A 60,948-nucleotide genomic window follows, 5' to 3' on the forward strand; every position below is an offset into this window, starting at 1 on the left:
GTCGACAGGCTAACCAAGTCAGCACATTTTCTTCCAGTCAGTACTCGTTATTCCACAAAAAGATATGCTGAGTTATATGTTGAGCATATCTTATGCCTGCATGGTATACCCAAGGCTATCATCTCTGATCGTGGTAGCCAATTCACTGCTCGCTTTTGGGAACAATTGCATACTTGCTTAGGAACTCGGGTGATTCGCAGCTCTGCTTACCACCCTCAAACAGATGGCCAAACTGAGAGAATAAATCAAATATTGGAGGATATGCTTCGTGCTTGCGTTTTGACCTACCCACAGAAATGGGATCAATGTTTGCCATTAGCTGAATTTTCTTATAACAATAGTTATCAAGAAAGCATCAAAATGGCGCCATTCGAAGCACTATATGGTCGTTGATGCCGTACACCTCTCAATTGGTCAGAAACCGGAGAAAGAACTATCTTTGGGCCCGATATGGTACAAGAGGCCGAAGAACAAGTTCGTCTTATCCAAACCAACTTAAAGATTGCACAATCTCGACAGAAGAGCTACGCAGATAAAAGAAGAGATCCACTTGTCTTTAAGGTCGGTGATCACTTCTATCTGAAAGTATCACCATGGAAAGGCGTGCAAAGATTTGGAATTAAAGGGAAGTTAGCACCCCGATACATCGGTCCATATCCAATTGTGGAACGATGCGGTCCTGTGGCTTATCGGTTGGATCTTCCAGCAAATCTTTCTGCAGTTCATAACATGTTCCATGTGTCGCAACTCAGACTGTGCCTTAGAGTTCCGACGGAAGCGGTTGAAAGCGACTCGATTCAAATAGAGTCTGATCTCACTTATTCTGAACATCCTATCAAGATTATTGATCGCAAGGATCGAGTTACACGTCGCACAACCAACCGATTCTACAAAGTTCAATGGAGTAATCACTCCGAAGATGAAGCTACTTGGGAGAAGGAGGAATTTCTGAAATCCAAGTATCCGGAGTTTTTAAATGCTCATCCAGGTACTACATCTTCGAACCCTTTCCGCCTGTTTGAATTCTCTCATGCTTGAATCTCGGGACGAGATTCTTTTAAGGGGGGAAGGCTGTAACACCCCTGTGTTAATCGTCTCGCTAATCATGAGTTAACTCGCTAAGTGTGGACTCAAATTCGTCGTTAACGCTAATCGTGTTTGCTTAGTAAACATCTACTTAGCTATGTTCGATCTCGTTTTTGTCCTTGATCGGAGCTTCGAATCAACTTTCGCCCAAAACGAAAGTTGTAGATCTTCTTTTTCTCTACAACTTTTGTTTTGGCCAAATTTCATGTTCCCATATGAAATTTGGAGTTTCAACTGTTCAAATTCGAGCCAAAATCATTCAAACGAGTAAACAGTGCTTCTCCTGCTCGTCACTGTGAACCCGACGCCCATACCGCCGCTGTGGTCGCCGGCGAGCGCGTCCACGCGTCGGCAATCGCGCCCGGCGCCGCTCTTCTCCTCTCACGGACGCCTCGAAGCTTCCCGGGCCGTCCTAATCCTCCTTCCTCCTTCCTCTGAGCTAGGTCGAGCTCGAGCGAGCAGAACCGAGCGAAATCGTCGTCGCTCGTCGCTCCGGCCAACCCTCGCCGCCCCACCTCAATCCGTCGCACTCCGAGCTGCGCGACCTCGCCCCGAAGCTCCTCCATCCATCCACGAGCGCGGCCGTGCCCTACCCCGGCCGAAGTCAAGCCCCAGACGTCGTCCGCCATTGCTGCCTTCATCAAGCTCCGCAACGAGCTTCGCCCCTCTCGTCGACGACCACCTTCCGGCCATCCTCCGCCCAAAATCGATCCCCGGTAAGCTTCCCCGCGGCCTGCTCGAGCTTCTCGACTTTTTCCCCAACCGAATCCACGCTGTGCCGCCGCCGTTTGGCCGCCGCGGAACGCGCCGCCGCCTCTGCGCGCACGCCGCCGGCTCTCCCTGGGCGCCGCCCCTCACCATTGACGCGCGCCCTAGGGCCGCCGTGCCTTCCCGGAGCTCAAGCCGCCCGCCCCCGCCACCGGCCGGCCCGGGCCAGGCCGGAACGCGGCCGCCGCCGCGCATCCTGCCCGGCGCCGCCGCGGGCCGCCGCGCCCTGCCCTGCGCCGCCCTACGCGCACGCCTGCGCCTGCCTCGCCGCCCTGCCCCCGGCCGCCGCTGCGCCGCCGGTCAGCCTCGCCGGCGGGGAGCGCCGCCGCGGGCTGCCCAGCCAGCGCCGGCCGCCCGTGCGGGCAGAACAGAGGATTGGGGGGGACGGGAGCTGGGCCGGGCTCCCTGACGGGTGGGCCCCGGCGGTCAGCCCCCCTCCCTTTTATGTTTTATCTTTTGTGTTTATTTCTTATTTTCGGCTGAAAGTTCCTAAATGTATATAAATTCGTAGAAAAGTGGTAAAAATGCAAAATAAATTTTGTTAGGTTTCTAAAATCACAAGCTTCTGAGGAAAAATACTTGTGCATGTGAAATACCACTTTTGCTCTGCTGAAAATTCTGTTTGCGTTTAAGGTAGTTTATTTTGTACCACTTTTTCTGTTGCTCTAAAAATTATGGGAAATTCGCAGTGGATTACTCATTTCATGTTTAGTCCACTGTAAAAGTTTCATGGCTTGTTGCTATGCGCTTTTGGGTAGATCTATTTTATACTTCGTTTACTTGCTAGGGTTAGTTATTTGTTTCGTGCATGCAAAGCAAACTCTTGTTAATCCATGCTAACCTAAGTCGTTTTAGTAGTTGTTTTTGTTGGAAACACTTCAGGCTAAATGTTTGAACTTTGATTTCGCATCGTAAGCTCTCATGCTTTGCGCTGAGTTCTAATTTGTTGCATTACATATTTTTATTCGTGTAGACGCCACGAACGACGCTGTCCACGAGCTAGTTGCTGAGCCGGTCCAGGAGCCACGAGCAGGAGCGCAGCAGGAGGACGCCGTTGAGCACGCCCCCGGAGACCTAGTTAACCCCGCTGACCTGCAAGGCAAGCCCCGGAGCATAACCATAATTTAAAATTATTCAATGTTTATTTAAGTATTGTGCATTTATGTTCTAGGAGTTGAATGGAACCATAGTATGCATGTTTTCCCTAGGTACCGTGGGCCTATACTAGTATGCAGGTGTCGATAGAAATGCTTTGCTAAATAGTATTTCGGTAGAAGTCGAGTGATTGCTGTCACTCGCGAGTTTAGGATCTTGATCCCTTAGCTTTGGCTTGGGAATATGTTGATGAGTAAAAAGAATTGGAGACCGGGCGGGAATGAGTTGGTTTAGGTGAGAAAATGAACTCCCGGCTGTGTCGATTGAGGACCGTACCGTTGTTGGCCCTGATGACCGAGTTTGAACAGTACTAACCACATACCGGAAGTAGGAGGTAGTCGAAACCGGTAAGCTGTGTACCACATTACAGCGGTGATTTGAATTCCGCCATGCTACGCTGGGCGTGGGAGTTGGCGGGTGTTGGATAGGATGCCGCCTCCGGGTTCTCCGGGAGTTCACCGCGAGGGGCCCATCACCTGGGTTTTAGCAGGCGTAGTTCAGATGCCGTGGTAATGTGGAAACAGTTGACGCGCATGGCCCGGCGGGGCTTACATGTGTCGTGTGAGTTAGGTCCACCTTGCAAGGTTAAATCGGATCGATTCGCCGTCTCTCTCGGTTAAGAGAACCTTGGTCACTGCGTCACATCGTAGTAAGAAGTGAAATAAGTATTGAAAGGTAGCGATGGAATGTTGTATCTGTTGTTCTAAAAGATAATCTATTCTACCATGTGTGTTTTAGATGAATAGGCGAACTTAGTAATACTTGGTATACTAAATGGAGCTAAAATATTGAAAGTAAGGATTCACTTCTAGCAGCTTTTCAGCAAAAGAACTTCAGAGCCAAAAAGCTTTGCATGTCTAGGTAATGGGCTAAGTATACCCAGAGTCGGGTAAGCCTTGCTGAGTATTAGTATACTCAGGGTTGTTGTTGTAACCCTTCTGAGCAGGTTGTGTCCCTGCGGACTTCGAGGAGATCTGTGCGTCCTGGATTGGACAGCCGCTTCCTCCAGGTTGGACCGTCGAGTGGGCCCCGTCTTCCCCGTGAAGATTGGGCAGGTTAGCGTCACATCGGTGGGCAGGATGTGGAGCTCACCTTTTATCGTCGTCGTAGCTATCGTATTGTATTTCGAACTCAGTTTTAAACTTCCGCTGTGTTTTAAACTCTGTCGCTTGTTTTAAGGCTTTTATGTAAAACCTGTGTTGTAAATTAATTTGAAGATTTGTGTATGCTGGTAACACCTGTGCTCGTCTTCGTACGGGTCTGAGTGCAATTGTGATCCTGGAGTACAGTAGTTTAATCGGGATTTTACCCGACAGCCTGTCAGGTTACACCGTTTTAAGTGCACAGTAACTGGATTAAGTAAGAAGATGATGGTTAGTGCATTTAAGCCGGTTTAATTTGGACGGTGCTGCTACACTTGCTATCGCTTGGTATTCATGATCCTTCACTAGGCCACTCCATTGTTTCGCACAGGGCCCCGAATTCGCTGATACAGCCCTGATTAGATGAAAGGAACACATAATACCTGGTATTAAGAATTGTCTGCGTGGACGGGTCCGTATTCTGTAGCTTCCGTATAAAGCAGCAGTACAGTTTGCATGAGTAGTTCTAGTACTGTACTTTTCAAAACAGAATGTCCCGCGTTCTAAGTTTACACTAGCGGCTGCCTCGGTTTCCATTTGCATCTATTAGGGCAGTCTCAATCCAGACTCTACTATAGAGTCTAAGCCTTCTATTTATTGCGTTTTGCTGATGTGGCAGTATATTTATGGAAAAAAGAGGGAGAGAAATTAAGACTCCAAGTCTTATTTATACTCCAAGTCTTCAGGCAAATCAAAAATGAATGTGAGAGAGACAAGTAGACCATATAAATCAAAGTAACACACTTTGTATTGGGAAGTATAGTTTCTTGTGATGGAGTCTTTGAGGCTTAGACTCTATGAATGGAGTCTGCATTGGGACTTGGCGCAGATGAACTTGGCACAGCAGGGACAGAAATCCCTCTGCATCACGGCAGATGAACTTGGCGCAGCAGGGACATAAGTCTACGTCTGCGTGCCCTGAAATAATTGTGGCAACAAACCCTGAGTATACTAATACTCAGCAAGGCTTACCCGACCAGTGGGTATAACTTAGCCCATATATCTAGACATGCAAGGCATTTGGCTGGTGGTTATTTTGCAAAAAACAACGACTAAGTTAATTCCTCACTTTCCTTATTTTAGCCCAAGTTCTATATAAATTAGCATAGTCTAATATTTGCATAACCAAATCTAGAGCAACCATAGTGGAACAATAAATAATAATGCATATATTCATCAATGTGGATATAACCAAATTTTCCATCACAGCACTACGCTGCGACGCAGTGACCAAGGTGCTCATATCCGAGAGCGACTGACGGCGAATCTATTCGATTTAACCTTGCAAGGTGGACCTAACCAACACGGCATGCATTAGCCCCGTCGGACTATACGAGCCAACCATTCCCCTCCCTGCCTCGAACTACAGAACCACCCCACCTGCATATAGTCAGCCGAGCCCTACGAGAGACCACCAAAAGTAAACTCATGCATACCAATTCTCCGCGGCCACTCGACTCGCCCTAAGGGGTGGGTAGAAGTTCTGTACTTCCGAAGCAAGGCAATACTCGGCTTACCGGTTTCGACTACCTCCTACTCTCGGCGTGCGGTTAGTACAGTTCAAACATGATCAACAGGGCCAACAACGGCTCGATCCTTAACCGACACGGCGGAACTACACTTCTCCCGCCCGATCTCAGATTCTATTCTTTCTTTCATTCCAAGACTTTTATCCAAAATTAGTACTCATATCTGGAAACCTACAACCATCCTACATCTCGCGAGTAACCAAGAATTACTCGACTTCTACCGAACCCTATCTAGCATAACATTGCTAACGTCCTATACATACTAGTACAACTCAAGGACACCTAGGGTTCATGCAACTAGGGTTTCAAACAACTCCTACACGTAATGCATAAGTAATAAATACATATATAGGTGTCATAATTTATATTAATAGGATGTGCACCGGGGCTTGCCTTCGGGCTACTGCACAGAGCTGGGGTCAGACGGGCCTTGGGCCGGGTGCTCACACCTCTCCTCCTGGGCTTGCGCCGGCTGCTCCTGCGGTGCCGCAATCATCTCAAATACGGCGCCCTCAGCTGCGGATGCTACACGTATGCATATGAAATAAATGAGTGTAGCTCAATGATGAAACTATATTACTTCAACTGGAATGCCCTGCGGACTGTCCGCAACCAATGGCGGACCGTCCGCATTTCAACTACGCAGTCCCACCAGAACCCCAACGTCTCTGGACAAAACTCAACCCTATACGGCGGACTGTCCGCACTCAAACAGCGGACCGTCCGCAGGTTAACTCGCTAAAATCCTTGGCGGACCGTCCGTTGTGCACCCTGCCAACCCACCAGAGACGAAAACGTCTCTGGACAACTTTTTCGACCCTACGGCAGACTGTCCGCACTCAAACAGCGGACCGTCCGCATTTCTATTTTACGGAACCACCAGAGACAACATCGTCTCTGGACAAATCCTATTTTGGCCTACGGACTGTCTGCCCCCCTGGGCAGACCGTCGGCGACTCCTATCTCTGACACCGCGCACAGGCGGCAGCTAGCGCGGCGAGGGCGGCGGCGGTCGCTCACCGACGCCAGCGGCACTCAATGGAAGGAGAACAGAGGCTAGTGAGCACAAGCGACTCACCACAAACCCGTTCCCGCGGTCGGTTGGAGCCGAGGAGGACTGGAGAGGCGGATCGACAGTGGAGCAAGCTTCAAGGGGGCTCCAATGGTGACCCGTGGTGGTTGAGACGATTCCGGCCGGGGAGGAGTAGGGCTAGGGGTCGAAGAAGGTGTAGGAGGGGCTAGGGAAGGTACTCATGCAAGCAATCGAGGTAGGATGGCCGAATGAGGGAGATCGAGGGGAGGGGGCGACGTCGAGGCGAGCGGTCGAGTTCTACTCGTTTCGGGATGGAATGAGTAGAGGGAGGAGGAAGATATGACAGGCAGGTCCCACAAGGAGGCAAATATCTGGGCGTCACCTCGGGCGGACCGTCCACCGCCCCCTTGCGGACCGTCCGTTGTTCCTGGGTGTTACAATCCAACCCCCTAAAAGAAATCTCGTCCCGAGATTTTGATGGCGGTACAAAGATTGAAAAGAGAGTGGGATGTTATTTACCTCGATAGGTTTGTAGCAAGTCTGGACACTTGAATTGAACGAAATCTTCCGTCTCCCAAGTAGCTTCCCGTTCGGAGTGATTACTCCATTGCACTTTATAGAAATCACTGGTTTGATTCCGAGTGACCCTGGTTTTGTGATCCACAATTTTGATTGGATATTCGGGATAGACAAGATCGGGTTCCACTTGTAGTTTCTCAATGTCAATCACCTTCTCTGGAACACGGAGGCATTTCCGGAGCTGAGAGACATGGAAAATATTGTGAACCGCGGATATTTGTGCAGGAAGTTCCAGGCGATATGCTACCGGCCCACACCGCTCAATGATAGGAAAAGGCCCAACATAGCGAGGGGCGAGCTTTCCCTTCACTCCGAATCGCTGGACTCCTTTCATTGGAGATACCCGCAAATATACATGGTCTCCCACTTGGAAGGTGACGGGTTGACGTTTCTGTTGTCGGTCGAAACCCACCGGCGAGCAGCGACAGGCAACACTTAGAGCCGGGAGGTTGCCGGGGCACTGGCAGGCACTGCTCCCTCGTCGACGGCCCGCAATTCCAGCACACGCCGCGGCTTGTGAAGACGCAGGGTGTGCCACCTAACCTATACCCGATCAGGAAGGTGCGGACGTGCTTGCAATGATTTGCCTGCATACACAAACACGTGGAAACATAAGTCCGAGCCATAGTCGGCTCCCCGAGATGACTCTTGCATCGGCTTTAAAGAGCAGATCGAGTCCCGGTGTCAGATGAGATCTGTTGCATCCGGATATTGATGATTAAAGCGAATAACTGTAAGGCTGCTTTAATTAAATCTAATTGATTTAATCCACGACGGTAAAGGCTTCACTGCTAAATCGGAACATCCTACACGTGACTGGACCTAATAAACGTAACAGATAACTAAACTATAACTAAAACATAGGCCTAAGAACTAGCAAGAGCCGATTCCCGGATCAATTCCCTGTTAAGACTAGAGCAGAGCATCTAACACACCACCGGATCATCCAACCCGTTTGCAAGGCGTAACCTAGCAGATATTACGCCAACTATTAAGAATAAGAGCAAACCATAATAGATTAGATCTACCAGACATAAAAGAAGCAGGGTGTTGCCATTACGCAGCTAACTCTATGCAACAAGAGCTAGAATAAGATGATAACATGATCACATAAAGACAACATGATATTCGTAGACGATAAGCAACAAAACACAACAGATCTACTAAAAGCCATCCTACGAACATCAAGATAACTAGCATTACTCGCCAACAAAAAACGCTTCAGTACGAGTAATACCAAGGTAAAAGCAAGAACAACGCTGCCCTGATCGCGAGAAGCGATCAGGGCAGCATGACGCTTACTTGGATGAAACCCTAGGATTAGGGATGGCGATGCGCCGAGAATTGTTGTTTGTGAGACGTGATGACGTCCTCCTCTTTCATGAATAACATAGGGTACATATTTATAGTCCGGAGACTTGGGAAACAATCTAAACTAATCTTGTCCCGATCGGACTCTATCTCTAATCTTGAACTAAATCTAAGATACATGGCCCATGTGGCCCAGATGCTCACGCAGGAGCCGATTTATAAGCCTTCTTAATCTCCTGCTTCAAGCTCATCTTGTTTTAGGCCCATAAATTAATCCTGTTAATTTACGGCGATAACACATCCTCCCTGGTTTTGGCAATGATAGTTCCAAAACCACTCCGTCGCTTCATCTTCCCGTTAATGCTCATTAAACACACTGCAACCACCAAGGAAGACGCAACGTCTCTGCAACTGGCTCCTCGTAGAACGTGAAACTGCCGATCCGTCTTCCATCTTTTCACTATTTAATCTCACCCCGAATCGGCTTTTCTTCACAGCAAACTCCTTCCTCCCAGAGCCAAATAGCGCAAAAAAACCCCACTCCTCTGCCAGCCATGGCGATCTCTTCTTCCTCTGGCTCCAACTCCTTCGGAGATTCCTCTTCTTCTTCCTCTTCTCCCTCTTCTTCTTCTCTTTCCGCCTCCTCCATCGACTCCATCCCGGAGAGTCGGGAGCTGACGCCGGAGTGAGACCCAACTGCAGCGCATGAAGCGCTGGCTCCTCTGCATTGGGATGCAGAGGAGTTCGATTTCGGGGTCATCTCCGAGGAAGACGAGCCCGAAACTGAAGGAGAGGAAGACCTCCAGTTCCTGTTCCCAGAGGAACTAGAGAGCAGCGAAGACGACGTCTTCTCCTAGGAGGGAGCTGAATCACCCTCGGAAGATGAGATCGACTCCACCTCCGATGACGACGAGCCGATGGGCGGAAAGCCCTTCCGGTTCCTCGGGTCCTCCGAGGAGGACAGCGAGAAAGAGTACAGCGGCGGCGGCGACGGCTGGAGCGACTTCGGGTCCGAGGGCGGCAGCAGCGCCTTCGGCAGCGACGACGATGATAACGACGACGACAGCGGGAACGCGCCGGCCCGAAGCCTCAAGCGCCGTAGGTACTAGGTACCTACGAGCAGTAGAAGTAGTACTGTAGCATCGTAGGGATAGGATCACAAAGCCGAAGGATTAATTCCTTTGTAACAATCGGCTTTTCCTTGTAAGAAACCTTTCCTTTCTAACGAAATCGAATTTCCTTCAATTCCGTGTGTCTGATGTTTACTTTCAAAAAAGTCGATGGCAATGCATCAGGCTTCTATAAATATCCAAGAGCCGACGAAATTCAAACTAGAAGCAACCCGCACAAGAGTAGAGTATCACTTCCACCTTGAACCGAACTCGAAACAAGCTTTCCTGATAACTGTTGTTATACGAGAATTCCGATAGAGGTAAGCATTCATCCCATTTCTTGCTATAAGAGAGCACACATGCTCTAAGCATATCCTCCAGAATTTGATTGATTCGCTCAGTTTGACCATCGGTCTGAGGATGATAGGCTGAGCTGCGAATAAGCTGAGTACCCAGAGATGCATGCAACTGTTCCTAGAAACGGGCAACAAACTGTGTGCCTCTGTCGGAAATAATTGTCTTGGGTACGCCATGAATACTCACAATCCGAGCCATATATACCTCAGCATATTGATGAGATGAATAACGTGTCTTTACTGGAAGAAAATGAGCGGATTTAGTGAGGCGGTCAACGATAACACAAATAGAATCATATCCCTTTGACGTGGGAGGCAAACCAACAATAAATTCCATACTAATATCCTCCCACTTCCATGAAGGGATATCCAACGGTTGTAGCATGCCAGCAGGTCTGAGATGACTCGCTTTGACCCGTCGACAGATATCACACTCAGACACATATTTGGTGACCTCACGTTTCAACCTGGTCCACCAGAATCGCTGTCTGAGATCTTGATACATTTTGTTACTGCCCGGGTGAATGGAATACCTTGAAAGGTGAGCCTCATCAAGAATTTGTTTCCGGAGCTCAAAGTTCTTAGGCACTACTAACCGATCTTTAAACCAAAGAACCCCCTCACTATCTCGATGGAAGCATTGCACCTGAGGATCATCCTCACTGAGCCGTTGCCTGATCTATCCATGCCCACATCATTTTTCTGAGCCTCCACAATTTGATCTCTGAGTGTAGATGTGAGGGTAAGATTAGTATGTGTGCCTTCATATACAATAGCCAGATTTAATTTTTCCATTTCTTGGCACAAGGTTTCATGCACCACTGAGGCTGAGGTGCAACTGCAACTTGCCTTGCGACTCAGTGCATCCGCAACGACATTCGCCTTTCCCGGGTGATAATGAATCTCCAAATCGTAATCCTTAATCAATTCTAACCACCGTCTCTGGCGCAAATTCAACTCGCTCTGGGTGAAAATATACTTAAGACTCTTGTGGTCTGAGTATATATGCACTGGATTGCCCAGAAGGTAATGGCACCAGATCTTTAATGCATGCACCACTGCTGCTAATTCCAGATCATGAGTGGCATAATTCTCTTCATGACGTCTAAGGGCCCTGGAGGCATAGGCAATCACTCGCTGATCCTGCATAAGAACGCAGCCTAGGCCCGTACCTGATGCATCACAGTACACATCAAAAGGCCGGGTAATATCTGGCTGAGTGAGGATAGGGGCGGACGTCAGAAGTCTTCTCAAAGTCTGGAAGGCCTGCTCGCATTTATCGTCCCAACTAAATCTCACCCCTTTCTTGAGCAACTCAGTCATGGGCCTAGCAATTTTTGAGAACTCCGGTACAAACCGGCGATAATAGCCTGCTAGCCCAAGGAAACTCCGGATCTCTGAAACAGACTCTGGAGTCTTCCAACTCAGGACATCCTGAATCTTGCTAGGATCAACAGAAATACCCTTGTCTGAGATGATGTGGCCCAAAAACTGGACTTCCTTGAGCCAGAAATCACATTTGCTGAATTTGGCGTACAGCTTGTGTTCCCGCAGGCGCTGAAGCACAATGCGTAGATGCTCTGCATGCTTTTCTTCATTCTTGGAAAATATCAGGATGTCGTCAATGAAAATCACAACGAACTTATCTAGCTCGGGCATGAACACCGAGTTCATGAGATACATGAAATGAGCAGGGGCATTCGTTAGCCCGAAAGATATGACCAGATATTCAAAAAGTTTGTATATGGTGGAAAAAGCCGTCTTGGGAATATCCTCAGCTCTAATCTTTATCTGATAATAGCTAGAGCGTAGATCGATCTTGGAAAATACTTTGGCCCCGAATAGCTGATCAAACAGAATATCAATCCGGGGAAGGGGATATTTATTTTTGATTGTGACGACATTCAGAAGTCTATAGTCCACACACAACCTGAGGCTTTCATCTTTCTTTTTTACAAAGTGTGCAGGACAGCCCCAAGGTGACGTGCTAGGACGGATATAACCTTTATCAAGCAGTTCTTGTAATTGTTTCTTTAACTCTGGTAATTCATTAGGTGGCATCCGATATGGCCTCCTGGAGATAGGCGCCGTGCCCGGTTGCAGTTCAATAGCAAACTCCACAGCTCGGTCAGGTGGCATGCCCGGCAATTCCTCCAGAAAAACATCTAGGTATTCACATACCACTGGTATGTCCTCTAGCTTCTTGGCCTCGGTGTGGTGCACCGCATGGACCAACGGGGTGGAGTTCATAAGACTTATGGTCATCGAACCATGAATAGGAGAGTTGATGTGCACAGATTGAGAAACAGTGTCAAGAACGACTCTGTGAACTCCCATCCAATTCATGCCAAGAATAATATCCAGCTTCTGGGATGGCAACATTATAAGTTGGGTGGCAAAAATCTTTCCCTGTAACTGCAAAGGTACTTGTCTAACAAGTTGATTAGTAATCAAGTGTCCCCCGAATGAGTGAATATTATATGTCTTGGATATGCTCTCCACTTCTAATCCCAGTCGGCTTACACATTCCTTGCTAATAAATGTGTGAGATGCCCCAGAATCAAATAGTACAGTAATGGGATGTCCGTTAATAGAGAACATACCCGATATCACTGGTGCTCCCTCAGGAATATCCTCAAGGGTAGTGTAGTGCACCTGCCCCGGCTTGAAGTGAGCCACTTGCTGCTTCTGGTTCTGCTGGCTCGACTGCTGGCCTTGCTTAGGTGGCACTGGGCAGTTACGGGCGAAGTGTCCCGATTTCCCACAATTATAACAAGGGAACAAATTGGGGCACATCCCCGGCTGCTGCACCCAGACCTTCTGCTCATTCTGCTGAGGAGCAGGAGGCCTAACTGTCCCCTGTGGCTGAGTGTACTGAGGGGGCCTGTATCCCCACTGCTGCTGTGGCTGGTGCTGAAAGGGGGCACACTGTGGGCCCGACTGCACCAGGCGGAACCTCTGAGGAGCACTGCTAGAAGACCCCACAGCCGGTGACTTTCTCTTCTTTTCTGCTTTATGAGCTAGATGGACATCCTCCTGAATGATAGCCCCATTGACTAGCTCACTGAAAGTATTGAACTTCAACATCGCCAGGCGATCCTGGAACTTGCTGCTAAGCCCCTGCCTGAAACACGCCTGCTTCTTTTCATCAGTATCCACATGATAACCGGCATACTGTGAGAGCGTGTTGAAGTTCTGGGCATACTGGATCACATTGTTGTTACCCTGCTTTAGGGCCAAGAACTCGGTGAGTTTCCTGCGAATGACCCATGCAGGAATGTGGTGTGCTCTAAAAGCCTCCTTGAACTCATTCCAAGAGAACCGAGTGCCAGCAGGAAACATAGCCACGTGGTTGTCCCACCATGTGCGTGCGGGACCCCTAAGATGCTGTGCTGCAAACGACGCCTTGTCGTTGTCATTGTAGGGGTACAACGTGAACTTGGACTCCATGGTCTTAAGCCAGCTGTCGGCCTCCAACGGCTCGTCGGCCTTGTGAAACAGCGGCCGCTGAGTCCCCAGGAACTCCTGGTACCCAGGAACAGGCGGCTGGTGGTGAGGCTCAGGCCGTGGTGCTCTGCCCTGCTGCACGAGCTCACGGAGAAGTGTGGTTTGCTCGTCGCGCCCGGTGAGCATGACCGCAATGGCCTGGGCCAACTCAGGAGGGTTCGGTGGTTCTCCCATTCTGCACTCAACCACGACGTGGTTAGTTCCACCATTCAGATAAATTAAAACAAAACCGATAATAACTAATCCTTTCTAGTCATGGCACAATACAGATTGTAGAGCTTCAAAACAATTCGTAATGATGCTTGCAGGCGGGGCCAGGCGATCGATCGACGCAACCGATCGGCCTGACCGATCTACCCTGGTCCAGCCGAAAATAGTATGGCGGACCGTCCGCACGACATGGGCGGACCGTCCGCCGTACCAAAAATCCAGCTAACCGGACCGTCCGCTGAGATCTGTGGACCATCCGCTGTACATATTGGCCCTTCGACTCAGTTTCAAATGGTTCTGGGAAATTTTCTCTAATGTCCGGCGGACCGTCCGCGGGTCCTGACCGGACTGTCCGCTGAACACGCTTTAAACTACCCGACATTGTCTCCGGTCCGGCCAACGACACCTTCGCAACCTTTCACACCTCTCCTACCAAATCTTTCGGTCTGTACGTCATTTACAAAGGTCCTTAGGATCGTAGACTCACACCCCCATCAACTCCTACGGAAGAACCCAAAACACTAAAAAAATGAGATGCATGCTCGCCCTACGCTTAAAAATTCATTTTTTAAAAAAAACTTAAAATTAGTCATGCCTGTACCACCCTCGGTGTGTTTCGGCTCTGATACCAGCTGTGACAGAACCGCCAAATTAAAACTCTAATTAAGCGTAATGGCCGTCATTTGAACACATCGGGCTCATTAGCTTAACGGCTTAATTTGGCGATCCTTTCTCAACCCACGTCCCGATCAAAATATCACCGATAGTCCCACGCGAGGGTGGGCGCAGATGGTACAAGCACGACACATATTGGAAAATACAACAAGTATACATAAGACTTTACCTTAAGTTTTACAAACCAAGTTTGAATAAATAAATAATTTACAAACTTTGCATTACTGGAATTCCGGGTCAACTAGAGGAAAGGGGTCTACATCTACCAAAAGTGTGCCTTAGGGAGATCCCTATCTAGACATCTGGCTCCACCACCTCCCATCCCTCTACATCACGGCGGATGAACTTGGCGCAATAGGGACAGCAGTCTACGTCTGCGTGCCCTGAAATAATTGTGGCAACAAACCCTGAGTATACTAATACTCAGCAAGGCTTACCCGACCAGTGGGTATAACTTAGCCCACATATCTAGACATGCAAGGCTTTTGGCTGGTGGTTATTTTGCAGAAAACAGCGACTAAATTAATTCCACACTTTTCTTATTTTAGCCCAAGTTCTATATAAATTAGCATAGTCTAATATTTGCATAACCAAATTTAGAGCAACCATAGTGGAACAATAAATAATAATGCATATATTCATCAATGTGGATATAACCAAATTTTCCATCACAACACTACGGTGCGACGCATTGACCAAGGTGCTCATATCCGAAGCGACTGACGGCTAATCGATTTGATTTAACCTTGCAAGGTGGACCTAACCAACACGGCACGCATTAGCCCTGTCGGACTCGCCCTACGAGAACCTTACGAGAGACCACCAAAAGTAAACTCATGCATCCCAATTCTCCGCGGCCACTCGACTCGCCCTAAGGGGTGGGTAGAAGTTCTGTACTTCCGAAGCAAGGCAGTACTCGGCTTACCGGTTTCGACTACCTCCTACTCCCGGCATGCGGTTAGTACAGTTCAAATATGATCAACAGGGCCAACAACGGCTCGGTCCTTAACCGACATGGCGAAACTACACTTCTCCCGCCCGGTCTCAGATTCTATTCTTTCTTTCATTCCAAAACTTTCATCCAAAATACATATATAGGTGTCATAATTTAAATTAATAGGATGTGCACCGGGGCTTGTCTTCGGGCTGCTGCACAGAGCTGGGGTCAGACGGGCCTTGGGCCGGGTGCTCACACCTCTCCTCCTGGGCTTGCGCCGGCTGCTCCTGTGGTGCCGCAATCACCTCAAATACGGCGCCCTCAGCTGCGGATGCTACACGTATGCATATGAAATAAATGAGTGCAGCTCAATGATGAAACTATATTACTTCAACTGGAATGCCCTGCGGACTGTCCGCAACCAATGGCGGACCGTCCGCAGTTCAACTACGCAGTCCCACCAGAACCCCAACGTCTCTGGACAAAACTCAACCCTATACGGCGGACTGTCCGCACTCAAATAGCGGACCGCCCGCAGGTTAACTCGCTAAAATCCTTGGCGGACCGTCCGCCGTGCACCCTGCCAACCCACTAGAGACGAAAACGTCTCTGGAGTCTGGACAACTTTTTCGACCCTACGGCGGACTGTCCGCACTCAAACAGCGGACCGTCCGCAATTCTATTTTACAGAACCACCAGAGACAGCATCGTCTCTGGACAAATCCTATCTTGGCCTGCGGACTGTCCAGCCCCTCCTGGGCGGACCGTCCGCGACTCCTATCTTTGACACCGCGCACCAGGCGGCAGCGAGCGCGGCGAGGGTGGCGGCGGTCGCTCACCGACGCCAGCGGCACTCAATGGAAGGAGAACAGAGGCTAGGGAGCACAAGCGACTCACCACAAACCCGTTCTCGCGGTCGGTTGGAGCCGAGGAGGACTGGAGAGGCGGATCGACAGTGGAGCAAGCTTCAAGGGGGCTCCAATGGTGACCCGGGTCGTCTCGAGCGTGGCGGCGTTCTCTGCCGCGTACCTAGCGGTCTAAACAAACAGTAGCAATAATCCAGTTCGCAACCTCTCCTCCACGCTCTGGCACGTCGCGAAATTCGTCGCCAGCCTTCTTTTGGTTCCTGATGACCAGGGATGCTACTGGATTGGTGGACCTGCGCCGTTCCAGCCAAGTTCAGAATCATCATTGCGCGCGCGCGGCTCTGACGGGTCCGGTCCGAGTCCGATCCTCGCGCCACGTTTGAACGCCCGCAGCGTTCGTGTGATACTAATAATTACGAGTAAAAGATAAGGTGAGCAGGATAAACACGAGTTGGAAAAAACCGTGGCGCAAAGGTCCAAATCCTAGTCCTCGGGGTCACCAGGCAGCGACGTGCTCAACCGCTGACTGGCCACAACTATTAGAACTAACCCGATGCGGCGCCAAGTTTGAAACGAAACCGGCCCAATCACTCCATCATTATCCAGTTATTCTGTGGACGATGCCCTCTCTGCGCTATACCTGCGTTTGCCTGTTTGGCCCGGCGGCCGGAGGGGAGGGACAGCGCAACGATGATCGCTTGCAAAGCGTCACGTGGGCGATTAATTAAGGTCACTGCCTTCTTATTTTGCCGTTGATGCGTCGCGATTACCAGACGATTTGCACGCACGCGCCAGTCGTGTGAACGTGCGGCGACCCTCTAAGCGGGCTGTTTATTAGAAAGAAATACAAGTATAGAACTACCTAACAAGACTGACTCCCGAGTCACCGGCTCATCGCGTTCCCTCTGTGTTTCTGTTTCTCGATCGTCAGCGGCACAGCTCGGGTGGTTTGTTTCTTCTGAAGAAATCATATATATGCATACACACATATGGAATGAATCGATGGGGATATAGTTCTGCGAGGACGCGAGGTTGGTCGTTTGGTCTAATAGGAAGACCAGTATAGTAGCGGTAGTATGAGGCCCGTATGGTGTCTTCCCTTCTTCGCAGGAGAACCGAGAACTGGACTATTGACTGGGCGACTGATGACCAACGAATCTCGCGAATAACGGCGCACCTCAAGCTGGAACTAACGTTGAAAAAAATAGCTAACCGTTCAAAAGTTTTGGCTCGATGGGGATTGGGTTGATCATGGATCGGGTTACATTTCAACTTCACTCCAGCACCAGCTCCAGCTGTAACTGGGCGCTCCCCTCACAAAAATAGCAACAGTACGGAACAGCCAACTCCAGCCGGCTGATTAGCCCAGCCGAACAGGTGACTGAAACTCAGTGGGCCGAAACTAGTCCGTGCATGACTACAGCAGACCCAAACAGGCGAGCTAAAAGCTAGTAATCTTCTCTTCTGCTGGCTGAACAGTTTTCAGTTTTCCGCTGACTGATCTAAAAAAAATGCAGACTGAAACGTCTCCGGCGATCGATTCCTGGATCTTCCTTTCATAGGCGAATTTGATAATTGGGCCGACCCATGGGCCTGAGACCCTCTTTTCACCGAAAACTTTACGAGATAGACAATGAAAACAGAGGCCGAAATATAACATGGCCCACGAGAGGCCTCCACCAGTCACCGCACCAACGGCTCGGCCCACGGGTCCCCGACAATTCCGATCCGTCGGATCACCTCCCCAAAGGCCCAAATCCTGTCGTGTTTTTTTTAGAGCAATCCCGTTCCCCAGAGTAGCATAAAATTCAGACTGAAGTCACGAAAATTATTAGTCGAGTGAATGAAATCCATAAAAGCTAGAAAATTCCTATATGCTAAACAAGCTTAGCTATCATTTATGTGCCACTTAAGAACTTCATTTCTCTTCATCACCAACGGTTAACTTCGTTCTTATGGCAGCATATATGGAAAGCAGATATTCCTCCCAAAGTCAAAATCTTTGCATGGCGCCTGGTAAGAAATGCTCTCCCAACTAATGTAAATAGGAAGGCTAGGAATATCCTGAAAGATGATACATGTCACATTTGTGGTATGGAGCCTGAAACGATTTACCATGCAGTTGTTGCTTGCCCTCATTCATGAGCTCTTTTGGAAGCAATGCGAACAGATTGGCTGGTGCCAGATGTTCCCCAATTCCAACTCTCAGGCTCAGATTGGTTTCTACTTCTGCTAGATCGTTTATCCAAGGAAGAGCGCTCTGCAATGATCTTAATCTTTTGGCGTCATTGGAGTGATCGTGATTCTGTAACACATGGAGGAGGATGCCTCTCCATCAAGGCCTCAACTCATGCTTTAAGAGCTTTGCAAACAACACTATCTCAAACCCCTTAATATTTTTGCAGGGAATCAAAAGCCAGTAGTGCCTAAGGAGAAGCAAACTGCCAAGCTCTTGTGGCGACCGCCAGAGGAAGGTTGGATTAAAATTAATGTGGACGGAAGTTATGTTGAAACGACAAGTCAAGCCTCTGCAGGTGTGATAATCCGAGATCACAATGGACATGTCCTTGTCTCTGCATGGAGGTTCCTATTTCACTGCTCCTCTGCGGAAGAAGTAGAGCTCTTGGCTTGCAGGGAAGGCTTATTGTTGGCCCATCATTGGTGCAATCGTCCGGTGATTATGGAATCTGATTGCTCTAGTTGTCTAGCTGCTCTTGGTAACAAATGGATTGATCGTTCAGTTCATGCAAGTTTGGTACAAGATGTCAAAATGATTATGACAATGTTGGAAAATGTTTGTCGTGTCAAGGTAACTAGAGAGCAAAATAGAGTAGCACATGAATTGGCACTACATGCTAGACGTGTTTGCAGCTCGGCTGTTTGGTTAGGAAGTGTTCCCAGTTGTATTGAACATGTTGTGCTGCAAGATTGTAATGTGACCAGTCATGCTTAATGAAAAAATCTTTTCCTCGCAAAAAAAAACCTTCGTTCCCTTTACAATTCGAATATCCGCCACCTGGAAAGACAGTTTTGCCCTTACGACAGCAGAGACAAAATATGGACACCACCTTTCAAAAAAAATGGACATCACATATACATACGATTTATTTTCATAGGAGTGTTTGTTGGGAATTTAAAATACTCTTGTGGACATTTCTGACTGAATCTATCGTCACCGGGTAAGACAGTTGGCGTTTGTGGCTCCATGGTATGCTACTCTGCTGTACTCTACACATCGCACCCGCCCCTGGCGCACGGGAGCTCGCCGTGCCCACCGCCGCCTCCGCGAGCCCGCTGCGATGTATGCCATTCCCACCGGCGCCGTGGTAAGCGTGGAACCGAGGAGTCCGCCGTCGCGAAGGAGCCGTGCTGCCATGCTGGTGGACGCGAGCCCTGTAGGCTGTTGCCCACCGCCGCCGTGGGAAAACCTCGCAGCTTGCACGAAGGAGCCGAGATCGATTATGCACTGGTGCAGAGGAGGGTGGAGGGGTGGGTTCAGTTCGTCAGTCACTCAGTCCATACACGGTCAGAACTCAGAATCGCCGTTGCAGAGACACTGTTTGGCAATGGCATGGACGGGAGCTCAAAATTTCTTGACGATAGATAGCTCTCATTTTACACGGCATACAAGAAATTTTCTCTCTCTATGTACAAACAGGGGCAACCGCCAGAAGCCAAGCACAACTACTGCACAGAAGCAGAGCAGAGGACAACAAGCCGATCGGATGATGGAACGACATGCAGTCTTGACTCGTGTGCGACCTAGGAAACTAGGAGTAGTATAAACAACTGGTACAGGGCCCACCCGTCGGTTTCTGATCGCAAAATATCTCACGGCCACGGAACAAAGCTCGCATACCTGTGGCCCCGCCAACAATCGGCTCGTGGGCCCCATCTCCTGTCCACGTCATCCGATGACCACCGCGATAGCAGCAGCCTCGCTGCCCTGCTGCTGCCGGCTGCCCCCGGCGGGGGCGGGGGCGGAGGCGGCGGTCGTGGCCTTGCCGGGCGCGGCGGCTTCGAGCACGGTGCCGCGGCAGGTGGGGCAGGAGTCGTGCGAGAGGAGCCAGGTGTCGACGCAGCGGACGTGGAAGCCGTGGGCGCAGCGCGGCAGGACGCGCACCTTCTCGCCGTCCGCGAACTCGCCGAGGCAGATGGCGCAGACGTCGGCGGCGACGGCCGCGGCCCCGTCGGCGCCGCACGCGCCGTAGACCTCCACGGGGATGCTCCGGAGCGCGCGCCTCTTGAGCCCTCCGCCCCTGGCGCCGGCGCCGCCCTCCCCCTCCGACGCGCGTCGCGCCCAGCGGATGAGGCACCGCGCCAGCTGGTTGAGCCCGAGCGCGAAGAGGAGCGCGAAGAGCAGCGCGGCGAGGATGATGACCATGTTGGTGTCGAAGCTGGCGTCGCCGCCCGCCGGGCTGCTGCTCAGCGCGTGCTGCGCCCCCGCGACGGCGCTCCCGGCCGGCGCCGGCGACTCCGGCGGGCCCAGGTACCAGCCCATCGACCGCCCGTGCACGCCCATGGACGCCGCCGCTGCCGCTGGTTCTCAAGAGACCACCACCGGTCCACCCCCGTCCTCCTCCCTCTTCACCTTCCGTCTCCACCACCAACACGGCTCGTGGTGCAATCACGCGCCGGCGGTACAGGTGATGCTGCTGCAGCCACCACGATAGGCGGTCACCACCAGCGGAGAGCGCTCTCGCAGTCTCGCTTTGCTTTAAGCACCCGCTCCGTATCTATCCGCCTTGGTCAGGAAAAGTTTGATGCTTGTGATCACTGTGATCGAGCCGGGCTTTTTGATCGGTGGTCTCGCGTCGCTCGCGACGAACCGGGCCGGCTGCTGGCTGCTGCAGGTAGGACCGGCCGTGAAGTGGAAAGCTCCTCGCCGGAAGTGGCCGAGGGAGGGAGATTTTATAGGCGGGGACCGGGGAGGATCGCGGAGCAGGGCCCGCCCGGCGGCGATTGGGGCGGAGGGCCGGTCGGCACCGGGTCACTTTATGGTGGGGGCACCCCCGCGCCTCACATGAGAAATATCTGTGTCCGTTAGGCCTGCCGCGCGTGCACCTGGCGGTCGCTCGGCTTGTCCGCGCTAGGCGCTAGCCACGCGCGTGCGGCGATGCAAACCCGCGCGTGTTTTGGTTTGCTTTGGCTGGCGCCCCGGCCGGGCTCCGGCGTATCGGCCTCCCCTCGGCTGTACTGCCGGTCTGCCGCCTAGATGTGCAAATGGGTATTTTGTTAGTATCCAACGCCCCTCAAAAGTTCAAAAGTTTGTAATAATTGTCCAAAATAAGCTCTCACTCTGAAAAACTAGTAAAAACCTTTGAACTAAAAAGAAACGGTGTATATCCTTAGAGGCATCTTTTTGCACCCTTCTGTCGCCGTGGTGGCTTGCATTTGCATGCCCTACACGTAAACATTTGCTGATGTGCGTAGTGTTGTGTAGAGGCTCAAGTAAGCATTTTGGAAGTTCATGAATGGGGGAGCGGGAGCGCCACTATCCAGTGAAAAATTCTCCGAACCTGCAATCTTTTTTTATGAAAAAACTGTTTTCTCCGAACCTGCAAAAAAAATTTTCAAAAAATCTGTTGTGCCAATCAGGTACCTTTTGTAAATGTTAAAAAAAAGTTACAAAAATATCAGGATTCAGAACAGGCCAAAGTCGGCCGCAAGCCGCACTGTGCGGTGTCCTATGCTCCTGTCAGTTCCGTAGCAGTTCGTTTCCGAAGGTTACTCTGCCTAGTGCGCGGGCATTGCATCATCGTATCAGCTCGCGACACTCCGCGGATCTACCGCAAAGTCAGTCTAATCTATCCTTAAACCCTAGGAGGCGCACTAAGGGAAAAGAAAAGCTAACCTTTGCTTACCTACCAATACGCCTGTGACAGGACAGGCGGTGCCATCAGCCGCTTCAGCCTTCAGGTAGCAACATGATGCTTTTCCGGAGACAGCCAAGCCCAGCCCAGCCCAGCGCAGCCTTATCTCTCGCCTCACTCAACTGCTCTTCGTTAGCTCAGGCTGTCGCGGTCCGATCGCAAAGCGCCAATGGCCAGCCGTAGTGCGTGCTCATCTGAACCCCCCAACAAAAGCGCCGTCGTCAGGGCAGCACGAACTCCAGCTTTCCTAACTTCCAGATTAAACAAGTGCGCAGTAAAGGTTGCAAAGCGATTAAAAGGGGAGCGGCAGGATCAGCAACCGCTTGTCGTGATTTGCATAGTTTATCTGGTCACGCGGTCAGGTTAGATGTTGTGTGCGTGTCCCGTTTAACTAATTAATCCGGAGCCCCTGCATCAGTTCACCTCAGATTGCGAGGTTGAAAAGCCGTGCATGGACATGGACACCAAGTCACCAACTACTGATGGTAATGTCATTTTTTTGTGATGGCACTGTTCCTTTTTGAAGGTGTGGCTTTGGTGGTGCTGTTGAAAGCTGGAACAGTGACCTTGGGCTTATCAGCTTGCTCCTTATTAGTTCGTTCGTTAGTCTGCCTCCTCGTGTCCAGCAGCAGGTACCACTTACTATACGTTGTATTATAAGATGGTGTCAGCAATTGTGATCAATTTTTTTCAGTCCAGTACGGTGGGGACGAGGTTCCTTAGCTCTTGTCGTTATCCGCGGTTTGTGTGTGGTATTCTTTTCTTTTTTTTTTTCCCTCACTCATCAAGTATCCAAGTTTTCAGCTCAAGTAATTGAACACTTTGTGTGGAGTAAGCGTGCATGCCTGCATGCATCAGGGATAATTAATCTCAAGAGAATCTCCAAAAAGGATCAGCTGATCACAAAATTCTAGTTTAACAAGGATGCAGATCCCCCGGTGACACACACTAAGCTTTCCTATGTACTAGTGCTGGCATGCTGCTGTGTTGTTACCGTCGCCTTTTTGTCGCGTGTAAGCTCTGCACAGCTGCTGCGTCATGCATGCTGTGGTATTCCAAGTCACCGGCGAGATATTTCTTGGTGGGGCCGGGGCGTTTTGTATCTTACTGCTCCTTTCCCTTTCCCTGGTAATATAAAGTGAAAAAAAATAATATCCCGCGTGCACCGGGCCAAGGGCGCCGTTACGTGGGCCACGTTGGATGTGTGCACGTTCCGTTGGCCGTGCCCTACCCCTACAGAACGCGCGATACCTCTTGCGTGTCAGAATCCGTGACAGCAATTCAGAAGCCGCCACGCGATCACAGCCCTCGCACCTCAGCAAGTGCAGTTGGCATAAAGTACCCAGTTTGTGTTGCGTGAGCTTTTTTTTTTTTAATTTACTCCTATGATGGAGATCGGCCTCGTGCTGTACTGTGCCCGTGGCAAGAAAAACTGGAAAAGTGCAAGAACGTGTCATTTGGGTGGTGCTCTGAACACGACGGTTGGTACGTAGCAGCGAACTAAACACGATGGTGTCGCCACGCCAACCGATCGATCGGCTTGGGAAAAACAGAAGAAGCGAAAAAGGAGCTATGGGCGTGCTAGAATGCTTGATCGAGGAATCCATTCCCGTCTCGCAATCTGCAGCTACTGTGTTTTAAGGATCATCACGCGGAAGCAGGTCGCGTCCGTCCTCTCCAGAATATTCTAATCCGCTGCACAATTGGGAGCGAGACAGAGCTAGGCCCCCAGCTGCTTTGTGCTCGGAATCGAGATAGGCTCGAGGCTCGATTCGAAGCACTAGCAGAGTAGCAGTAGCGGGTCCCCTCCACTAGGATGACCAGAGGCGACGAGCTCAACGAGCTTGTGGCGCAGCGCGCAGGCCGCAGCTTGTGTGGCTGCGGATCGGCCCTCGGTGCTGTCTCGTCGCCGGCGGATGGATCGATCGCGCCCCCAGAAACTTTCACTCCCGGACTCGACTACCTCCCGGCTCCCGGCCGGGTCCCGTCGCGGGCACCGTCGTCGATCTGCTTTTCCGGCGGCAGATCAATCGCGTCAGGAATTATCCCCCCGAAGCACGACCCCCGCAATCTGCCGAAAAAAGGAGCGTCGGATTGGGAATGGAAGCTCTTGGCCAGGAGGCGCGGGGACGGCTCTTTCCCCCGATCCTTCCGTGTTGGCCATTCGACGGTGTGCTGGTACGGCGGCTGGGAGGTAAAGCAAGTCCTCCTGCTACTCAGCGGCGGCGCCCACCACCGTAAGTATTACCGGAGCGGGGGAAAACGACGTCCACCGGCTCCAACAGCGTCTCACTGCTGGCTAACGTTCGCCGGCGTCTTGCCGCGCGGTGACGGACGAGAACGGCGGTCCTCGGGCACGGCGCAGGCGTCAGTGCCGCCGTCGCATGGATCACCGTACCCTCCGGCGATGTAGAGCGAGCACACGAGGAACTTGCAGACGTACGCGATTCATCTGCGTCCACAGTTCCAAACGGATTGCATCAGTGCACGGTGGCGTTCCGAGTGAGATTTCACCCGCGCGGCTCTGGACGTCGGGGCATGCTGCGAGCAAATGGCAAAAGCTAGGCAAATTCTCGCGTTTCGAGCTCACCTCGCCCCCATCCTTGAGAAGCTATGGGAGTTTAATTTATTAGAATAAAACTAAACATCTTTTGGAATGGGAGAAGTATCGTGCAAATTCAATATGTTTACGGTAGCTGCTTTGATGGTGACCACGATATTAAGTATATCATAAAATCAAATCTTTTAGGTGTGATTTGATATAAATATATGCTATAGGTGTGCTTGGCTGCGGTGGCCGCAGACACAGCCCAACAACTTGGCTGGTTGCAGCTGGAGGAAGCGGCTGCAACAACCGTAGCTGCAGCCTGCAGCATGCAGCCGAGCAGGTTCTATATCTTTGGATGACACTTAATACTTTTGGATATTTGTAGGTAATTGAAATTGATGCAGCCAACTACATCTAAAGATGGCATGGTTGCTTAACTATATAGGTTAGCATTTGGATGACACTTAATACCTTTGGATATAGTTTGCTTAACTATATAGGTTAGCATTCGGGTTGTTTGCTGCTCCATAATCATCAACATGGGAACATTTTCTCTCTGCCTAGTGGTTTCAGTCATTCTAGTTTTTGCTCACAACACACTAGCGTGTTGTGGTTATGCTTCAAATCAGGTGAGTCCATAAATCACCCCCCCCCCCTCAAATGTTATGTAAAAAGATCTAGGACTGTATATAATTTTTTTTGTTAGAAGTATTCATTCTTGGTTATATAATTTGAGATCTCCTCCCAGGGGCGACACGGGCGGCACCCAGGCCAACACCGCAGCCACCCCTCCCCAACCTCGTCCACACCTCGCCGCTGCCTGAGCAGGGGTCCGGAAGTCCGCGTCCCTCCTAGGATGGCGGCGGCGGGGTTCTTTCCTCGCGTATGGGCGTGGCTCGCGAAGATCTGGGAGGTCTCGCAAGTGGCCCGCGATGGCTGCCGGCTTTAGGTGGGTCTGCCGGATCCAGTGGCCACGGAGTCGGAGATCCCTCGTTCGGCACCCGTGGCGGGCAAGGCGGCGCCGCCGCGTCGCTGGGCCGCTCGCGCGCGACCGAGGACGGCGGCGGCGGCGGCGACCACGGGCTACAGTGGTCGGGCCCCTCGGGGTCTTCCCGTATGGGAGTCCCGCGGCGGGCATGCGACTCCAGCGGGTTTGCAGCGCGGCTGGATCTGGATCTGGCACCGCCGGCTCTGCGGCCCCATCTTCGTGGGATCCCGTCGGAGCGGGTCTTCGCTGCAGCCACAGCCGGCTGCCGTCGGTGCGGTGGCTCGGGCAGCGCCGGGTTTGCATCCGGATCTGGCAGCCCCAGGGCAGGGGACGGTGCCCTCGGTAGGGGGCTTGCATGGAAGGCATTGAGGCGTGGTGGCGCTGGCTTCACGGAGTTGGAGGTGACCTCTTGGGTGATCTCACCGGCGTTTCCGACGCAGCATAGAGGTCTCGTTCTTCTCAGCGCCCGGCCGCTTTGGCAGTTCCGTGTGGTTCACGATGGGTGGCTTCGGGGCTCTCGGATGCAGATCTAACGTCGGCTTGGCCTCCAGTGGTGACTCCTCTCCGGTAGATGCGCCTTCGGCTTTGGTGTTGGAAGGGCTAGCTCCGGACTTTGCAACTACTTCTGGTGATGACATCTTCAATTTCGCCTTTGTTTTTCACATAGACCAAGAGACATGAGTCACCTTGGCTTTATTCGTGGATTCTCTTACTCGAAGACGGATTTCATCTGCACTTTGTTCCGGTGGATTATGCACGGGTACCCAGTGGCTACTTTGCAGCATGGTATCTCAGGTTACGAATTCAGATGGTCTGCCGGATTTGGAGGTCGTGGCCGTTTAAAGTGGGTCAGGTCTGGTCTATATGGAAGCATTGGCTTGGTAAGAATGGGGAAGCAACACGGTGTGACTTTGTCGTGGTGGTACTTGTTACTAATTCACCGGTTCCGGGAAGAAATTCCTAGGTCTGACCTTAATTGGTTGAACCTGGCAGTGACCTTGTTGAAGACATTGTTTGGATTAAGATGAATTACTCCCTCAGGTGAAAACCTTTGATCTGGCCTTAATTGGTTGGGTCACTGCAATGTCGGTATGTGCGCGTGCCATTTCCTCGTTGGAGGTGTTGTCTCGGGAGCCTACTTCATAGTCCAAGAGCTGCTTTGGTTTGCGAAGCGGATGAAGGTGAAGTCGCTTGTGGTAGTTTACTGCGGCATGATCTTTAGGTCATGGTGTTCTCTTTTTTTGTTCCTTTTTCATAGGCTGTGTGCATCTTAGTTATGCAGAGGCCGGGATGGATCTTATATAATTGTACCATCTTGATGTAATTGTCTAAGATTAATAAAGATTCTCTTTTCCAAAAAAATATAATTTGAGATCTTGAACTACATACTAGAAAATAGGAATTATAACAGATTTAAGTATATCATAGCCTTAATCTAATTTGAAATTTCAAATTAAACTCATTATCATGGAGATTAGTGAAGAGATAAATTATTTCCATATTATCCATCGGCTTGATTGTAGGGCGAGCTTTGTGGTGCTTCTCCAGGAGATGATGTTGACCAATCGACTATGCACTGTATGGATCTATTTTTCCATACGATCATGAACGAATCACGCACAATGCTACGATCCAATGATAAAAATGGAACACAATTTGAGGCTGGGACAATATTCGATTATATAAGTTTTTTAAATACATATGACTTGGTTTGTTTTCTTAGTAGTAAGAGTTGTAAATGAGATGACGACCGTAAAACTAAAAGATGGAGATGTTAGAAGCTAAAGTCGAAGTGATATTAAATATAGTCTCTGACACAACTTTTATTATATTTTTGTTGAGTTTGCAGCGCATGTAATGAACACACAAAGTTAGGCCTTGTTTAATTGCAAAATTCAAAATTCCAAATCTATCACATCAAACGGAAATCTTACATGCATGAAGTATTAAATCTAAACGAAATATAAAACTAATTACATAGTTTGTTTGTAAATTACAAGATGAATCTAATGAGTCTAACTAGACAATGATTAGACACTAATTGCTACAGTAATGGCTACAGTAACTATACTCTAATGACAAATTAATTAGGCTCATTAGATTCGTCTCGTAGTTTACAGACGAGTTCTGTAATTAGTTTTGTGATTAGTCTATATTTAATACTTCAAATGCGAAAAGATTCTATTTCAAAAATTTTACACCTGCAACTAAACAAGACCTTACTATAGAATTCAAACAACAAGTGATACGTATAGTGTTCTAACAGACAAAGATGAACAGAGTGGAATATTTATTCAACTTTACAACCAAGGAAATGGAAGATCGAATAACAATGTGATGGAGGTAAGGACTCGGGGTCCCCCCAACAAAGCCACTACTCCTCCTCTCCAGGGCCCAACATCCGGCCCAATAAGGGCCCAGGCAAACTGTAGCATCTGCACAGAACGGCCGGTGCCCGAGCGATCAAACTGAAAGATGGACACACGGCAACTTATCGACAGCAGAGACAAACAGCGGCAGTCCGTACCGCGCCGCCCGGGCCTTGCTCACCAAAGAGACGATCCGGGGCGAGGACGTGGCGGCCACGCCTACTCCATGCCACTGTACGCACCGCCCACTCCCGAGGAGCGTGATCGTGCACCGGAACAGAGCCTCCTGATGGGGTCACAATGCGTATTGTGCCACCTACCCGTACCCGCGACAGAAAACGGGAGAGAGGGCGTCAACTCTTCCGCCTCGCACGCCGTCATCATGACCCCCCTGGCGCTACTCCGTCAGGGACAGACGACTGCGACCGGGTGAGGCCCCCTGACAAGCTGAGCCTGTTAGCGAGCATGCCACTCCCCGGTCAGAGCTTGCTCAGGGGAGGACGTGCGGAATGCATACGGACGGACAAGCGACAGGATGACCGCCGAGCCCCGACCGAAGCACGAAGACGACCCCGACCGACTAAGGATAGGACGAGAGGACGAAGACCCTTTGCCCAACAAAACTGCACAGGACGACTGCCACCGCTCCCGACCGACGGAGCGGGGCCCCTCGACTGACACAAGCAAGAAGTCAACCACAGCGGGCAAGCAACACACGCTAGCAATAGAATTGTGTAAATAGAGGGTCCCACTTGAAGTATAAAAAGGGGATCCAACACACGTAGATGAAAAACAAAAAAAACATTTCTTCACTACTCGAAGGCTTGTAAGCTCCCCGACAGCTTTGAGCACCTGGGCTCGAGCTATACAGAGAGAGCACCACCCTCTCATACCGGACGTAGGGCAATTTCAGCCCGAACCAGTTTAAATCCCTCGAGTCATTGTGTGCTAGACCATTCCTCCAACCCGCGAGACACGAGCAATCAAGTAGTTTGGTAGTCGCCCAATTCCGACTGCGATACAATGCAATAAGTGTCGGATGGCATGTAAGTGTCGTTGATGCTAATTTATTTTATTGTTCTTTGAGACTGTACACCTAAGTTACTTTATGGCTCATGAAAAGAAACCCTTTCATCCACATCAGCACGTATTATTGCGAAAAGCAAGACTAAGCTTTCAACTATGTTTATCATGCACATACTATCTGTCTTCTATAGGTTTATCCAGCCTTAGCCCTTATATGGTGATTCTAAGAATCTAAGACTCATTTTTATGTCTATTGGACGGTAAGACACCTTCCCTATTTTGTTAACCTTGTTCCCTTTTGTTATTAAGGCTAACTTTCTTATATTTAAATTCTAGCGTGATGGTTACCAAAAGACATGTTGCTACAATTTAAATTGTCCTGGCTATGCGCATGAAGCAGTGGTCGATGACCATTATTATACCGCTGCCTGGTAGTTCAGGTCCAATATGTTGTGGTTTGTTGACACGTGGTACAAACGATTGAGGCATGGAGCTGAGCTCATCACCAGAAAGGAGCACGCTGCACGCCTACTTTGGACCGGGCCATGTACTACTTTTTTTTTTTCGAATGTTGACTTACTGCTGGAGCGAATTGCAATTGGGCCATATGACACAACAGTTAATTGGACCGTAATGAAGAAGCAGCCCAGGTGGACGAAGTGGTGTTTGGTCTGCTCCGGCGCGATCAAGTGACCCGGGTGATTTTTACGATAGATTTCACTTGTTTTTGTACAGTTAGGATTGTTTTTGATTTGTGCTGGTTGGCCGTATGGTCTGAAGCGAGGGACGCAGATATGGGTCATTGTCCGTTACTTTACTTGTCAGCCCATTTCCTTGCCAGCACGCTACATCGTCTCTTCCATTCAGTGTCACTTGCCGTATTCTGACCTGGGCTTCGCCTTCCTGATTCCCCAACTGCCGGCTTTGTGTCGCCGCTCGCTACTCTTAGCTAGCGCCGGCCATGATATCTGGTAAGTAGAGCACCGGACCCTTGCGTCTCCTTCTTGCACTCCTCTTCTTCCATATACTATTGCTGTTTGTGTTTCTCATTGTCTGCGTCATCCACCACTGCTACGCACAACATTTGGGCCATGGTCATCTGCACCTCCCACTTTTTGTCAGCCTTCCTCTCCTTTTCATCAGGTCGGTGCGCAGGTGCGCTGCTCGTCCAGACGTCTACTTCCCAGTTTTGGTGGATCTACAACAGTTGGGCCATGGTCATCTGCACCTCCCACAATTCGATTGATAGCTGAGAACAAAATCATCCGCGTGATAGGTAGACACTCCCAATTTTGTGCTCTGCCTGACGAGGATTCCGGTGTTTGAGTGCCAGGTTGATAACCGGAACGTCTCGCACCCAAGCAAGCAACCAGATGTGGTGAGTACCTGTTTGGGATGGAGTCGCTCGACAAGTCACCGCGCTGGCCACTGATGATGTACGCGTCAGACACGTCCGGTGCGCCGTAGTATTTGTATTGGCTGAGCGAGCCGGAGCGTCAAGTACTTGCGCAGAGTTGATCGATCAGTTCTGCTGCTCTGCTTCGTCTTCTCCATCTCCTTGCTCCCTGCAGAGTGCAGAGTGCACACATCATGCCACGATACGCTCGCCACATTGCAGCGCCTCCACGACATGGCCGAGCTCCACCTCCACCTGCATTAGTAGCTCCAAACCTGTACCATGGCGTGCCGCCCGCACCACCGGCAGCCGACCCGCTCCTTCCGCTGCCGTCGTCGACGAAGGAGTGGAGGATATTTGGGCTGGGAGTTCTGATCGCTTGTTTGATCTGTTGGATTATTCTCCCCGCCGTGCTTCGATGGTTTCGCCGCACGGTGGCTGATGCCGTCGCTGACGGCATCGCCAAGGCATGGCGCGAGAGGACCGGCAGCGTGAGCGCCGAGCGGCGAGGGACGCCGACGACCGCCAGGCTGGAGCCCGGAGCGGGAGCCGAGCTGCGCGAGCGCCGAGCGGCCAAAGACGCCGACGACCGCCTTGCCGGGTGAGGGGCGCGCTCTGTGGCGTGCTGCCTTGCCGGGAAATGCTGCTGATGGGAGCGGGGCAGGGCGAGAGGTGGCGCCGACGGCCTTATGATCGGATCGCGAAATCGTCTGTTATGAGAAGAATAGCGAGGTACTGTAGTGATCAGAATAAATTATCGACTAAAACTGCCAGTAGTTATGGATATGGTGATCAGAGTTACGTTGCACTATGGTGGATAGTTGAGATTGTTTGGTGTTGCTCTCTAGTCTCTCCTAGCATTTGTTTTGGAGAGGGCATTAATAGAACATCTCGTTATATGATATAATTATGTACGTGTGCTAAGAGCTAACAAGTAGTGTCCTGATTTTGTTTGGGTTACGGTCGACCGTAGTAGGGTTCCCTGTGGTCGATCTTTCGATCCTATTTTTCATATTTTTTTGTCCATTTTTTATAAAAAAATCAAAAACATTTTCAAGGAAAAATTTGGAGAGACAGCAAAAATTTTCAAGAAAAATTTGGAGAGACAAAAAAAATTCAAGAAAAGATTTGGAGAGATAGAAAAAAAAATTGACGAGAAAAATTTGAAAGATAAATTTTTATGAAATAAATTGAAAATTTTTGAAGAGAAAAATTTGTGCATCCAAAATAAAAAGATCGGGTGAAAAAATTGTTAAAAATATTTGAATAAAAAAATAAAAAGAAAGAAAAAACACTACCGGGAGCTCGCCGCCGCCGGCTTGCCGCGGCGCCTCCCCACCAACGGCCCTCCGCGCCTCCCCACCGGCGCCGCGCCTCCCCATCACGTCGCGTTCCCCGCCAGCCTCCCATCACCTCCCACTGCTGGGCGCGCCGGCGCTGGCCGCCCCCCACCCACCCATAGCACAGCTCGAGGGGCGCCGGTCGAGGCCCCTCCCCCCGCGCCTGGATCTATGCAGAGGAAAGGGAAAAGGGGAAGGGGCGGCCAGATGGGGGAATTAGAAAGGGAGAGGGGAAAGAGGAGGCTGCTGAATCGACTGTAAGTTCTAAAATTTACAATCGACTATGTTTTTATTATTGGGGGATTACGATTGACATTGTGATGGATATTTTACTGCAACTAGCGTAGATGCACATGCAACACACATGTAATTTAAAAATCTAGTTAGTTTTATTAGAAAATACATTAAATTATGTATTTCAATTAATATTAAATTAAATCTTAAAAACATGTTCCGTAGTAGATGTCTCCGCTATCTCGTAGCTTAGGTCGAAACATACCTATTGCAACAAGAACAGAGCTAAAAACAATTAAGCGTTTGAGGTTTAAAGATATAAAAATAGAAATTTAAACGTTATTAACTCTATACTTCGGAGGTTAGCACAAGGTTTATCTTTGGACCCAAACATTGCAGGTTTAAAACTCTCAATTTCATATTAATCTGACATGTTCAGAGCAATGTTTGATCAAATTAGAGGTAGAACTTGAAGGTGTGCCTGAAACAAAAAATGTAGACATTTGTCAGAGCTACAACTTTTCTTATGAGAGATTTCATTGTTTGGTAATAAAATTTGGAGAATCGAGGGCTGCAAGTTTCGGTTTCATTTTTAACAGATTCAGTACATTCAGAACACGACAGTACATGGGGTCCTTTTCTTCTTCCTTAGCATCTCGGTGAATTCTCGAGCAAATTGAAGGTACTCCACGCGTCGATTTCGCAGCTCGTCCACATCCAAGTAAGCAGCCTCAAGTTGGCTCAGGAATGGCGGTAAGAATTTGAATAAGAACCCCCTCGATCAATCCGTTCACTTTCTTCATCCCCATGTGCCAAGTTCATCTTGGCACCAAAATTCGTCGTCCTCGCTTAATCCCTGTTCGATTCCTCGCGCACACAGCCTCACCACACCATCAGCAATCCGTTTGAGCCCTTCCAAGGGCGAGCCGCCCACCACCGCTGCCAGTCGCAGTCGCCCCCTACCTTCTGTCTGCTGCCGTGTCGTGCGCAGGAGGTCCTCAAGTGAGCAGGGCGCTCCCAGCATCGGATTGCAGTGTTAGGCGTTGTGGGATTGCAGAGATTGATGCAAGGAGGCACAGATGGGCAGCAGGAAGAGGCAGAGGCACGGGAGGGGGCAGCCAGACGAGGCTCGGAAGCGCGTCCGGCCGCCGCTGGCAGAGTCAAACGGATTCCATGCTTGAGGACAGCGTCGCTGTTGCCTACATGGGAGCAGGACGCGCGGATGCCGAGAGAATAGATGCAGCTCACGGTGAGGAGATGCAGTGCGCGAGGAGGTGAGCCGTGAGCGGCACGACACGAAACGATGAGAGTCCGAGCTCTTCCATGATCGCGAACAGGGAGAGAGTCCGAGGGCGGGCGGGCGGGCGGGCGGGTAGGATAGGTGTGAAAAACAATTTATTTTTGACAGAAACATTCTTTAACTCATGATTTCTATGGATCTAATTTTTTCCCACCTCTCTCAATTCTGACAGATAAGTCCAGCGCGAGGTACACTGAATCAAATATATATGAGAATTATTTTTAATTATTTCTTATTATCAAATATATATGAGAATTATTTTTAATTATTTCTTATTTTTATAGTATAGATTATGGGCGGATAGTCAGATGAATTTGATGTATAGTTCAGAGAAATCTCATAGTAGCCGCATGAGTATGAGGAAGATGAGCAAATGTTCGGAGATTACAGTTCATAATTGACGCCTTTTCCCCTCGCTCTGCCTCTTTATCTGTCCTCTACTTACATGGGCCAAGCCCAAAGGCTTTTAACACAGCCACACAGACCTTGGCTTGTCATGTCCTGAACTCCTGATAGCCCCAAGTGTTAAATTCTGAACAGCACGTACTCGAAGCATTGGCAGGTTATGACTATAGCGAAGAGTTAGAATTAACTCTCACCGTTTATCTTGTATCGGTCGGAGAGTGAAATTTTCACCGTGTAATGTGAAAACAAGAAGTAAACCTTGTGACTTTAACCGGGAGTAGCAGAGCGCAACAGCGGAAATGGAAAGAAATTTAAAGGGAGCTGAACAAACCCCAATAATATTTATAGTATAAGAATTTGCACTAATTTTAATTGACAGCGCTAATACATACTAGCTAATCACGGTATATATTATTTAATCATTCAATTGAAATTCACAGAGAAAATGAGAAGCAAGAGTCAATATATCTTTTTCATTTTAGTATTGCCTTAGTTTCCTACAAAGATTAGGCCTAATTGTAAAAAAAATTCTATTGTGTGATACAAAATCAACAATATTTGCAAAGCATATTATCAAAAATAATATATTTATATAGGTTTAAATTGGAGAAGTATAGATAGAGGCTATGGTTGTGATGGCTAATGTGATCGCATTAGTGGAGCAGTTGGATCTGCTGTTGTCGTCCATCTTGTTGGAGTAATGGGCTTGGCCCATTTATTCTAAAGCAATAAAAGAATTTAAAGCCCACTATTAATGCTAGGGAATCAATGTTTAATTCCGTACCGGGAATTGAGGAGGATCTCAACCGACTTAAAAGGTGGACTTCTTGTACACCACTTGTGAAGCCGGTAAGAGGAGGACGGTGAACCACACGCGCGCGCGCTCGCTCGCCTCGCCGGGCCGGGCCGGGCCGGGCCGGGCCGGGCCGGGCCGGGCCCGGGCCCGTGGCCGTGGCCGTGGCCGTGGCCGTGGCGCGGCGCGGTGTGATGGCTATTTTGCCGTTGACAGCAATTAATCGTGCGATTAAACGTGCAATTAAATCTGTAATTAATGGCCATAAGCGCATCACCTAAATGACTCTGATGGTGTCCAGGTTCAACGAACCTGAGCACCTGAGTCACTATATAAGGAGTGCCATGCCCCTCATCCATCCTGCACCAGAGCACTGAGGCAACTCGGCTCCTCTCTTCTCCCTCTCCAGTTGCAACAACTGAGTTCCCCAACGCTAATCTCTGCGCGCACAGAATTAGCGTGAGCAGGCCTCCGAAACCTTGCTCGCCTTGAGATCCTGCACGGGATAGGCGGGCAATCAGGTTTTTGGGTAACGCTTTAGCGTGACTGCTCAAAAATACTAAGGCTTTGCCCGATTGTACGACTACTTCCTGGTGGACGAGCCGAACAACTACGTCGACTACATTCTGGTGGCCGAACGACTACGTCGACTACATCTTGGTGACCGTTCGTGGGACTGCACTGCGAACATCTTCCTGCACCGATTTAGTTCGACTACTTCGACTGAGGCCAACCGAGTAGATGTCTACTCCAGTTGGTAACAGCGCAGCCAATGCCTCCGGCAACGGCCCCGCTTTAGGGTACTCCCTAAAACTTTGGTTATTTATATTGTTTATGCTTATATGTGTGATAAGTATAAACATGTTCACATGTTTACTTTTACTCCTTAAAGTCATAGAAATATTGCTAGTTTATACATCTAATTTTGGAATTAAAATATACCGAAAATTGCCTAGATTTCTAACACATCTCGGCTGTAGCCGCCTACCTGCTTGCCATCGGCAGCTTGTCGTATATTTGTGCGATGTCATTCGTGAGACGCGAGTCTAACTAGCACCCTCCTCTGAGACACTGGTGAGGGAGTTTTAAAAAAAAGACACTGGTGGGGCCGTTTCACCCCCTCTGGCCACATTTTTTAGATGTGACTAGCTAGCAACAATATACAAAGAACGGAGAGAACTTCTAGGGTTAGAAATCAGGACGGATTGTGTACTTCAGAGCTACCAAATGATATTGTGAACTTTCATTGTGGGTTGAAGTGAGTTAATAATAAGAGCAACTTAAAAACTTGAGCTAATACAGTGTGTGTGGGGGGCGGGGGGGCGGGGGGGGATGCCCCTTGGCATCCCCAGCAACGAGAGATTGAAGCCACGTTTTGTTCTTTTTTTTTCAACTCTTCATTAGGAGTGAGGTCGCTTTACTTCTTTGACTCCTAGCTATGCACCTTTGTTTGTTTAGTCGATATCTTTTTTGGTAGATAAGTTGCTTATTCTTGTCTGATCTCGACAGGTGTGCACTTGTTTCCGGCCTTCAGTTTGCCCATCTCCCATTAATTGGCTCGATCAGGTCCGGTGTCTTGCACCGCGTGACAAAGTTCACAGTTTGGTAGCTTTAAGATTGCTTGATTTGGGCACAGATGGAAGTGAATGGCTGAACGCAACCATCCGCACTAGGATTCAGGCTCTGTTTGGTTCCCGCATTAGGGAGTATTAGAAAACTTTGACCTTTAATTATGGCGTCAAACAAAAACAGTTTACAAAACCAACTCCAGAACCTTACGCTAGGAACCTTGAAGAATCTAATAAGATATTTGACCGCGTGATTAGAAGATAGTTACTGTAGCCAATTATCGATTAATTATCGTCATCAGATTCGTCGAGAAAAGTTATACTCATTCCTTAAAAAGTTTTACAAATAAACTTCATTTATTACTCCATACATGTGAGATTTCTTTCTCGGCTTGTGTGCACTAGGAACCCTACTGCGAACCAAACAAGGCTTAGTAAGTGCAGTCGGGTTTCTCGGGCACAACAAAAAAAAAAGGTATCAGTACCGGTCGAGAACCCCTATTTAGTACCGGGCGTCCGACCGGTACCGGTTGCACGGTACTAAATGAGACGTCATTTAGTACCGGCAAAAATGTCTGGTACTAAACGACCCATTTAGTACCGGTCGGTAACACGGACCGATAAAAAATTGACGGCCCGTTTAGTACAAGTCACACGAAATTTTCACGCGTAAATGTGCGTGTGCAATCGCGAGGATTCAAACCCATGAACTCCGGGCTCGCACGTTGCTTCTGTACCATCTCACCTATACATCACTTGTGACTGGGTGGGAGATGCATTGCTTTTGAAGTAACCCCTAGAAGACCATTTAGTACCGGACCAAGCCACCGGCCGGTACTAAATAGCGCATTTTAGTATCGGTCGGTAATGCGAAATTTAGTACCGACTGGTGGCGTGGCCCGGTACTAAAATAGACTCGGTACTAAAGTGGCGTCAAGACAACTTTAGTATTGGACTAAAATATGACCGATACTAACAGTCAAAGACGAATGCGTCATTTTCTGATAGTGGGGGTTTCTTGTTCTTGATTCCACTTCACCGGGAACGGCAGCGGCGGTGGAAAGCGGGAGCGCCGGCTCGATCTGGGGCCGAAGCCGGCGTCGCGTCGCAGCCGCAGCCATGTTCGATGACGGCACGGCAAGTGGTGCGCGCGCTGTCCAAGTCCACCGGCCTCGCCCTGCGCCGCGACGGCGGTACGTGGCATCAACTCACCTGCGGCGAAGCGTCCAGAAGAGGAAATCAAGTCCAGAAGTGGTTTGCTGCAGCGAGAGTGGTGTGGTGAGGAAAAGCACAAGAGCTCGAGCATTCTTTAGCCGCAGGCAGAGATCAGCGCTCGTCGACCTCGCCGTGTAGTGTAGCCGTCCTTCGATAAAGGTACTACTAGGAAGATTGGCGCGCTACGCCGCGCCCGTTGAGGATGAGCAGATTGGATTGACCAACTAAAGATATTATTCATTTACAGGACATATTCAGTAATGAAAATGTATATGTATAAAAGTCAGCTACACACAATATGCTCTACGGTATATAGTATATGCTTAGAAGTCAGCTATATGATACAGTTGACTTGAACAAAAAAATAATTGAAATGTATAACACTCAGCTATATATACATAAAACAGTAGTATTATCTCGTCTTGGCAAAGATATAGTTATAATTTCCCTAAAAAAAAAGAGATACAGCTAGAATCAAAGGAAGCTTTGTTGGCAAAGACCTATAGTTCTTTCATGAGGTTCCAAAATACTGGAACGAAAAAGGAATTCTCCATGAATGATATTTTGTGTTTGTAACAAAATTCCATGAGCAGAAGAATCCTCAGGAGGACCTGTGACAACTAATCAGTAACATGAAAAAAATCTGTCACCAAATATTGCCGATGTTTGACTTCTTTCATCACAAAATAAGAAAACTTTCAGGCATGTGTGTACAGAAAGAAACAGAGCCCCACGATGCCATGAGATATATTATTAGTCTTAGAAATTTATTAACATGAGAGTATACTGAAACTACGTATACCTAACCAGCTCCAATTTTAGTATATCTTCAATATTAATGCAAGGTGTTATATATCATGATATTAGTATTTGTTCAACTGAAGAAAAGCTGATGTATTAATTTTCTGTCACCCAATGAAGTTAGATATTTAGGACTTTCTCCTGTAATATCACAAATACCACACACAATGACAAATTGTTGACCCTAAATAAAATCTGCTCCATAAGGTACTCAAGTAGAGTATTAGACGGCTTAAGCTGTACAGAACAGTGAGAATGTCATCTTACTTCATATGACTTGTCACATCCACAAAGGTAGAATTAACAATAAACTGCTGTAGAAAACATACATGAGGTAAATAACACTTACGCTTCATTTCCTTCATCTTCCTCGTACATGAAACTGCTGAAGATAGGTCCCATGGGTCCCTTCGAACCTGATGCAGAAGCCATGCTATCTTCATCTTTCCTTCTCTAAAATGATGTCGTGCATAGGCCAACACTGCCATCAGGATTGCTGTACAGATTGCAGCTAATAGTGTGGTTGATAAGGACATACAGAATTTACCGTGCCCGAACCAGCAGCCCAGTTAGGGAAAAGCTCATCAACTATTGTGATGTACTCCTGCATAGCTTCTTCTGTAGGCATAGCACCCAGCTTATGCCAAGCATTCCTGGCATATTGAGATCACAAATAGATACATGTTAAACTGAACTGACTATTAAAATCAACAACCACAGTGGTATGATGCTAATATATGAGTTCAAGTACTTACTAATGATTGGAAACACAATGCACAAAGGGACATCTTCATACCGATATATTTGAGAACTGTAGAGCTATGCAGCATGATGATCATGACGACACACTCTGGACACAAGTCACAACAGAGCAAGGGTACTCAATAGAAGTAAATTTAGGTACTAAGCGCATAATTAAGCTTGATCCATAACAATTACGACTACTGAACTATGCAGAGATAGAAGTATCATATTATGTTTGCTTCCTATCCCAGCATGTCAATGAATCCTCAATTAAATCTAAAGCTGAACACATGAACAGAGAGATAAATATTCAATGAATCCGAAGCCGAATTCGGCAAGGGAGACAGGGGATGGGATTGGAAGCTACCACTTGGCACGGGCCTTCAGCTTGAGTGCGGACGGCTACGGTGCGGTGCAAGGCACCTCGGTGGCGAACTTGTATACCCTATAGATCACAGGGACGCTGGTTCCTGATGCGGCGGAGGTGGTGCTGAACTCCTCGTCAAGCTCGGTGCTCTCCACGCCCTCCTAGTCGCTGTCGCTGCCGCCGTCGCTGGAGACGTCGCCTCAGTGGGAGGGCTTCGGTGGCGCCGCGGGGGCCGGTGTGTCCAGGCGTGCCGTGGAGCGGGAGGCGGCCGCGGTGATGGGGCAGGCTGGAGGAGAGCGCGTGATGCGGAGGTTGTCCTCCTTGAAAGCGATGACGGTGGAGATGAGCTTGGCAACGTGCGCCTGGGCGGCCGGCGTGGCGGTGGTGGGGCCGCAGTAGATGTGCGAGATGCGTCGACGCCTCGACACCAGCGCCGCCGCCTCGACACCAGAGCCCGGATCCGCCGCCCGCTCCACGCCGCCGCCCAAATCTGCCTACCGCTGCACCGCCTCGACGCCGCAGCCCAGATCCACCGGCCGCTGCACCGCCTCGACGCTGGCAATCGGATCCGCCGCCCGCCGATCTGCCTCGACGCCACGGGACCGGATCCACCGCCTGCACCCTCCACGGAGGGCGGCGCGCTGAGGTGGCATGGGGGAGGGACGGTGGCGGCGGCCGGGAGGGGGAGGGACAGCGGCGACGTGGAGACGGGAAAGGGGAGGGACGGGGGGGGGGCGATTGCTGGGAGGGGGAGCGACGGAGGCCGGGGAGGGGGCGCGCTTTGATGGGGAGGGTGGAGAGGGATAGGGGGTCTTTTGAAAAATTGTGGGGACGGCGGGTTCTATTTTCAATTTCATCGAGGGTTTTTTTTGCAAAATGTACGGCAGCAGGAGCGGACGACGAATCCACGCGTCGCGTCGGTCGTCCTCTCCCCGGCACGTGTCGCCCAGGGAGCGTTCGACTGCTCCCGTCGCTCCCCCTCCAGGGCGAATAGTAATAAGAGTATTGGGGGTGTTTGAAAAAAAAATATGGACGGCGGGTTCGAATTAAAAAACTTGAAGGGTCTATTTGCAAAAGAACAACGGAGCGGCGTGGATCGACCGTCCGCGACAGATCGGACGGTCCACGTCGTGCTAGCTCTCCCTGGCACGTCACGTGTCGTCCCAGGAACGCCCGGCTCTCCCTCTCCACGGTGTATAATATTAAGAGTACAACGAGTTGATGCGCCAGAATCAGCAGCAAGCAAAGACGGACACACTGGGCCGAAAACGAATGGAAGCCCAAATTCTAAAACAGCAACAAATCGAAACAAAAGCCCAGGACGGAAAACAACAAATGACAAAATGAAAAGGCCCAACCCGGGGCAGAGGGTGAGCATGGTTCACGACTTGAACGTCGTCTGTCTCTCCACGATTTGCCTCTCCCTCTCAGGGAAAGAAACAAAGTCACTCCGTTCAAAAAAAAAAACAAAGTCGCTGTGTTTGGTTCGTGAAAAATTTAGATTTAAGTACTGTAGTATATTTTATTATTATTTGACAATAAATATTTAATTATAAATTAATTAGACTTAAAATTATACTATGTAATTAGTTATTTTTTTCAACTGCATTTAATGTTTCATATATATATCTATAAATTTGATGTGACGGATACTGTGCGAAATGTTTTGAGAACTAAACAGGCCTCGCGAAACAAATAAACTAGCCGTCTGTTGTTTAGAAAATTCAAATCTGGAAACAGGACGGCGACGCGACGTCCCTGTGGATTTGAAATTTGACATTGGCTGACGGAAAGCTCCCGTGACACGGCCGGCCCAAATGGCCCTGGAAGTCGAGGCTGCTTCGCTAACTCCTCGCCGAGGAAGTCGGCGTGCGTCCTTGGGGTTCGGGAAGAAGATGACTGCTAGCTTCGTGGAGCACCGGTTCACCAAGAAAAGGGGGTACTTGAGATGAAGTTTGTACTCCTACATTGCAACTTGTACTGCAGGGAGCCAGCTATGACAAGTTCAGATTGAGATTTGCGAGTTCCCCGGGCAACGGAGGGCCTCGTTTCCCAATGCCATGGTTCAGAGCCACTTGTTAGCAAAGCACCCGGCGATGAAACTGCAATAATATAGGTACTTTGACTCGAGGAAATACATAGCCACGGTACACAGAAGCACACCCACACACACATAGGTTCATGACCACTCTGCTCGCGGGACCATCCACGACCCACCAAGAGGAACTTCAGACGATTCCTAAACACCATCAAAGACGACGACTAGCTACAGACAACCACACCTCGATCTACTAGTTCATTCCAGCTTCTTAAATACTTGCAGCATCTTTTTTTATTTATTCTCCGCCATGCATTTCCTTTTCCTCGCCCGGGACGCCTCAGTTAATCCTGCGTAAGCACAGAGAAGGAGGAAAGGAAAAGAAAAAAAAAGGTCAGTCACAGCACGTCAGAAACGCAGAAGAACACAGGCACAGTTGATGCGTGGAGCGGCACGTACGTGTTGCAGTTGACGTCGGTGCTGATCTTGTAGGGCAGGGAGACGCCGCACTTGCTGGGCAGCGAGGCGGCGCGGGTGACGTAGGGCCCGCCGGAGGCGCCGTTGGCGACGTTCTTGAGGCAGCCGCAGATGGTGCGGCGGTCGGGGGTGTTGTTGGCCTGCGCCAGCAGGCTGCGGATGCCGCCGCAGCACGGCTGCGGGGGCATCGCGCCGCCCATCTGCACGAACGGCAGGCACGGCATCACGGTGTTGTACACGGTGCTGCACGACATGGCCGCGCGCACCGCCGCCGGGGGAGCCGCCACGGCCGCCGCCAGGAGCACGGTCAGCGCCAGCGTCACGAACCTCGGGCCAGCCAACCCTGCTGCCTTCTCTCTCCCTCGGTCGCTCGTCCGACAATGGAAGGTCTTGGCCAGCAGGCGCGGGGAGGGCTCTTTCCCCCGATCCTTCCGTGTCGGCCATTCGACGGTGTGCTGGTATGGCAGCTGGGAGGTAGTAAAGCAAGGAGTTCCTCCTACGTACTAAGCGGCAGTGCCCACCGTATGTAGTACCGGAGCGGGGGAAAATGACGTCCACCGGCTGCAACAGCATCTCACTAGCTAACGTTCGCCGGCGTCTTGCCGCGCGGTGACGGACGAGAACGTAACGGCAGTCGATCCTCGGGCACGGCGCATGGCATCAGTGCCGCCGTCGAATGGATCACCCTCCGGCGATGTAGAGCGAGCACACGCTTAGGAACTTGCAGACGTACGTGATTCACCACAGTTCCAAACCTTTGGCATCAGTGCACGGTGGCGTTCCGTGCGAGATTTCACCCGCGCGGCTCTGGACGTCGGGGCATGCTGCGAGAGCAAATGGCAAAAGCTAGGCAAATTCTCGCGTTTCGAGCTCACCTCGCCCCCATCCTTGAGAAGCTATGGGAGTTTAATTTAGAATAAAACTAAACATCTTTTGGAATGGGAGAAGTATCATGCAAATCCAATATGTTTGCGGTAGCTGCTTTGATGGTGACCACGATATTAAGTATACCATAAAACCAAATCTTTTAGGTGTGATTTGATATAAATATATGCTATAGGTGTGCTTGGCTGCGGCGGCCGCTCGGCTGCAGGGTGCAGACGCAGCCCAAAAGCTTGGCTGGCTGCAGCTGCTGGTCGATTGCTGCAGCCGGAGGAAGCGGCTGTAGCAACCGTAGCCGCAACCTGCAACATGCATCCGAGCAGGCTCTATATCTTTGGATGATACTTAATATCTTTGGATGTCTATAGGTAATTGAAATTGCTGCATAGTGTTGTAGCTACCTTTGGATATAGTTTGCTTAACTATATAAGTTAGCATTTGGGTTGTTTGCTGCTCCATAAGCATCAACATGGGAACATTTTCTCTCTGCCTAGTGTTTTCAGCCATTCTAGTTTTTGCTCACAACACACTAACTTGTTGTGGTTATGCTTCAAATCAGGTGAGTCCATAAATCAACCCCCCCCCTCAAATGTTATATAAAAAGATCTAGAACCGTATATAATTACTTTTTTGTTAGAAGTATTCATTCTTGGTTATATAATTTGAAATCTTGAATAAATACTGGAAAATAAGAATTATAACAGATTTAAGTATATCATAGCCTTAATCTAATTTGATTGTAGGGCAAGCTTTGTGGTGCTTCTCTAGGAGATGATGTTGACCAATCGACTATGCACTGTATGGATCTATTTTTCCGTACGATCATGAACGAATCACGCACAATGCAACGATCCAATGATAAAAATGGAACACGATTTGAGGCTCGGACAATATCCGATTATGTAAGTTTTTTAAATACTTATGACTTGGTTTGTTTCCTTAGTAGTAAGAGTTGTCAATGAGATGACCGTAAAACTAAAAGATGGAGATGTTAGAAGCTAAAGTCGAGGTGATATTAAATATAGTCTCTGAAGCAACTTTTATTATATTTTTGTTCAGTTCGCAGCGCATGTAATGAACACACAAAGTTACTATGGAATTCAAACAACAAGTGATATGTATAGTGTTCCAGTAGACAAAGATGAACAGAGTGGAATGTTTATTCAACTTTACAACCAAGGAAATGGAAGATCGAATCACAATGCAATAAGTGTTGGATGGCATGTAAGTGTTGTTGATGCTAATTAATTTGATTGTTCTTTGAGACTGTACACCTAAGTTACTTTATGGCTTGTGAAAAGAAATCCTTTCATCCACACCAGCATGTATTTCTTGCGAAAAGCAAGACTAAGCTTTCAATCATGTTTATCATGCCCATACTATCTGTCTTTTATAGGTTTATCCAGCCTTATATGGTGATTCTAAGACTCATTTTTATGTCTACTGGACAGTAAGACACCTTCCCTATTTTGTTAACCTTGTTTCCTTTTGTTATTAAGTCTAACTTCCTTACATTTAAATTCTAGCGTGATGGTTACCAAAAGACAGGTTGCTACAATTTAAATTGTCCTGGCTATGTGCATGAAGCTAATGTAAATATTGTTCCCGGAGTTACCATTGATGCAGTTTCTGATCCAAATGGAGTCAAGCGCACCATCATCGTAAAAGTATTTAAGGTACTAATAAACTTATGTCAACCCTAATAGTTATGAGGTCAACATACTTATCATTATCTTCTTTTTTTTGTGGGTATACTTATCATTATCTTCCACAGTAAAGATTATGATTTCATATATCTTTTCATTAAGGACCCTAATACCCCCCTTCAAATCTTTAACTAATAGGATGGCGTTGGAGATTGGTTATTGCACATTGGATTTGACTCAGAACCATATTTAATTGGGCGATTTCCTAAATCATTATTCACTGGTCTTGGAGATAAAGCAGATACTATCAGACTTGGTGGATTTGTGCAGACACACGTACCCCATTTGGCCCCAATGGGAAGTGGATTCCTTCCCAACAATATAAAAGCTGCATCATTCAGCAATATACAACTCATTGATTAAAATGGCCAAGCATCAAAAGTTCGACGAGATCATCCCGTATTTATTGATGATGGAAATATATATTCAGTATCCCCTATTAATGCTGAGGGGAAGTTTACCTATGGTGGACCTTTAGGATAAGAAACAAGCAAAGTTCCATAGTAACTATTTGAACTGAAATATGATTACATAACCCTTGCTCATAGCTTATCTTTATGAATAACATGTGATTGGTGATATTCATCAAGACTAGTGTGCAGAATAACCTTGGCACCTCGTCAATTTGGTAATCCACAGTTGCACCATCACACTTAATTATTCCATTTTCTTAATTTGCATCAAAGAGTAGAAATTGTTTCGAGCCGCCGTTTCTGAAATTAGCTCATAGCAACCTGATTAACCTAACCTTCACATGGCGATGGTGCACGCCAATCTCGTATATCTTCTAGTGGACAGACTAAATGAAGGCCATTGAGCAGATGATCTCTAGGTCTTGTGCTGCTGAGCACTTCTTGTCCATACGTATAAATAAATATTTCTGATATTCTCTTTCCACGTTACACAGTGATACTTATAAGTGCAGAGATGAAGAAAAATCGGGTAAAGATAAAGAAAATATCTAGTAAAGCCAATTTGTTTTCAATTTCTTCATTGGGATACAAACTGTCCCATTACTATACCGTTGCCCGGTAGTTCAGGTCAAAGATGTTGTGGTTTGTTGACACGTGGTACAAACGATTGAGGCATGGAGCTCATGAGCTCATCACCAGAAAAGGAGCACACGCCTACTTTGGACCAGGCCATGTACTTTTTTCCGAATGTTGACTGACTGCTGAATTGCAATTGGGCCATATGAGAACAGTTAATTGGACCGTAATGAACAAGTAGCCCAGGTGGACGAAGTGGTGTTTGGTCTGCTCCGGTGCGATCAAGTGACCCGGCTGATTTTTATGATAGATTTCACTTGTTTTTGTACTGTTAGGATTATTCTTTATTTGTGCTGGTTGGCCATATGTCACTCTGCTAATGGTTTGAGTTGAAATGGATTTTGTGGATTGGATTTTGAAAAGTATTGTGTTTAGATGGGTTAAAATGGGTTGCATTAAGTAATGTGTTAGAGTGGAGTGGGTTTTATATAAATACGGGTTGAGATGGGCTGGGTGAGTTGAAATGAATATTTTGTCCAAAATAGTATGGACCCTAAAACTAAAAATCACGCATTCATACTATAAATTTTTTGAAATTGACTAAAATTTATTGAAGATGACTCAAAATAACTCGCAGATGCTCTTGGTAAGGTAGTGTGGTTAGATCTATATGTGGGCCCCACACAAAGAGCCGGACCCTAGAAATAAAACATCGCGTTCACACTATAAAATTTTACTGCAATTGACTGAAACTTATTGGAGATGACTCAGTATGACTGGCAGTTACTTTGTGCAAAGCAGTGTGGCTAAAACTACATGTGGGCCCCACATCAAGAGTCGTACCCTAGAAATAAAATCTCGCGTTCACACTATAAAATTTTATCGAAATTGATTGAAACTTTTTTGAGATGACTCAATATGACTGGCAGCTACTCTGTGCAAAGCAGTGTAGCTAAAACTATACGTGGGCCCCACGTCAAGAGTCGGAACCTGAAAATAAAACCTCGCGTTCACACTATAAAATTTTATCGAAATTGACTGAAACTTGTTGGAGATGACTCAGTATGGCTGGCAGCTACTCTGTGTAAAGCAGTGTGGCTAAAATTACATGTGGGCTCCATGTCAAAATCGGAGGCACTAAACTAGTTGGAGAGAATTAGACGCAGTAGTTCGAAACCGGTTTGTTTGTGTCGAAACTATTGGTTTGGTTTGGGAGTAAATAGAAATTAGTTTGGATTGGTTTGGGTGGAATAGCAAGTGGATGAAATTGATTTGGTTTCTAAAATATATTAATAATAAAATAGTTTGATGTGGTTTTGGATTGGTTTCCAAACCATTAGCAGTGCGAGCCATGTGGTCTGAAGCAGCGAGGGACGCAGATATGGGTCATTGTCTGTTACTTGTCAGCCCATTTCCTTGCTAGCACGCTACATCGTCTCTTCCATTTTGGTCGTGTTTGATAGAGTGGCCCGTGGGTTCGGCTGCGCTCCCTGGAGCACATTCACACGTTTGGCTCCACTTTGGCCTCCCTTGGCTCGGCCTGTTGGGGGCCAAAACTACCCCCTCGGCCAGGCTCCACTCGTACGCGAAAAATCACCGTAGCTGGAGAGCCCGGCTCCGCATGGCGCAAGGTGAGCAATTTGGGGCGATTTTGGGCTGTCAGCTCGGCTCCCAGGCGCTCCCCAAACAACAACTGAGGACGTCCAGGCTGGGTTGGGCCACTGCGCCAAATAAAAATGGGTGGTCCATTGCCACTAGGCTCTGGCCGACCATGGCCTGGTCGCTGGGCCGGGCTGGCCACAGCAACCCTTCCAAACACGCCCTTAGTGTCGCTTGCCGTATTCTGGCCTCATTGAGCTTCGCCTTCCTAATTCCCAACTGCCTGATTTGTGTCTCCGCTCGCTACTCTTAGCTAGCGCCGGCCATGATATCTGGTAGGTAGAGCTCCGGACCCTTGCGTCTTCTTCTTGCACTCCTCTTCTTCCATATGCTACGAGTACTTTGCGCGTGACTTGGCGGGCCCGTTCTTTCCACGTTAGTTGAAGATGGCGTACATGAAATAAATTTATTGGCTAATGGTTGGTAGTGAGGAAAAAAAGGTGAATTATTGATAACTTTGTAGTTTTACGCTTGGTGCATGATATAATTAAGGGTTGTTGACGTACATGGCATATAATAGTTAGAACAATAGAAGTTTGTCAATACATTGAAATAAGATATCCAATTACATATTTAATCAATAAATTGCATCTCGAATGTTTGCTGGAAATATTATCAGTAGTTGATAGATGACCTCAAAGCTGTGGTTAGGAAACCATGTGTATGTAGACATAATTAATATATTATTATCTTTTTCGCGACCGTGCCTGATCACGTTTTTCATTAAAAAGAAAGCAGTTACAGACACAAACTTGTTGCGGCCAAACAGGATTTGGCCAGCACAAGAACACAAAGGACTAAAGATAAAGAAATACTGAAAAAAAGTACAGACAAACATACGAAACGGCCGTAGCCACTAACACAACAAGTGACAGCAGAAAAAGCACGAAAGGGGAGGACACTCCAAACAGGCCACCCAATCAAAGGCCACCCGAAGAGCAGGACCTGCACAAAATATTGTAGCCAAAGATTCCAAGGGAGAGCAAGCATGAAGCATGAGATGGTGGCCAAACATCGACCGAATAGCACGACCACGGCGGCAAAGCATCCGCCAGAGCAGAGGAAAAGCGGCAAAGCATCCGCCAAACTCGAAGCAACCACGGGTGGCAAAGCATCCACCAAACAGTACGATCACGGCGGCAAAGCATCCGCTAGGGCCAACGAACCACCATCTGCAAGCAATCCACCGCGGCCTAGGCCTCCAAGATGACAGTGTATAAATGAAGCAAGGCAGGTACACAGGATGAACCACCGACCAGACGACCAGCCACGGGGCACGGAGGGGGAATGAGCGAATGGATGATGCCTCCAAGGAGGGAAATGGCACCCGAAGGCGTCGCCATCATCGGCCTGCAGACAGGCAAAGGCTTCCGCCTTAGCTCCACCCAGAGCACCCACACCAGCGACGACCCACCATAAGCAACGCCGAGAGGATGGAAACCACCGCGTCGGCGAGGTGGAAGGATGATGACTCCCAATACAACACAACAACGCCTCCAGGGAGGGGAACGACGCCCGCAAGCGCCGCCGTTGTTGTCCCAGCACAGTACTGGACAGAGGTTTCGCCCGAAGCTCTTGGGAACGAGGTATAGGCCGTCCGCCACGAGCCGACAGCGCCAACGGACAGCGCCCCTACCGGTAGAGGCACCCCACGACCCACGGCGACCACGGGCAGTGGCCCCCCGGCCAGCAGCCAAGGTCCAGACCCCCAACTCGCGGCCGCGGGCGGTGCCCCGAGGGCCAACACGGCCACCAGCAGCGGCCAGAGCAGCGAGCCCTAGGCGCGGAGGCCACAGCGCCACACCGGGAAAGACCGACGGGGTCAGTGGCCGAAGGCGCGCGTGACGCGGCCACAGCCCACGCACGACAAGCCGGCGAACCCGCCGCCGACACCGATGTGAAGGGCGAGACCAACGCGGCACCGGCCAAGGGCGGACTCCCCCGGGCGAATTCCAATGGGGGCTGGGCGCCAAGCGCGCGGGCTTGCACGCGGCCGTGCCCAGCAGCGGCGGCGGCCAGTAGGAGCACGCCAGGACCCCCACAACACCCGTCGAGGGAGGGAGGCCACGAGCAGATCCGGCCATGGGGGTTATAGATCCGGCGAAGGGAAGGCCGGATCCGACCCCTGGCGGCCGCCAGCGGCGAGGGGCGAGGCGGCGGGATGACGGCCATGGTTTGGAGGTTGGGGAAGTTGAGGGAGGGGAGGGAAGGAGGAGGCAGGCGGAGCTGGCTTCAGCTCGGCCGCCGGCCGCCGCCGCCGCTCGGCCGGATGCCGCCGGCGGCGGCGGCGGCCACCGGAGGCAGCTTGGCGGAGACAGGAGGCGGCGGCGCGGTATCGCCCCCGAGTCGCCAGGGAGGGGCGACGCGGAGGAGGGGCGTCCTTTGCTGCCAATATATTATTATCCACATTTGAGAACAGAACCATATAAATAAGAATGGAAAAGGTTAGACTTTGTAATCAAACAAATGGCAGCAAAAGATTAAATATGACAGTTAAACAGAAATCATCCCAAGAAAATGGGAATGAACCTCAGGCCGAATAGAACAGATGCAGTGTTTGAAACCCCCTCCGAATACCCCCTTCCCAACCCAATCAGCAAAAGGGAAACAAATTCATACTTTAAGGGACCACATATGGAAAGGCAAAGAAAATTATATTAAGATAAATCAGCACTAACCATTGGCAATGACAAAATGCCGAGCGACGCATTGAGCTGCTATCAAAGGGGGTAATGACGAAAACAGATCTAATCTAAAGATGCAGGTACGGATTCAGAAACATACCTGACCAACTAAAACAGATCTGAACATGCATTGCTATTTCTCTTTAAAGAAGAGAAGAAGGTGGAAAACAAACGGATACTGACCACAGAAGAAGAAACATTAGGGAATCATCAAATCAGATCGTCTGCGTTCAATCAGAAGCAGCAATAGCCAACAATCAAATCAGATCGTCTGCGTTCATACTTTAAGGAGCATTCGATAACATTGGGTTGCTAGCTAATGCAGGCAGCCCGCGTGCGTTCACCAACACCGCCGTCGCTGCACCTTGTGGCTGCAGGCCTGGCAGCGCGACCGTGCCTCCTTCTAACTTGCAACCTGCAGGCCACCGTGCAGGCAACTAGCGTCCTGAACGCCTCACGCCTGTCCTACCCGCTCAGGCGCCCTGCACCACGCAGGAGTTCGGAGCTAGGAAGGGGCTGCCGCGCGCAGTCAGAGGAGAGCCGCAGCCGCCTGCGGAGCTGTGTGGTGCCGCCGTAGTTGCGGCTGCCCGGGCGCGCGCGAGGGCCGGCCCTCCGCCGACCCCGGCGGCCCGGCCGTCTGCGCTGGCTCCTGTCTTGCGGGGGTGGAGCAGAGCTATGGTGAGCGTCAAGCGTCCGCCGGCCGTTTGAGGGTCGATGGCGTCAAGAAACCCGTCTTGAGTTGTAGACACCGTTGTTGGGGTCCCGAACGTGACGGCGGCGACGCCGTAGACCGCACTTGAGGCAGTCGAACCTGAGCGCCGCTAGTTGTGGTGACTGCACAGTGAACCGATGTCGGGCCGTGGTTAGACGTCAAATCAAAATTAAAAAAAGACGAATGTCTACATAGAGTACTAAATGAAATTTATTTGTAAAATTTTTTCAGGAATGAGTGTAATTTTTCGAGACAAATTTAATGACGATAATTAATTGATGATTTGCTACATTGATGCTACAGTATCCCACCTCTAATCGTGCGGTCAAATACCTCATTAGATTCGTCTCGCGATTTATATAGGGATTGTGGAGATAGTTTTATAATTAGACTTTATTTAATACTTTTAATTAATGATCAAAGGTGAAAAAAAATCATCAATTCCTAACCAAACACGGCTTCGGAATCCGGTGCCGCCGAGGCCTCCGCGTTGCCGATGAAGCTGGGCTGTGCTGACGGTCTCCATCTCACGCCAGTGCTGGATGAGTGATGGCGACTGGGGCTCGATGACACAGGCGTTGTTTGGTTGGTGCTAGATTTCCAGCGCTAGATTTCTAGCGCTAGTGAATAGTAAAAAATTTTGATCGTTAATTACGGTGTCAAACGAAATCAATTTATAAAACCAACTTCAGAACCCTTGTGCTAGTGACTATAAAGAGTCTAACGAGGCCTTTGGACGCGCGATTAAAGAATGGTACTGTAGCATCACTGTAGCAAATCATCGATTAATTACCGTCACTAGATTCGTCGCGAAAAGTTATACCCATCCCTAAAAAAATTTTGCAAATAGACTTCATTTAGTACTTCATGCATGCGAATTTTTTTTTCGAGATGCGTGCGTGCTAGATTTCTAGCTCATCCAAACAAGGCCACAGCTTCGTGGACGTGCGGCATGCCAGCAGAGGTCGCGGATGCAGCGTTTCACGTTTGGGTGCGTGGCAGATGCTAGCTTAGAGAGGTCGGTCTCCCGAGCGTGTTGGTGGTTGGCCATGGTAGGTGCGGCGCGCGGCCGACGCTGCAGGATGTAGTAGCGGGCTAGCGGCCCCGACAGGAATCGGGAGAAGACTAGAAAGATCTTCTTGAGCTACAGTGTGTTCTGTGGCACAAGCCAATAGCAAGTGTCGTGGATGAAGCATCGGACGGAGTAAATTTTTTTACCGACGTGGATGCCCTAGCAGACCGTCGAGCGGTGCGTGAATGACATATAAAAATTGCTGTTTGTGTTTCTCATTGTCTGCGTCATCCACCACTGCTACGCACAACATTTGGGCCATGGTCATCTGCACCTCCCACTTTTTGTCAGCCTTCCCATCCTTTTCATCAGGTCCGTGCGCTGCTCGTCCAGACGTCTACTGCCCAGTTTTGGTGGATCTACAACAGTTGGGCCATGGTCATCTGCACTGCGCCTCCCACAATGCTATTGATAGCTGAGAACAAAATCATCCGCGTGACAGGTAGACACTCCCAATTTTGTGCTCTGCCTGACGAGGATTCCGGTGTTTGAGTGCCAGGTTGATAACCGGAACGTCTCGCACCCAAGCAAGCAACCAGATGGGGTGAGTACCTGTTTGGGATGGAGTCGCTCGACAAGTCACCGCGCTGGCCACTGATGGTGTACGCGTCAGACACGTCCGGTGCGCCGTAGTATTTGTATTGGCTGAGCGAGCCGGAGCGTCAAGTACTTGCGCAGAGTTGATCGATCAGTTCTGCTGCTCTGCTTCGTCTTCTCCATCTCCTTGCTCCCTGCAGAGTGCAGAGTGCACACATCATGCCACGATACGCTCGCCACATTGCAGCGCCTCCACGACATGGCCGAGCTCCACCTCCACCTGCATTAGTAGCTCCAAACCTGTACCATGGCGTGCCGCCCGCACCACCGGCAGCCGACCCGCTCCTTCCGCTGCCGTCGTCGACGAAGGAGTGGAGGATATTTGGGCTGGGAGTTCTGATCGCTTGTTTGATCTGTTGGATTATTCTCCCCGCCGTGCTTCGATGGTTTCGCCGCACGGTGGCTGATGCCGTCGCTGACGGCATCGCCAAGGCATGGCGCGAGAGGACCGGCAGCGTGAGAGCCGAGCGGCGAGGGACGCCGACGACCGCCGGGCTGGTCGTAGGTGTGAAAAACAATTTACTTTTGGAGTTTTTGCTCCGGTGGACCTTTTCATGAAATTTGCACAAATATTAAAGCATCTGGCATTTAATTTAATTTTATTTTCGAGTGGGTTTATTTGGGCCCGGCCCTACCCGTGCCAATTGAGACCCGGTCCAAGTCCAATAGTCAGTACCAGGTCAGATTCAACAAGTTTGTTCTGCCCACGGCGGCTTGCCCCCTCCGTCCGCTCGCCGCGACTATATGTCGCGCGTGCGACAAATTTGATGACCATCACTGAAGAGGGTCAACCAGGTGATTTGGCCCTATATGATAATTTCGGCCCAAGAGGATGGAAAGCTGGTTAGCCCGTGAGTGTATGCAGATAAGGAGCGGGCTGAAGGCTGCTCTGCAGTGCTGTTGCTGTTGCATGCTAAGCCCTTAGAGATGAGTTTTTTTTCCTTTTTATTTTTTCTCCTCTTTTATTTTCTTCTTCTTTTTCTTCTTATTAATTTTCTTTTGGACAGATGGTATTGTTCTTCATGTTGAATAATTTATTCGTAATTTGAAGTCTTCTATGGATCAAAACTTTCATGATGTTAAATTATTGTTTTGCTTTTGTAGACTAAGTGCCTTTTTCCTTCTCTTCTCTTTTATTTTTCTTTTCTTTTTTATATTTATTCATTTTCTTACAATTTTCTTTTTGATAGATCTGCAAGCATGCATGCACCAGTACGCTCTTCTCATTTTTCTCTCTCCACATATTCTGATAACACCTATCTTTGCAACATTTTTTTCTTTATGCACGGACGCATGCATGGTGCTTTTTGTCTATAATATGTGAATGCTTACTAGTGGTTGTGCAGTGCTAGTACGCACCTTTCTTTTACTTTTTTAATCCTTTTTCTTCCTACTTTCATTTTTCTTTTTTGATGGAACTCTTCAATGATAAATTTTTTTCTCTGCTTGAAAACTATATCTTTCTCTTCGTTTGATTTCTAATTATTTATTCTTACAATTTTTCTACTTTAGATATATAGTAATTGTTTTATATATTTATAATCTGATAATTCATATCTATTCTTTTATACATTCGTGACTAATATCAATACATTAATACTTGGAGGTACTGATATACTTTATCTTTATTTTGTTTTGTTTTTAATTCCTATCTATTTGTCCGTATTTAAAAAGGTTTATACCTAATGTACACCAATTTATTTGCATCCCGGACTCATTAGTCAGTGTATGAAATAGTCTAGCTATATACTAACTTGTTCAGCTCATGTTCATATTCTATTTGCAAAAAAGTTAATTTATTTGCCAGGTGGATACATTGCAAACATTATTTATCTGCGTGTAACTAATTTGTTCGCAATATCAATTTATTTGTTCGTTTTGTAGATTAAATTGTCCGAACATGTTAGCTCATTTGTTCGCGATATTTACTTTTATTATTTATTCTATACAAACAAATGTTCGTGACGTGTAATGTTTTATTCGTTGTACATTATTATTTGTTTGGTGTGTTTATGTTTTTGTTCGTAAAAATAATTATTTGTTCACGTTGTTAAAACTTTTGTTCCCAATATCTGAAATTAATGATTTAGTATTAAAAATATTTTTTTTTAAATGTCATGCAAATATAGGAAAGTGTGGTCTTGTTTTGAAGATCTCATCGCAAGAAACTCAATAGTGCAATCAAAATTTAATTTTGATTCTCAGTTTAGAGTCTATAACTTTTTTAAGTCTTGCAGTTTATATGCATGCATGATGACATCATCAATTTTGTCTTTACCTTGCATGCAAACATGCAGCCTCTCTCTATCCAATTCCCACAATTAAGAAAATATTGTATAAAGATCGCACGAGATCTGTCTAATTAATTCTTTTAACAAAACCAGACACGCTTTAGGTATGTCTATACAGTAATGTTTATTGGGCTGGAAAGCAACCCACCACACGTGGCTGCTTCTTGAGGCGATGGTGTGATATTCTATGGTCTTGAGTGATATCCAGCCGCGCCCCCCGTCCGCTGCTCCTTCACGTTTTCTTTTTCTGATTTTTTTTTATTTTTAACCTATTTTTGAATTTTATTTTAAAAATAACTCACCCGGACAAATATTAGCAGATCTAGCCCGTTTGGTCGCGCCGGGCACGTGACAAAAACACTCTGTCGCGCAACATACATTGGCGTGACAAGGCGTGCCACGTTGGCATGCTTCGGAGCGCTCGAAAAGGGTCTGCCAGCGCATATTCCACGTGTCAAACTTGTCACGCCACTCCCACCGGCGTGACAGTACAGTCTTTTCACGCCACCCCGCTGGGGGTAACAAGGTCTGATCTTAGAAAAATCATAACTTTTTCATACGAACTCAGATGGAGATGATTTTTATATGAAAATTATAGCTCTCAACGAGATCGACAACTTTGTAGTTTTGACTTTTTTAATTTGAAGTCACTAAGATGGTCAAATTATTAATTTAAGCTTTTTACAGTATATTAAGCACTTGTACCTCTATCGGATCGTCTCTAACTTAACATGTTTATCATGATTCCACCAATTATGTTTTATATAATATTCAATATATGAAATAGCATGGACTAAAAAATATAATTTGATAAGAAATATAATGGGAAATCAAACTATAATTGTTTAGTATGGAATATAACGTAACACTATAGATATTATTAATGATAGCTTTAATATCTAGAGTGGTGGGATCTATGGGAGGCACCTCAAGTGATAGTCTTGGCTAGCCCAAGCATATGGTGAGATCGATGAGCATTCCGCTGACCAGAGGATGGAGAGATAGTATAGTCGAAAAAGACATATAAGATGAAGAACAACTAAAAGTACTCATTTTATCTCTATACTATTAAACTTGTAACATCCATGTTGCCTCCTGTGGTTTCGCCAGTAGAGCCACTCGTGGCTATCTACCCGGACCCGCCTCACCCGCCCTATGCTTTCCACTCACGCGTCTCCCGACGGTTTCTCACTCCACCACTTCCACCAACCTCCGGGCTCGCGCAGGCCAAGTGGGGAGAAGAGCATGACGGACGGGCGAGCGGCGGCGGCGGTCCTCATGCTCTTTGTCATCGCGCTGGACTCCCCATTCGCTCAAGCAGCTCTCAATGGTCGTCAACAGCCTAAGGATAAAACAATACTGTCGTGGGCTTTTGGGGTACCCACAGCCGGGTGGTGGAACGCACCCGCCTAATCCCAGAGGGAAAGTACTCGGGAAAGTGCTGAGCGATTAGGCCAATCTAGCTTGGGGGCAATAACACAAGAACACTCGGGTTTTTGAGTGGTTCGGGCCGCCGAAGCGTAATACCCTATGTCCACTGTGAGGTGTATTGCTCTTGGTGTGAACGAGTCTATCCTCTGCCCCGGGGGCCTTGAATCGCCCTTTCTCTAGCGAGCGTCTCCCTTTTATAGACCAAGGGGACGCGTACACAGGCATTTAGACCCTGACAGGTGGGTCTGACGTGGATGTATAGTATATTGCGCATAAAGCTTTAATGGAGCTACAGCGGTTGAGAATCTCTTCTTGGATACGCTTCATCGCCCTGTCGACTATCCTGACCGAAGGGAGTCTTTATTTGTCCCATCAGCTAGACGTCTGTTGGGGCAATGTAGCATGCGGCGTAGTCTGTCGAGGCTACCATGTAGGCGTCATAATAGGCGAAGCCGAGCTGTCATGCCCAACTGGCATAGTAGACTGATATACGCGGCGTGGGCGGCGCTAGCAACTGCATTGTGCGCCTTGGTAACACGCGACCAATAGTGCAACCTGGCAAAAGCCGCCTCGGGCTCTGCTATGGCAGTGCGCACTTCCGCCTACCGCTTTGAATGCGGTAGGTAGGCGTGGCTTGCAGTGGAAGCCACGCGGCTCCGCGCGCGTGCCCGCACCTGTGGACACATGGCGGCTCCGGACCAGCCCAGGCGGGGTGTCGGATAGTATATGGGGATCCCGGACCCGGCGGGGGTCCGGTACTCCCTAGGAGGTCCGGGGCCCCCAGCTGTTTTGGCTGAGGGCTACCTTCTCCGGGACACGCGGCGCCACCGGACCTTCCCCAAGTGGGGAGCGGGTCCGGGCCGTTTGCCGGGAGAGGAGGGCTCCGGACCACAAGGGTCCGGCTGCTCGGCCGTCAGTGCGTAGTTAAGGATAACTACGAGACTCTTGCCTAGACACAGCAAGAGGGGGTATCCCAGTCCTGGGATACCGACAAATACTTCCTGATCGGAGTGCCCTAAATGGGCAACAAGGAATAAATATGTGTTATTTTTAACCCCAATTTTCTCCCCACTAATCCCATATAGCGGCGATCCCCATTCATATCTAGATGCACTAATCACTTATTTGCAATGTACTATTGATGCAAAATTCTTGGAAATATTTTTTCAACCTATTTTACTTGGGATATTAGAAAATTATAGCGTCTCATATTATCTCGCAAAAGTATTATAGTTGGTGGTTGTCACCCTCTAGCAACAACTCAAGATTTAGATTGTCTGGAGTAAATAATACTGAAAATGCATATGCTTCTTGCCCACATGATCATGGGAGTTATGATTTGCATGCATATTCTTTGTTTGGATAGCTATTCTTTATGCTTTCTTTAACCCTTCATTGTGAAATTGATGCTTCAAAATTTTTCAACCCACGGACGGGTTACGGATCTAGTCTAAACTACTGAATTAGTAGTATAAAACCTACACATTTGTATCCTTTTCAAGCTGTTATCATATTTTAAGGTCTTAATCTTTCGAAAAGTTACTTGATCTAGGTTATAACTATAATTAATATCTAAGGTGTTACATTATACTTCATACTCAACTATGATATATTTTGATTTCTCATTGTATTTCTTATCAAACTATTATTATATAGTTCACATTATTTCATATATTAGAACGTGGGTCAATAAATGAAAGTTATCAAATAGACTCTCGTGACAGTACAAGTGCTTAATATGCTGTTAAAAGCTTAAATAAATAATTTAACCATCTTAGTTACTTCAAATGAAAAAACTCAAAACTACAAAGTTGTAGATCTCATTGAGAGCTACAATTTTCATATAAAAATTATCTTCATCCGAGTTCGTATGAAAAAATTATGATTTTTCTAAGATCAGACCTTGTCACGCCGTCGGGGATGGTGTGATAAGGTTGTACTGTCACGACGGTGGAAGTGACGTGATAAGTTTGACACGTGAAATCTGCGCTGGCAGACTCTTTCCGAGCGCTCCGAAGCGTGCCAACGTGGCACACCTTATCACGCCAATGCATATGGCGTGACAGAGTGTTTTTGTCACGCCACGTTGCCCGGCACGACCAAACGGACTAGATCTGCAAATATTTGTCCGGATGAGTTATTTTTAAAATAAAATTCAAAAATAGATTAAAAATAAAAAATATTCTCTTTTTCTCGCGTCCGGCGGCCGGCACCGGTGGCGGCAAGTCTCCCCTCCTTTCCGATCCATTTTCATCAAGCGCGGTGGCGGCGGCGAATCAAGGGCTGCTAGCCTGCTACCCACGTAGTAGTCGCTGCCTGCAACGGAGGAGTCAGGTTCCGTTCTTCTCGCGAAGGCCTCACCATTCTTCTCACCTGCGGACTGCAGCTGTGGCAAATGTCCTCATGCTAAAGTGTATTTTTATGGACCTGTGACAAATGTCCTCATGTTGTATGGCATTTCTCTGCTGATTTAGATAACTTGCTTTGGATTTCATTTGTTGATGAGGACTGTGAGAAGCTCCGATCAGCGATCAGTTGATTTATCACATCTTTCTGCTTCTGGAAACGATGCCTGGAGAATGGCTCTTTATACTAGAGTTCTGTCAGTCATTTCAAATGGCAGCAGTATTGGTGTCAAGCACTTGGAGTTTCTTGCCTTTTCCTCAAGCCAACTGCGAGATAACTCTGCATGGATATTTGGTTCTCGGACGGGATTCACTGCAAGTGACATCAGGAAGTCGATGGGGGACTTTCTCGCAGCATCAGAAATGTGGCAAACCGCTACAAGCTGATGTCTTGTGTATATGACTTGCAGAGCTTCTATGTGCTATCGTTTCACTTCAGGAGTTGTGCTGCTTATGAATGTTTTTAACGTTGATGATTCTGTGCCAAATATCGTTCCGAGCCCAGTAACATCAGATTGTATTTGTGATCTCTGGTTCTGCAACAATTATTGGTTGCTACTCATGCCATGCATTCTGTTCATATATAGATTTTAAAATAGGTTGCGCCAAATTGTATGGAACTTCCATTACCAAAAAATGATACATCTTGTTTGCAATGTTAATTTGCTACATTGCAGCTTCATTTACAGTACTCTTACCTGAACCGAAACATGAAAGAACTGTTGCAAAACAAAAAAGGGCAAAACAAGATGCGTGTGCTCCTGCAAAAGCGGACGACGGCCGTGGTTGATGCTGGCCGTTGCAGCTCCCGACGAAAGCGGACGACGCGCGAGGTAGGTCGTGGCGACCTGCGCTTCGTTGAAAACGGATCGGGGGAACGACCTGCGCCGCCGCCTCAGTCAGCCGCGACAAAAAATGATGGCGAAGTAAGAACAAGGGCAAGACGAAGGTGGAGTGAGCAGCAAGGGACGTACGAGGTTGGGCAGGAAACGAATTGCGCCACGGCCGCCAGCTCAGTCCGCCAGAAAAAAAATGACGGAGAAGAAAGAACAGAAGGGGCAGGGGACGGGCCGACGAGGGGGATTTCAGGGAAGCGTATCTGGGTCCTGGGCTTGGACCGGGTCTCAATTGGGCACGAGTAGGGCCGGGCCCAAACAAACCCACTCGGGAAAAAATAAAACTAAATGTTAGGTGTTTTAATATTCATGCAAATTTCATGGAAGGGTCTATGGGAGCAAAACTCTTACTTTTGACAGAAACATTCTTTAACTCGTGATTTCTATGATCTATTTTTTTCCCACCTCTCTCAAAGGGGTACGGTGAATCCAATCTAGATGAGAAATATTTATTTATTTTTAATTATTTTTTATCTTTATAGTATAGATTATGGGCGGATAGTCCAGATGAATTTGATGCATAGTTCAGAGAAATCTCATAGTAGCCACAGGAGTATCAGAGAAAGATGAGCAAAGATTCAGAAATTACAGTTCATAATTGATGTCTTTCCCCCTCGCTCTACCTCTTTATCTGTCCTCTACTTACATGGGCCAAACCTAAAGGCTTTTAACACAGCCACACAGGCTTTGCTTGTCATATCCTGAACTCCTGATAGCCACACATGATTGACGGGGTTCTGGTAAAGTGTTATATTCTGAAGACACTGGTGAGGGAGTTATAAAAAAAAACACTAGTGAGGTGTGACTAGCGAGCAACAACATACGAAGAACAAAGAGAACTTCTAGGGTTAAAAATCAGGACGGATTGTATACTTCCAAGCTACCAAATGGTATTGTGAACTTTTATAGTGGGCTGAAGTGGGTTAATAATAAGAGCAACTTAAAAACTTGAGCTAATATGGTGTGGGGGGGGGGGGTATATGCCCCCTGGCATCCCCAGCAACGAGAGATTGAAGCCACGTTTTGTTTTGTTTTGTTTTGTTTTCACTCCTGACTAGGAGTGGGGTCGCTTTACATATTTGACTTCTAGCTATGCACCTTTCCTTGTTTAGTCGATATTTTTTTTAGTAGATGGAGTAGTTGCTTGTTCTTGCCGGATCTTGACAGGTCTGCACTTGCTTCCGGCCTTCAGATTGCCCATCTTCCATTAATTGGCTCGATCAGGTCCGGTGTCTTGCACCGCGTGACAAATTTCACACTTTGGCAGCTTAAGATTGCTCGGTTTGGGCACAGATGGAAGTGAATGGCTGAACGCAACCATCCGCACTAGGATCCAGTGCAGTCAGGTTTCCCGGGGGTTCTTGCTCTGGATTCCACTCCACCGGGAACGGGTTCGGATGAAAGCGGGAGCGCCGGCTTGATCTGAGGCCGAAGTCGGCGTCGCGTCACAGCCGCAGCCATGTTCGATGGTGGCACGGCAAGTGGTGCGCGTGCTGTCCAAGTCCACCGGCCTCGCCCTGCGCCGCGACGGCGGTACGTGGCATCAACTCACCTGCGGCGAAGCTAAGTCCAGAAGAGGAAATCAAGTCCAGAAGTGGTTTGTTGCTGCGAGAGTGGTGAGCAGGGCCGTACCGGCAAATTCGGGGTCCTGTGCGAAACAATGGACTGGGGCCCTGATGACCTAGTGAAGGATCATGAATACCAAGCGATACCAGTCGGCAAGCGCGATATGCTGTGTGAAAGCACAAATGTTAGAAGTCACACGTGTGACTGATAGTTAAATCATCACATAAGGCCCAATAATTATTTTTTGTTCCGGAAATTTTTTTTTGTTGCTGGAACAATTGTTATTGTTTGGGCAACAAAATTTTTTTTC

General features: G+C 48.5%; 3 protein-coding genes and 1 pseudogene across 3 annotated transcripts; 1 reads left to right on the top strand and 3 right to left on the bottom strand.

Annotated features, from left to right (window-relative positions):
- Positions 1 to 19,833: 19,833 nt before the first annotated feature.
- On the bottom strand, positions 19,834 to 21,204 carry LOC120708495 (RING-H2 finger protein ATL74-like). Its single transcript, XM_039993780.1, has one exon. It carries the CDS (start codon positions 20,786 to 20,788, stop codon positions 20,174 to 20,176), a length of 615 nt encoding a protein of 204 aa, XP_039849714.1. The 5' UTR covers positions 20,789 to 21,204; the 3' UTR covers positions 19,834 to 20,173.
- A 16,586-nt stretch (positions 21,205 to 37,790) lies between these two features.
- Positions 37,791 to 39,886, bottom strand: LOC120710238 (annotated as a pseudogene).
- Positions 39,887 to 41,328: 1,442 nt separating this feature from the next.
- LOC120710239 (non-specific lipid-transfer protein 2B-like) lies at positions 41,329 to 42,409 on the bottom strand. Its single transcript, XM_039995886.1, has 3 exons — positions 42,335 to 42,409; positions 41,731 to 42,215; positions 41,329 to 41,621 (listed from the first exon to the last, which is right to left on the bottom strand). Exons 1-3 carry the CDS (start codon positions 42,407 to 42,409, stop codon positions 41,612 to 41,614), a joined length of 570 nt encoding a protein of 189 aa, XP_039851820.1. The 3' UTR covers positions 41,329 to 41,611.
- A 443-nt stretch (positions 42,410 to 42,852) lies between these two features.
- Positions 42,853 to 44,890, top strand: LOC120708496. Its single transcript, XM_039993781.1, has 5 exons — positions 42,853 to 43,532; positions 43,690 to 43,854; positions 44,027 to 44,080; positions 44,157 to 44,306; positions 44,475 to 44,890. The coding sequence occupies exons 1-5, from the start codon at positions 43,422 to 43,424 to the stop codon at positions 44,697 to 44,699; spliced, it is 705 nt and encodes a 234-aa protein (XP_039849715.1). The 5' UTR covers positions 42,853 to 43,421; the 3' UTR covers positions 44,700 to 44,890.
- The last annotated feature ends 16,058 nt before the right edge of the window (positions 44,891 to 60,948 follow it).

This window comes from Panicum virgatum, chromosome 5K, assembly GCF_016808335.1.
Source record: "Panicum virgatum strain AP13 chromosome 5K, P.virgatum_v5, whole genome shotgun sequence".
Taxonomy (NCBI): Eukaryota; Viridiplantae; Streptophyta; class Magnoliopsida; order Poales; family Poaceae; genus Panicum; species Panicum virgatum.

Bases quoted from the DNA above. Each gene is read 5' to 3' on its own strand.
- LOC120708495 (XM_039993780.1), bottom strand. From the start codon at position 20,788: ATGGGCGTGCACGGGCGGTCGATGGGCTGGTACCTGGGCCCGCCGGAG.
- LOC120710239 (XM_039995886.1), bottom strand. From the start codon at position 42,409: ATGCCATGCGCCGTGCCCGAGGATCGACTGCCGTTACGTTCTCGTCCG. The intron at 42,216-42,334 runs GTTAGCTAGTGA...ACTACCTCCCAG, and splicing joins GCGGCAAGACGCCGGCGAAC to CTGCCATACCAGCACACCGT.
- LOC120708496 (XM_039993781.1), top strand. From the start codon at position 43,422: ATGCACTGTATGGATCTATTTTTCCGTACGATCATGAACGAATCACGC. The intron at 43,855-44,026 runs GTAAGTGTTGTT...TGTCTTTTATAG, and splicing joins CAATAAGTGTTGGATGGCAT to GTTTATCCAGCCTTATATGG. The intron at 44,307-44,474 runs GTACTAATAAAC...TTTAACTAATAG, and splicing joins TCATCGTAAAAGTATTTAAG to GATGGCGTTGGAGATTGGTT.